Source organism: Peromyscus californicus, unplaced genomic scaffold, assembly GCF_007827085.1.
Source record: "Peromyscus californicus insignis strain IS unplaced genomic scaffold, ASM782708v3 Scaffold_16__1_contigs__length_79575227, whole genome shotgun sequence".
Classification (NCBI taxonomy): Eukaryota; Metazoa; Chordata; class Mammalia; order Rodentia; family Cricetidae; genus Peromyscus; species Peromyscus californicus.
Genome location: NW_026294458.1, coordinates 13,391 through 85,137, shown reverse-complemented (window position 1 = coordinate 85,137; position 71,747 = coordinate 13,391). Strand labels below are relative to the sequence as shown.

General features: G+C 42.3%; 1 protein-coding gene across 1 annotated transcript; it reads left to right on the top strand.

Moving 5' to 3' along the window:
• The first annotated feature begins 15,337 nt into the window (after positions 1–15,337).
• Positions 15,338–44,340, top strand: LOC128111711 (monoacylglycerol lipase ABHD6-like). The gene is given in 8 exon segments (XM_052739930.1): positions 15,338–15,487; positions 16,941–17,054; positions 18,487–18,619; positions 21,418–21,451; positions 21,453–21,555; positions 25,352–25,406; positions 25,590–25,690; positions 43,208–44,340. Coding segments are annotated over 8 exon segments (726 nt in total). The 5' UTR covers positions 15,338–15,352; the 3' UTR covers positions 43,259–44,340.
• Positions 44,341–71,747: the final 27,407 nt, after the last annotated feature.

Here is a 71,747-nt window from a genome sequence, read left to right as displayed (position 1 = left end):
GCGGAGCTAGTGTTGCTTTCCCCTTCATAAAAGGAGTTGAATCACATGCAGTTTCCGGTCCTAGCAGCAAGAGTTGTTTTCTGGAAAGGAGATTCACCATGAGCTCCCTTTGCCATACACAGTGCAAATAGCTCTCGCTTCTGTTCACAGCAAGTTCAGTGTATAGGACAGAAGAGAAGCTTCTGGTCTTATCAGTTTCCTAAGCAGAGTTGAACTAGATATGGCCCGTGTGCTCTGGAATGTTCTTTATGGCAAATGTGTTGCTAATTAGTCAATAAATAAAACTCTTTTTGGCCATTGGCTAGGCCGGATGTGTAGGCAGGACAAGGAGGGGAATAAAGCTGGCAAGTGGAAGGCTGAGTCACAGAGACAGTCCCAGCTGCCAGGATGACAAACAGCATGTGAAATGCCGGTAAGCCACAAACCATGTGGCAAGGTGTAGATTAATAAAATGGATTAATTTAAGCTCTAAGAACAGTTAGTAAGAAGCCTGCCCCGGCCATACAGTTTGTAACCAATATAAGTCTCTGTGTTTACTTAGTCGGGTTTGTGCAGCTGTGGGCCTGACAGGTGAAAGAGATTTGTCTTGATGTGGGACAAGTAGGAAAACTCTAGATACATCAGAGTGTAATTAGCACACTTCTTTGTTCTGAGAAATCTCATTGTTCCGGCCCTATAGAAAACACAGTAGAGTAGAAGAATGCTGCTTTCTCAAAAGCAGAGTGTGTTTCTTGTAAGGCGAGCTAGTGTTTGTTTCCCCTTCAAAAACGGAGTTGAATCACAAGCAGTTTCTGGTCTAAGCAGTAAGAGTTGTTTTCTGGTAAGGGGAGTCACTGGTGTGCTCCCATTGACATACTCAGTGCAAAAAGCACTCTCATCTGTTCCCAGTAAGTACAGTGTATTGGAGGGAAGAGAAGATATTGTTCTTGTCAGTCCTAAGCAGAATTGAACTAGATATGGCCCATGTGTGTAGAAAGCACAGTTCTTTTGTTCTGAGCAAGCTCACGCCTCTGGCCCTATATCAAACACAGTAGAGTAGAAGAGTGCTCCTTTCTCAAAACCTGAGTGTGTTTCTTTTAAGGCGAGCTAGTCTATGTTTCCCCTTCATAAACGGAGTTGAATCACATGCAGTTTCTGGACCTAGCAGAAAGAGTTGTTTTCTGGTAAGGAGAGTCACTAGTGCGCTCCCATTGCCATACACAGTACAAATAGCACTCGAGGCTGTTCCCAGCAATTACAGTGTATTGGAGGGATGAGATGCCACAGTTCTTGTCAGTTTTCTAAGCAGAGTTGAACTAGATATGTCCCATGTGGGTAGGAAGCACAGTTCTTTTGTTCTGAGCAAGCTCACTCTTCTGGCCTTATAGGAAACACAGTAGAATAGAAGAGTGTTCCTTTCTCTCAGCCGAGTTTGTTTCTTGTAAGATGAGCTAGTGTTTGTTTCCCCTTCATAAACGGAGTTGAGTCACATGCAGTTTATGGTTCTAGCAGCAAGAGTTGTTTTTATGTAAGGAGAGTCACTAGTGTGCTCCCATTGCCATACACACTGCAAATAGCACTCGCGTCTGTTCCCAGCAATCACAGTGTATTGGACAGAAGAGAACATACTTTCTTGTCAGTTTCCTAAACAGAGTTGCACTAGATATGGCCCATGTGTGTAGGAAGCACAGTTCTTTTGTTCTGAGCAAGCTCACTCTTGTGGCCCTATAGGAAACACAGTGGAGTAGAAGAGTTCTAGTTCTCAAAAGCAGAGTGTGTTTCTTGTAAGGTGAGCTAGTGGGTTTTCCCTTCATAAACGGAGTTTAATCACATGCAGTTTCTGGTCCTAGCATCAAGAGTTATTCTCTGGTAAGGAGAGTCACTGGTGTGTTCCCATTGCAATACACAGTACAAATAGCACTCGTGTCTGTTCCCAGCAAGTACAGTGTATTGGAGGGAAGAGAAGATACTGTTCTCGTCAGTTTCCTAAGCAGAGTTGAACAGGACATGGCCCATGTGTGTAGGAAGCACAGTTCTTTTGTTCTGAGCAAGCTCACTGTTTTGGCCCTATAGGAATCACAGTAGAGTAGAGGAGTTCTCCTTTCTCAAAAGCCGAGTGTGTTTCTTGTAAGGCGAGCAATGTTGCTTTCCCCTTCATTAAAGGAGTTGAATCACATGCAGTTTCTGGTACTAGTAGCAAGAGTTGTTTTCTGGTAATGAGATTCAATAGTTATCTCACATGGCCAAACACAGTACAAATAGCACTTGCGTCTGTTCCCAGCAAGGACAGTGTTTTGGAGGGAAGAGAAGCTACTGTTCTTGTCAGTTTCCTAAGCAGAGTTGAACTAGATATGGCCCGTGTGTGTAGGAAGCACAGTTCTTTAGTTCTGAGCAAGCACAATGTTCTGGACCTATAGGAAACACAGTAGAGTAGAAGAGTGCTCCTTTCTCAAAAGCAGAGTGTGTTTTTTGTAAGGGGATCTAGTGTTGTTTTCCCCTTCATAAACGGAGTTTAATCACATGCAGTTTCTGGTCCTAGCCGCAAGAGTTGTTTTCTGTTAAGGAGATTCACTAGTGAGCTCCCATTGCCATACACAGTGCAAATAGCACTCGTGTGTGTTCACTGCAAGGTCAGTGTATTGGACAGAATAGAAGCTACTGTTCTTGTCAGTTTCCTAGGCAGAGTTGAACTAGATATGGCCTGTGTGCTCTGGGATGTTCTGTATGGCAAATGTGTTGCTAATTAGTCAATAAATAAAATCTGTTTGGCCATTGGTTAGCCAGGAAGTGTAGTCGGGACAAGGAGGAGAATAAAGCTGGCAAGGGGAAGGCTGAGTCACAGAGATACTGCCAGCCGCCAGGATGACAAACAGCAGGTGAACAGGTCGGTAAGCCACGAGCCATGTGGCAATGTATAGATTAATGGAAATGGATTAATTTAAGCTGTAAGAACAGTTTCCAAGAAGCCTGCCACGGCCATACAGTTTGTAACTATTATAATTCTCTGTGTTTACTTCGTCAGGTTGGAGCAGCTGTGGGACTTGCAGGTGAAAGAGATTTTTCCTGACTGTGGGACAGGCAGGAAAACTCTAGCTATACCTGTGTGTAGGAAGCACAGTTCTTTTGTTCTGAGCAGGCTCACTGTTCTGGCCCTCTAGGAAACACAGTAGAGAGAAAGAGGGCTCCTTTCTCAAAAGCAGAGTGTGTTTCTTGTAAGGCAAGAGAGTGTTGCTTTCCCCTTTATAAACGGAGTTGAATCACCTCATTTTCTGGTCCATGCAGCAAGAGTTGTTTTCCGGTAAGAGAGTCACTAGTGCGCTCACATTGCCATATACAGTGCAAATAGCACTCGCGTCTGTTCCCAGCAAGGACAATGTATTGGAGGGAAGAGAAGCTACTGTTCTCGTCAGTTTCCTAAGCAGAGTTGAACTAATTATGGCCCGTGTGTGTAGGAAGCACAGTTCTTTTGTTCTGAGCAAACTCACTGTTCTGGCCCTAAAGGAAACACAGTAGAGTAGAAGAGTGCTCCTTTCTCAAAAGCAGAGTGTGTTTCTTGTAAGGCAAGCTAGGGTTGCTTTCCCCTTCATAAACGGAGTTGAATCACATGCAGTTTCTCTTCCTAGCAGCAAGAGTTGTTTTCTGATAAGGAGAGTCACCAGTGCGCTCCAATTGCCATACACAGTGCAAATAGCACTCGTGTCTGTTCCCAGCAAGGACAGTGTATTGGACTTAAGAGAAGCAACTGTTCTTGTCAGTTTCCTAAGCAGAGTTGAACTAGATATGACCCGTGTGCTCTTGGATGTTCTGTGTGGCAAATGTGTTGCTAATTAGTCAATAAATAAAACTCTGTTTGGCCATTGGTTAGGCAGGAATTGTAGGCGGGACAAGGAGGATTATAAAGCTGGCAAGGTGAAGCCTGAGTCACAGAGACACTGACAGCCGCCAGGATGACAATGAACATGTGAAGATGCCGGTAAGCCACGAGCCATGTGGCAAGGTATAGATTAATGGAAATGGATTACTTTAAGTTGTAAGTACTGTTAGCAAGAAGCCTGCCATGGCCATACATTTTTGTAATCAATATAAGTCTCTGGGTTTACTTGGTCGGGTTTGAGCAGCTGTGGGACTGGCAGGTGAAAGCGATTTGTCCTCAATGTGGGACAGGCAGGAAAACTCTAGCTATACCTGTGTGTAGGAAGCACAGTTCTTTTGTTTTGAACAAGCTCACTGATCTGGCCATATAGGAAACACAGTAGAGTAGAAGAGTGCTCCATTTTTAAAAGTAGAGTGTGTTTCTTGTAAGGCGAGTTTGTGTTGCTTTCCCCTTCATAAACGGAGTTGAATCACATGCAGTTTTTGGACCTACCAGCAAGAGTTGTTTTCTGGTAAGGAGAGTCACTAGTGTGCTCCCATTACCATACACAGTGCAAATAGCACTCGTGTCTGTTCCCAGCAAGGACAGTGTATTGGAGGGAGGAGAAGCTACTGTTCTTGTCAGTTTCCTATGCAGAGTTGAACTAGATATGGCCCATGTGTGAAGGAAGCACAGTTCTTTTGTTCTGAGCAAGCTAACTGTTCTGGCCCTATAGGAAACACAGTAGAGACGAAGACTGCTCCTTTCTCAAAAGCAGAGTGTGTTTCTTATTAGGCGAGTGAGTGTTGCTTTACCCTTGATAAACGGAGTTGAATCACATGCAGTTTCTGGTCATAGCAGCAAGAGTTGTTTCTGGTAAGGAGAGTCACTAGTGCGCTCCCATTGCCAAACACAGTGCGAATAGCGCTCAATATACTCCCAGCAAGGACAGTGTATTGGAGGGAAGAGAAGCAACTGTACTTGTCAGTTTCCAAGGCAGAGTTGAACTAGGTATGGCCCGTGTGCTCTGGGATGTTCTGTGTGGCAAATGTGTTGCTAATTAGTCAATAATAAAACTCTGTTTGGCCATTGGTTAGGCAGGAATTGTAGGCGGGACAAGGAGGAGCATAAAGCTGTCAAGTGGAAGGCTGAGTCACAGAGATACTGCCAGTTGCCAGGATGACAAACAGCATGTGACGATGCCGGTAAGCCATGAGCCATGTGGCAAGGTATAGATTAATGGAAATGGATTAATTTCAGCTGTAAGAACAGTTAGCAAAAAGCCTGCCACGGCCATTCAGTTTGTAACCAATATAAGTCTTTGTGTTTCCTTGGTCTGGTGTGAGCAGCTGTGGGACTGGCAGGTGAAAGAGATTTGTCCTGACTGTGGGACAGGCAGGAAAACTCTAGCTACACCTGTGTGTAGGAAGCACAGTTCTTTATTTCTGAGCAAGCTCACTGTTCTGGCCCTCTAGGAAACACAGTAGAGTAGAAGAGTGTTCCTTTCTCAAAGCAGAGTGTGTTTCTTGTAAGGCGAGGTAGTGTTGCTTTCCCCTTCATACCAGAGTTGAATCACATGCAGTTTCTAGTCCTAGCAGCAAGAGTTGTGCTCTGGTAAGGAGAGTCACCAGTGTGCTCCCATTGCCATACACAGTGCAAATAGCACTTGCGTCTATTCCCAGCAAGGACAGTATATTGGAAATAAGAGAAGCTACTGTTCTTGTCAGTTTCCTAAGCAAAGTTGAACTAGATATGGCCCGCTGTTGGAAGCACAGTTCTTTTGTTCTGTGGAAGCTCACTGTTCTGGCCCTTAAGGAAAAACAGTAGAGTAGAAGAGTGCTCCTTTCTCAAAAGCCGAGTGTGTTTCTTGTAAGGCGAGCTAGTGTAGCTTTCCCCTTCATAAAAGGAGTTGAATCACATGTAGTTTCTGGTCCTAGCAGCAAGATTTGTTTTCTGGTGAGGAGATTCACTAGTGCGCTCCCAATGCCATACACAGTGCAAATAGCTCTTGCATCTGTTCACAGCAAGTTCAGTGTATTGGACAGAAGAGAAGCTACTGGTCTTTTCAGTTTCCTATGCAGAGTTGAACTAGATATGGCCCGTGTACTCTGGGATGTTCTGTAATGCAAATGTGTTGCTAATTAGTCAATAAATAAAACTCATTTTGGCCATTGGCTAGGCAGGAAGTGTAGGCGGGACAAGGAGGGGAATAAAGCTGGCAAGTGGAAGGCTGAGTCACAGAGACACTCCCAGCTGCCAGGATGACAAACAGCATGTGATGATGCCGGTAAGCCACGAGCCATGTGGCAAGGTAGAGTTTAATAAAATGGATTAATTTAAGATGTAAGAACAGTTAACAAGAAGCCTGCCACGGCCATACAGTTTGTAACAAATATAAGTCTCTGTGATTACTTAGTCGGGTTTGTGCAGCTAAGGGACTGACAGGTGGAAGAGATTTGTCTTGACTGTGGGACAGGCAGGAAAACTCTAGCTACACCTGTGTGTAGTTAGCACAGCTCTTTGTTCTGAGCAAGCTCACTGTTCTGGCCCTATAGGAAGCAGAGTAGAGTAGAAGAGGGCTCCTTTCTCAAAAGCAGAGTGTATTTCTTGTAAGGCGAGGTAGTGTTGCTTTCCCCTTCATAAATGCAGTTCAATCACATGCAGTTTCTGGTCCTAGCAGCAAGAGTTGTTTTCTGTGAAGGATTGTCACTAGTGCGCTCCCATTGCCATACACAGTGTAAATACCAAACACGTCTGTACCCAGCAAGTACAGTGTATTGGAGGGAAGAGAAGCTATTGTTCTTGTCAGGTTCCTAAGCATAGTTGAAGTAGATATGTCCCGTGTGTGTAGGAAGAACAGTTCTTTTGTTCTCAGCAAGCTCACTGTTCTGGCCCTGTAGGAAACACAGTAGAGTAGAGTAGTGTTTCTTTCTCAAAAGCAGAGTGTGTTGCTTGTAAGGCAAGGAAGGTTTGCTTTCCCCTAAATAAACCGAGTTGAATCCCATGCAGTTTCTGGTACTAGCAGCAAGAGTGGTTTTCTGGTAAGGAGAGTCACTAGTGCTCTCCCATTGCCATACACAGTGCAAATAGCACTCGCATCTGTTCCCACCAAGGACAGTGTTTTGGAGGGAAGAGAAGATACTGTTCTTGTCAGTTTCCTAAAGAGAGTTGAACTAAATATGGCCCATGAGTGTAGGAAGCACAGTTCTTTTGTTCTGAGCAAGCTCACTGTTCTGGCCCTATGGGAAACAAAGTAGAGTAGAAGAGTGCTCCTTTCTCAAAAGCAGAGTTTGTTTCTTGTAAGGCGAGCTAATGTTTCTTTCCCGTTCATAAACTGAGTTAAATCACATGCAGTTTCTGGTCCTATCAGCAAGAGTTGTTTTGTGGTAAGGAGAGTCACTATTGTGCTCCCATTGCCATACTCAGTGCAAATAGCACTCGCGTCTGTTCCCAGCAATTACAGTGCTTTGGAAGGAAGGGAAGCTACTGCTCTTGTCAGTTTCCTAAGCACAGTTGAACTAGATTAGGCCTATGTGTGTAGGAAGCACAGTTCTTTTGTTCTAAACAAGCTCACTGTTCTGGCCTTATAGGAAACACAGTAGAGTAGAAGAGTGCTCCTTTCTCAAAAGCCGAGTGTGTTTCTTGTAAGTTGAGCTAGTGTTTGTTTCCCCTTTATAAACAAAGTTGAATCACATGGAGTTTCTGGTCCTAGCAGCAAGAGTAGTTTTCTGGTAAGGAGAGGCACTATTGTGCTCCCATTGACATACACAGTGCAAATAGCTCTCTCGTCTATTCCAAGCAAATACAGTGTATTGGAGGGAAGAGAAGATACTGTTCTTTTCAGTTTCCTAGCAGAGTTGCACTAGATATGGCCCATGTGTGTAGGAAGCACAGTTCTTTTGTTCTGAGCAAGCTCACTGTTCTGGCTCTATAAGAAACACAGTAGAGTAGAAGAGTGCTCCTTTCTCAAAAGCACAGTGTGTTTCTTGTAAGGTGAGCTAGTGTTGCTTTCCCCTTAGTAAACGGAGTTGAATCACATGCAGTTTCTGGTCCTAGCAGCAAAAGTTTTTTTCTGGTAAAGAAATTCACTAGTGTGCTCCCATTGCCATACACAGTACAAATAGCACTCACCTCTGTTCCCAGCAAGTACAGTGTATTGGATTGAAGAGATGTTTATGTTCTTGTCAGTTTCCTAAGTAGAGTTGAAATAGATATATCCATGTGTGTGGGAATCACAGTTCTTTTGTTCTTAGCAAGCTCATTTTCTGGCCCTATAGGAAACACAGTAGAGGAGAAGAGTGCTCGTTTCTCAAAGCCGAGTGTGTTTCTTGTAAGGCGAGCTAGTGTTTGTTTCCCCTTCATAAAGTGAGTTGAATCACATGCAGGTTCTGGTCCTAGCAGGAAGAGTTTTTTTCTGGTAAGGAGAGCCACTAGTGTGTTCCCATTGCCATACACAGTGCAAATAGCACTTGCTTCTGTTCCCAGCAAGTACAGAGTATTGGAGGGAGGAGAAGATACGGTTCCTGTCAGTTTCCTAAGCAGAGTTGAACTAGACATGGCCCATGTGTGTAGTAAGCACAGTTCTTTTGTTCTGAGCAAGCTCACTGTTCTGGCCCAAAAGAAACAAAGTAGAGAAGAAGAGTGCTCCTTTCTCAAAAACACAGTGTGTTTCTTGTAAGAAGAGCTAGTGTTTGTTTCCCCTTCAAATACAGAGTTGAATCACATGCAGTTTCTGGTCCTAGCAACAAAAGTTGTTTTCTTGTAAGGAGGGTCACTAGTGTGCTCCCATTGCCATACACAGTGTAAATGGAACTCGCTTCTGTTCCCAGCAAGTACAGTGTATAGGAGGGAAGAGAAGATACTGTTCTTGTCAGTTTCCTATGCAGAGTTGAACTAGATATGGCCCATGTGTGTAGGAAGCACATATTTTGTTTAGAGAAAGCTCAGTGTTCTGGCCCTATAGGAAACACAATAGAGAAGAAGAGTGCTCCTTTATCAAAAGCCGAGTGTGTTTCTTGTAAGGCGAGCTAGTATTTGTTTACCCTTCATAAACGGAGTTGAATCACATGCAGTTTCTGGTCCTAGCAGCAAGAGTTTTTTCTGGTAAGGAGAGTCACCACTGCGTTCCCAATGCCACACACAGTGCAAATAGCACTCGCGTCTGTTCGCAGTAAGTACAGTGTATTGTAGGGAAGAGAAGATACTGTTCTTGTCAGTTTCCTAAGCAGAGTTGAATTACATATGGCCCATGTGTGTCGGAAGCACAGTTCTTTTGTTCTGAGCAAGCACACTGTTCTGGCCTTTTAGGAAACACAGTAGAGTAGAAGAGTGCTCCTTTCTCAGTAGCCGAGTGTGTTTCTTGTAAGGCGAGCTAGTGTTTGTTTCCCCATCATACACGGAGTTGAATCACATGCAGTTTCTGGTCCTACCTTCAAGAGATGTGTTCTGGTAAGGAGAGTCACTAGTGCGCTCCCATTGCCATACATAGTGCAAATAGCTCTCGCCTCTGTTCCCAGCAAGCACAGTATATTGGAGGGAAGAGAAACTACTGTTCCTGTCAGTTTCCTAAGCAGAGTTGAACTAGATATGGCCCATGTGTGTAGGAAGCACAGTTCTTTAGTTCTGAGCAAGCACAATGTTCTGGCCCTATAGGAAACACAGTATAGTAGAAGAGTGCTCCTTTCTCAAAAGCCGAGTTTGTTTCTTGTAAGGCGAGCTAGTGTTTGTTTCCACTTCATAAACGGAGTTGAATCACATGCAGTTTCTGGTCCTAACAGCAAGAGTTGTTTTCTGGTAAGGAGTATCACTAGTGCACTCCCATTGTATTACACAGTACAAATAGCACTCACGTCTGTTCCCAGCAAGTACAGTGTATTGGAGGGAAGAGAAGATACTGTTCTTGTCAGAATCCTAAGCAGAGTTGAACTAGATAAGGCCCATGGGTGTGGGAAGCACAGTTCTTTTGTTCTGAGCAAGCTCACTGTTCTGGCCTTATAGGAAGCACAGTAGAGTAGAAGAGTGCTATTTCTCAGTTACCGAGGGTGTTTCTTGTAAGGAGAGCTAGTGTTTGTTTCCCCTTCATAAACTGAGTTGAATCACATGCAGGTTCTGGTCCTAGCAGCAAGAGTTGTGTTCTGGTAAAGAGAGTCACAAATATGCTCCCATTGCCATACACAGGGAAAATAGCACTCGTGTCTGTTCCCAGCAAGTACAGTGTATTGGAGGGAGGAAAAGATACCGTTCTTGTCAGGTTCCTAAGAAGAGTTGACTAGATATGGCCCATATGTGTAGGAAGCACAGTTTTTTGTTCTGAGCAAGCTCATGTTCTGGCCATATAGGAAACACAGTAGAGTAGTAGAGTGCTCCTTTCTCAAAGCCGAGTGTGTTTCTTTTCAGGCGAGCTAGTGTTTGTTTCCCTTCATAAACGAAGTTGAATCACATGCAGGTTCTGGTCTAGCATAAAGAGTTTTTTTCTGGTTAGGAGAGTCACTAGTGTGTTCCCATTGCCATACACAGTGCAAATAGCACTCGCGTCTGTTCCCAGCAAGTACAGTGTATTGGAGGGAGGAGAAGATACGGTTCTTGTCAGTTTCCTAAGCAGAGTTGAACTAGACATGGCCCATGTGTGTAGGAAGCACAGTTCTTTTGTTCTGAGCAAGCTCACTGTTCTGGCCCAAAAGAAACACAGTAGAGAAGACGAGTGCTCCTTTCTCAAAAAAAAAGTGTGTTTCTTGTAAGGCGAGCTAGTGTTTGTTTCCCCTTCAAATACAGAATTGAATCACATGCAGTTTCTGGTCCTAGCAACAAGAGTTGTTTTCTTGTAAGGAGGGTCACTAGTGTGCTCCCATTGCCATACACAGTGCAAATAGAACTCACTTCTGTTCCCAGCAAGTACAGTGTATTGGAGGGAAGAGAAAATACTGTTCTTGTCAGTTTCCTAAGTAGAGTTGAACTACATATGGCCCATGTGTGTCGGAAGCACAGTTCTTTTGTTCTGAGCAAGCTCACTGTTCTGGTCCTTTAGGAAACACAATAGAGTAGAAGAGTGCTCCTTTCTCAGTACCGAGTGTGTTTCTTGTAAGGCGAGCTAGTGTTTGTTTCCCCATCATACACGGAGTTGAATCACATGCAGTTTCTGGTCCTAGCTTCAAGAGTTGAGTTCTGGTAAGGATAGTCACTAGTGTGCTCCCATTGCCATACATAGTGCAAATAGCTCTCGCCTCTGTTCCCAGCATGCACAGTATATTGGAGGGAAGAGAAACTACTGTTCCTGTCAGTTTCCTAAGCAGAGTTGAACTAGATATGGCCCATGTGTGTAGGAAGCACCGTTCTTTAGTTCTGAGCAAGCACAATGTTCTGGCCCTATAGGAAACACAGTAGAGTAGAAGAGTGCTGCTTTCTCAAAAGCAGAGTGTGATTCTTGTAAGGCGAGCTAGCATTTGTTTACCCTTCATAAACGGAGTTGAGTCACATGCAGTTTCTGGTCCTAGCAGCAAGAGTTTTTTTCTGTTAAGGAGTGTCACTAGTGTGCTCGCATTGCCAAACACAGTGCAAATAGCACACCCGTTTGTTCCCACCAAGGACAGTGTATTGGGGAATTGGAGCTACTGTTCTTGTCGGTTCCTAAGCAGAGTTGAACTAGATATGGCCCGTGTGTGTAGGAAGCACAGTTCTTTTGTTCTGAGGAATCTCACTGTTCTGGCAATAAAGGAAACACAGTAGAGTAGAAGAGTGCTCCTTTCTCAAAAGCAGAGTGTTTTTCTTGTAAGGCAAGCTAGTGTTGCTTTCCCCTTCATAAACGGAGTTGAATCACATGCAGTTTCTGGTCCTAGTAGCAATAGTTGTTTTCTGGTAAGGAGAGTTACTAGTGTGCTCCCATTGCAATACACAGTGCAAATTGCACCCGTGTCTGTTCCCAGCAAGGACCGTGTATTGGAGGGAAGAGAAGCTACTGTTCTTGTCAGTTTCCAAAGCAAAGTTGAACTAGATATGGCCCATATGTTGGAAGCACAGTTCTTTTGTTCTGAGTTAGCTCACTCTTCTGGCCCTAAGGAAACACAGTAGGCCCTATAGGAAACACAGTAGAGTAAAAGAGTGCTCCTTTCTCAAATGCAGAGTGTGTTTTTTGTAAGCGGAGCTAGTGTTGCTTTCCCCTTCATAAAAGGAGTTGAATCACATGCAGTTTCAGGTCCTAACAGCAAGAGTTGTTTTCTGGAAAGGAGATTCACCGTGAGCTCCCATTGCCATACACAGTGCAAATAGCTCTCGCTTCTGTTCACAGCAAGTTCAGTGTATAGGACAGAAGAGAAGCTACTGGTCTTATCAGTTTCCTAAGCAGAGTTGAACTAGATATGGATCGTGTGCTCTGGAATGTTCTGTATGGCAAATGTGTTGCTAATTAGTCAATAAATAAAACTCTTTTTTCCATTGTCTAGGCAGGATGTGTAGGCGGGACAAGGAGGGGAATAAAGCTGGCAAGTGGAATGCTAAGTCACAGAGACAGTCCCAGCTGCCAGGATGACAAACAGTATGTGAAATGCTGGTAAGCCACAAACCATGTGGCAAGGTATAGATTAATAAAATGGATTAATTTAAGCTCTAAGAACAGTTAGTAAGAAGCCTGCCCCGGCCATACAGTTTGTAACAAATATAAGTCTCTGTGTTTACTTAGTCGGGTTTGTGCAGCTGTGGGACTGGCTGGTGAAAGAGATTTGTCTTGACTGTGGACAGGCAGGAAAACTCTAGCTACATCAGTGTGTAATTAGCACAGTTCTTTGTTCTGAGAAAGCTCATTGTTCGGGCCCTATAGAAAACACAGTAGAGTAGAAGAGTGCTCCTTTCTCAAAACCCGAGTGTGTTTCTTTTAAGGCAAGCTAGTCTATGTTTCCCCTTCATAAACGGAGTTGAATCACATGCAGTTTCTGGACCTAGCAGAAAGAGTTGTTTTCTGGTACGGAGAGTCACTAGTGCGCTCCCATTGCCATACACAGTGAAAATAGCACTCGAGGCTGTCCCCAGCAATTACAGTGTATTGGAGGGAAGAGAAGCCACAGTTCTTGTCAGTTTTCTAAGCAGAGTTGAACTAGAAACAGCCCGAGTGTGTAGGAAGCACAGTTCTTTGGTTCTGAGCAAGCTGACTGTTCTGGCTCTATAGCAAACACAGTAGAGTAGAAGAGTGCTGCTTTCTCAAAAGCAGAGTGTGTTTCTTGTAAGGCGAGCTAGAGTTGAATTCCCTTTCATAAACGGAGTTGAATCACATGCAGTTTCTGGTCCTAGCAACAAGAGTTGTTTTCTGGTAAGGGGAGTCACTATTGTGCTCATTTGGCCATACCCAGGGCAAATAGCACTCGCGTCTGTTCCCAGCAAGTGCAGTGTATTGGACGCACAAGAAACTACTGTTCTTTTCAGTTTCCTAAGCAGAGTTGAACTAGATTTGGCCCTTGTTTGTAGGAAGCACAGTTCTTTGGTTCTGAGCAAGCTGACTGTTCTGGCTCTATAGGAAACACAGTAGAGTAGAAGAGTGCTGCTTTCTCAAAAGCAGAGTGTGTTTCTTGTAAGGCGAGCTAGAGTTGAATTCCCTTTCATAAACGGATTTGAATCACATGCAGTTTCTGGTCCTAGCAGCAAGAGTTGTTTTCTGGTAAGGGGAGTCACTATTGTGCTCATTTGGCCATACCCAGTGCAAATAGCACTCGCGTCTGTTCCCAGCAAGTGCAGTGTATTGGACGCACGAGAAACTACTGTTCTTGTCAGTTTCCTAAGCAGAGTTGAAATAGATACGGCCCGAGTGTGTAGGAAGCACAGTTCTTTGGTTCTGAGCAAGCTGACTGTTATGGCTCTATAGGAAACACAGTAGAGTAGAAGAGTGCTGCTTTCTCAAAAGCAGAGAGTGTTTCTTGTAAGGAGAACTAGAGTTGAATTCCCTTTCATAAACCGAGTTGAAGCACATGCAGTTTCTGTTCCTAGTAGCAAGAGTTATTTTCTGGTAAGGAGAGTCACTATTGTGCTCAATTGCCCATACACAGTGCAAATAGGACTCGCATCTGTTCCCAGCAAGTGCAGTGTATTGGACGCAAGAGAAGCTACTGTTCTTGTCATTTTCCTAAGCAGAGTTGAACTAGATATTGCCCGTGTGTGTAAGAAACACAGTTCTTTTGTTCTGAGCAAGCTGACTGTTCTGGCTCTATAGGAAACACATTAGAGTAGTACAGTGCTGCTTTCTCAAAAGCAGAGTGTTTTTCTTGTAAGACGAGCTAAAGTTGAATTCTGTTTCATAAACGGAGTTGAATCACATGCAGATTCTGGCCCTAGCAGCAAGAGTTGTTTTTTGGTAAGAAGAGACACTATTCTGCTCTAATGGCCATACACAGAGCAAAGAGCACTCGCGTCTGTTCCCAGCAAGTGCAGTGTATTGGACGCAAGAGAGGCTACTGTTCTTGTCAGTTTCCTAAACAGAGTTGAACTAGATATGGCCCGTGTGTATGGAACCATTACTTACAGTAATGAAATAGGCCTACTTTTTTCCTATAAAGAGCCTTATGCTAGCCAATTTTATTATTGTTTTAATGTTTTGAGTAGGCAATGCAGTCATTGCAAAAGGATCAAAGGAATGTGGTTCTAGCTCTCGCTGGCCCCTCTCTTTCCTTTCCTACTCTTCACCTCATTCTCTGCTTCCACTCCAGATCCTTGACAGTGCCTTGTAGATACAGGTAAACGTGATAATATAGCTTGACTTCTTTTTTCCCTTAGGTCACACAAAACAAACACTGTTTTGGTCACTTGATTTTGCAAGACTTGGTTGTTGCTGTGGTATAAAATCTATTAGAGAGAAGATATTGGGATGATTTAATTACATTTCATCTTTGAAGAGATTTTTTTGCAGGCTGAGAGTTCAATTTGTTTCAATGGTAATTTTGTATTGAAATAGACTTGGGGCCAAACTACAGCCTTGCCAAGGCTTATATAACTAATAGAAGCTGAGCCTTCAGCCGTTGCCATATGCTGTGAGGAACAAAGCCAGAGAACAGTCAGTGCATGTAGGTCTTGAGCACTGAGTTCTGGAGCCTTGAGAGCTGTCTCACAAAAAATGTGTTGTGTGTGGTGTTCTGTTTTGTTTTTCATTCAGGTGCTAGTTCTTTATTACTTTTAGTTTTTTCATTTCTTTATTACCATATATTAATTGCACAGCATATTGAGTTTTATGACGACATTTCCATGCATGTATGTAATGTATATTGATCCTGTTACTCTCTGCTATCCACTCATCATCACCCCCAACACACACACATACACACTGTGCTGGTCCCCTTCTGTTTTCCAAACATGTGTAACATACTTCTCTTCTTAGTGCTCCTTGAGGGGGAAGTAAAGGACAAGAGCTGGGAGATATGGCTTGGAGTCATATTGCCACCAAGTAGGATCTCTAGAGAGAACCTGTGCCCCTCCCAAAGCCACGTACCCTGAACATGCTGCTTGTGTCTTGTCTTTCTTCACCCTAGGTACTGGCGGAGGACACTGGGTATGCAAGTCCGCTATGTACACCATGAGGACTATCAGTTCTGTTACTCCTTCTGGGGCAGGCCAGGACACAAACCGTCCATCCTCATGCTCCATGGATTCTCTGAACACAAGGATATGTGGCTCATTGTAGTCAAGGTACACTTCCAGACTCTTCTCTCTTAAAAGGGGTGGACCACAGTTCAAATTCATCTTTAAATTAATGAAATATATAATATATTACTGAGACTCTTTTTTTTGCATTACAGAATTGATTGGGTAGTATTTTAAAAACTGTGTCTCTGGAATCTTCTTACCATGGAGATATTTTTAGGCATGGGGAGGGTTGGGGATGTTTCAGCACAGCTCTACCTCAGAACTGCCATGATGGTGGTCAAGGCTGGGCCTTTTCCAAAAGTGTTTGTTCTTAAACATTCTTTTCCTTTCCCTGCCTACCCCCAAAATCCTCTTCCTTCTGCTATTTGTTCTTTTTTCTTTTCCTTAATCATTTAGAGAAATGGTCTTGATCTGGCAGCTTTTTAGAATCCTTTTCCAAGTCACTTTTTGTACTGTTGACTTGTGTGGCCTCTCACTGTACTTTGGGAGAGTGGCCAGCTAATGGGGGACAGGGGGCGGGACTGAGGCTGGTGTTTGTCTTGAGAGAGCAGCATCCCAGGTTCCTACTTCAAATGGGACAATATCTGAAAGATCGTAAGTGTCACTAGGAGGAAAAGTGCACATGTCATTGGGTTATTTGTGTTCTTTCCAAATGCCACCATGAGGACAGCCATCTTCAAGCCTTAATCCTTTTTGTCCCCTCTTCAGTAAACATCTTTGATAACTAATGTTTCTCAGACTCATGGCTAAAGTTGGTGCATCTTTTAAACATAGAGGAAAGGTGATTTGGGAGAATCATCATCTCAATAATTAGACCCTGATGAAGGAAAAAAGAAAGTTGAAACCAGCCTTATGGCTTTGGGGAAAGGCATTGCTCCTTTTGGCTCTGGACCTGGCCAGGGCTCTGGGAACCATCTCTTCTAGTTCCAGGACAACACTTCCTCCAGCCATGTGGCTGTTGTCCTGGAACTAGAAGAGATGGTTCCCAGAGCCCTGGCCAGGTCCAGAGCCAAAAGGAGCAATGCCTTTCCCCAGGAAGTGTAGCATGGAAGGGAAGGAAATAGTACTGAGCAAACAGTATTAAGAAGTTTTCAGATGTTACCTTGGAGGGAAAAGCACTTGCAGTGCAAGCCTGATAAGCTGAGTTTGATCCCTGGAACCCACATAAAAGTGGAAAGAGAGAATGGATACCTAAAACATAATGGTAAATATTTTAAAACATTAAGTGCAAGATTTAAGCCTGCTAGCCTGAGTTTTGTATCCTCTCTCCTGTCACCCACTGAGCCTCTTTTCATCTGTGCACCAGTCTTGGGGTCCTCTTCTCCATATGAGGCTCTGTTGATAATTTATTCACATGTATAAGACACATAGAGGCTCAGAAACATAATCTCAGTGGCTGTCTGGGTCATTGAGTAGGTGGCAGCTTCCTCCCCAGAGAAATGGGTAGACATGTTTTTCTAGATCACATACTGACTGTCTGGCTCTGGGTCTTCAGTTCCTTCCGAAGAACCTGCACTTGGTCTGCATGGACATGCCTGGTCATGAAGGCACCACCCGCTCGTCCCTGGATGACCTGTCTATAGATGGGCAAGTTAAGAGGGTACATCAGGTAAGCAGGAGGCTTTACCCAAACTGCCCAGATTGTATCTTCTCAGCACATGGAAAGCAGGCAAGAGTTGCACACTAGCTCATGGCCAGTCCGTAGTACATCTGTCTTTAAGTGATTGCAAACAGAATGGCAGCCTAGGGATATCTTTGGTCAGTTTTCCTTTAAGCCTATTGTATTTTTTTGTTTTATTTTTTGAAATAGGGTATCATGTAGTGGAAGTTGCCTTAAACTTCTGATCCTCCTGCCTCTACTTCCCAAGTGCAATGATTACAGTAATGTACTACCATTTTATGTGGTGCTGGGAATCAATAACAAATCAAGGAATCAGTGCATGCTAACCAAGCACTCTGCCCACTGAGTTACATCTCCTGCCAATTTGTACATGAAGAAATGTAATCTGGGCAGTTTCTCAGCCCTTTAAAAAGGCATTTAGAATTCTACAAAACTGTTCCCCTGTGGAGGTCTGTTTTTCTCCTTCTGTGTGGTTGGGGCGAACTCTTTGCATGTTGTTGTGTTTTAGTATCCATCTCTGGCTCTCTCCTAAGGTTATGTATAAAGCCTTTTCTTAACAGAATAGTTTGTAAGTTTCACGTTCACATTGATGTTTTTTTTTCTAAATAAGAATATTTAGGAGTCGGGCAGTGGTGGCACACGCCTTTAATCCCAGCACTCGGGAGGCAGAGGCAGGCAGATCTTTGTGAGTTCGAGGCCAGTCTGGTCTACAGAGCGAGATCCAGGAAAGGCACAAAGCTACACAGAGAAACCCTGTCTCAAAAAAAAAGAATATTTAGTTGATAATTTCTGCCTCCACCATTAAACTATATATTTTAACGAGGGCTTATTGTCTGGCTCTTTGCTGTGTCCTCAAGGGCTAACCATAGTTACTTGTACCTAATAAATATCTAATAATATTTTTCCAGTGAGGGATAAATATGTAGATGGTTGATTGGACCCATGTCTAGCCAGATAGGGCTTCAAATGAAGCAGGAGTCATCAAACTATCGCCCAGAGCTGTCAACCTACTTTTGTAAACTAAATTTTACTGGAACACATCCATGCTTACTTAGCTTACTTAGGTATGTATTGCCTCCGGCAACTTTTGTGACGCAGTAGCCTAGTTGTATAGTTACCACAGAGACCAGCCGACCCATAGAGAGAGGAAAAAAAAATCGATGCCTTGGTCCTTTATAGAACAGTTTATGACTTAAGGGGATCATTGTTGTTTGATTTATACTTATAAATGACCCTACAGCCACATGTGCCTTATAAAGCAAAGTACACATATGTCACAGGGCTCAACTAAATGTTGGGTGTAATAATCAGTGTCAGACCCAGTAGAGTGTTCAGTTTTACTGAGGGGAGGGGTCTCTGCTCTGCAGTAGTTGCTGACATCTCAGCTGTAATCATGCCTCCTTTTCATTTCTCTTCCTAGTTTGTAGAGTGCCTTAAGCTGAACAAAAAGCCCTTTCACCTTATAGGCACCTCCATGGGTGGCCACGTGACTGGAGTATACGCTGCTTACCACCCATCTGATGTCTGCAGCCTGTGTCTTGTGTGCCTTGCTGGTGAGTTACATTACCAGAACAACCTTCCAAGTAACTTGAATTTAAAGAAGCATCCACACAGCTTCTGCTATGACTCCTTTAAAAAGTTACCCTTCTGATATAGACCTAGGAGATAGACAATGCTTTGTGATAACTCTGACCAGATAACAGTTGTGTGATGAGAACCATAGCCAGACTGACTTAATTGGAGCCAGACCTGGTTCACAGAGAAGGAGGGAGGCAGTGGCCATGTGCATGGTGCTGTGTGGCTCCTGTACTTAACTGTGGAACCTGTCCTTCTCCACAGAGAAGGAGGGAGACAGTGGAAATTTAAGATTGATTGTTTGCATGTGAGAAGGTGGAAACAAGTTAGGATCACATCCTACCTACATTTTTCCATATAAGTTTTGTCTTAACTTTGAAATAATTTTAAATTTATAGGAACATTGCCAAGGTAGTGCAGATTCCCATATTCCCTTTACCCAGTTTTGTCTATGTGAACAGCTCACATCCCCACAGTGACCCTGTCACAACTAAGGAGTTGAGCTTGGTGCCTTACTATCAACTGAATCCCAAGCTTCATTTGAATTTGACTTCATTTTTCCACCCGTGTTGCTTTTGAGTATCAAAATCCAGTGTAGGATACCACAAGATATTAAACCTAAGATTAATTTTTTTCTTAAAAAATAAATATGGCCGGGCGGTGGTGGCGCACGCCTTTAATCCCAGCACTCGGGAGGCAGAGCCAGGCGGATCTCTGTGAGTTCAAGGCCAGCCTGGACTACCAAGTGAGTTCCAGGAAAGGCGCAAAGCTACTCAGAGAAACCCTGTCTCGAAAAACCAAATATATATATATATATATATATGACTTTGGGGGGCCAGTGACAATATAAATTAAAAGAGAAGAGATGTAAAGGCTAACAGATAAAAAATGAGTTTTATTATTTGATCATCTGTCAGGGTGTGACTTTTTATCAAAACTTTCATTTGAATGCAAAAACAATGACTTTTTTTTCCTTTCTATGGTGCTGAATTTCAAACCAGGGCCTCATATAGGCTAAGCAAGGGCTCTGCTACTGAGCTGCACGCCCACATCTTAAGTTAGTTTGTTTATAACATAGATGTTATCTTAGCACAACTTCTAAAGGCTATTACAGAAAGTTATGAGGCCATTTTTGAAAGCTTTTAGGACTACCTCATGAAATTGCCTGTGCTCTAAAAGGACATATTCTGTGATTAAAATTAAAGAGAAGTCACTGTGAAACAGTATTGGATATGGACAATTCTGGACAGGTTCTATGTATCCCCCCATCCCACAGGTTAGGTTCTTGCTATGGCTGGCTTTAATTCCCTGTGTATGTAGCCTAGGCTGGCTTTGAACTTGCAATCCTCTTGCTTCAGATTCTTGTGTGGCTAGGATTATAGGAGCATACTATCTCAGCAGGCTTTTCAGGACATAGATACATAATGTGTGGTTTTCTTTATGGGTAAGAGACAAAGTTGAAGCTGAGTATCTTCTTGGTCACTGTCCACTTTATTTGTTGATGTGGGGTTTCTAGCTGAACCCGGAACTTGCCAGTTATGGCTGGTCTAGCTAGCAAGCTGGCCACATAGTCTCCTGTTTATCTCCAAGAGTTGAGATTACAGGTGACTGTTACAGCTTCTGCATGGGTTCTGGGGTTCTGAACTTCCATCCTCATACTTATGCAGCAAGAGCTTTACCAGTGAGCCATTTCCCTGGTCCTAACATGTTGTTTTCTATAGGATGGCCAGTATTAAAGATGCAACTGCCTGTTTGTTTTTAAGACAAGGTCTCATGTAGTCAAGACTGGCCTTAAATTCATAATCTTTCCACATCTACCTCCCAAATTCTGGGATCACAGGCCATGCCTAGCATAGTGTTAGCTATCAGAGCCTCTTGTGTCATGAGACAGTGGGCAGTCTCAAAAGGAGTCTCACCCCTCACCTAATTTTCTTCTGGAGGAAGAGAGCCTTTGTGCTGCACTTACACTCTCTTGTGTCTTATGCATTGGCCACAGAGGGGAGGGCATCCAGATCAAGGGAGGGAGCTGCAGTCATGGCAGCTCCATGCTTTCTTTCCATCTCTCACTTCCTTCAATCTCCTCGAAATAACACAGGCATGAAAACAGCTCGAGTGAGGCACCATCTGGTACTCTCCATACTCTGCCATTCTCACCCCCTTGCAGCTTGTGGAAATGCAGGTTCTGGTTCAAGAGGCTTGGGGACAGCCTCCGTTTCTGCGTATCTTGCTAGTCTGTGGCCATGGTATGTGCAATCAGCCCTAAAACATAATGCTGTTGTTTTAATCTGGACTAGCTTAGAATTTATTATGTAAGCCCATGATGGCCTTGAACTTGTGATTCTCTTGTCTCCACCTCTTGAGGCATGTATGTACCACCATGCTTAACTCCAACCCTAAAATATCTTAGATGATATATTTTTTTCTATAATTCTCAGAATACGATGTTTACTTTGAGCAAGGGTGCCAGTACCAATTAAAAAGTGATCTCTTAGCCAGGTGGTGGTGGTGCACAACTTTAATCCCAGCACTCAGGAGGCAGAGGCAGGCAGATCTTTGAGTTTGAGGCCAGCCTGGTCTACAGAGTGAGTTCCAAAGATGGCTAGATCTACACAGAGAAACCCTGTCTCAAAGAGAAAAAAAAGAGAGGATTGTCTCCTGGTGAAAGAAACCTGACATGTTAACCTGAGTCCCTGGGTTTTCATTGAACATTTCCTGCACATAGGGGCACAATACACCTGATAGGTGTATCATTGGGCTCTTTTGTTTTGCATCCCAGGCCTGCAGTATTCAACTGACAATCAGTTTGTACAACTCAGCTGCCATTCAGAAAATTCCCTTGATCCCATCCACCCCGGAAGAGATGAGTGAGATGCTCCAGCTCTGCTCCTATGTCCGATTCAAAGTGCCCCAGCAGGTACAGTGTATCAGTGCCACACCCTTGCCCTCCATGCAGCCTCCCCCAGCATGGCCTCTTGCATCTACTCTCTGACTCCATTCTGTCTGCTCCATTATTCAACATGTAGCTTACCTGTGATTATGTTAGACACTGTGCTGAACACTAAGACTCTTAGACTTGTACATTTAAAAAATTATTTTGGATGAACCTGGAGGGCTTTTTATCTATGAGGGTTATATTTATTGATATTGAAACTCAAAAAAATTAAAAAAACAAAGATAAACATTTGCCATAAGAGATGATATTATCATATATAGTATGCTTTTAAGAGAATGTAGGTGAAAGGCAATGATGTTGAGTGTCATTGAGTATGATCACAGTGTGACCTCATGGTTTCCTAAGAGCTGCTCTGGAGAAGATCTTGTATGTCCTTGTAGTTTATGGGAGTGAGTCTGTTTTTTCTAAGCATAATGGGAGAGCCACTGAAAGACTGTAGAGGACACAAATAGAAACAGAGGCCTCTTGGGATATACTGTGGCTTAGAGGTGATGCTGGTACCAACTGGGGTAGTAGCACTAGCTAAGATGTGTTGTGAGGAAGAATGGACAGGACTTAGGGCAGGTTGGAAGTAGAGGTGAGGAAAAGTGAGTGGTCATAGATGACTTCCAGTTCTTGAGACTGAATGGGTAAAGGTAGCATTTTCTGCACAGGGAAAGGAGAGGAGGAATTTCAGGTTTGAGACATATGTTGAGAGTTCCATTTTTGGATATATTAAGTTCAGATTGCTTTTGAGGCTTCCAAGGGATGGGCAGTTGGACATTTAAGTGGTGCAAAGGGATTTCTGGCCTAAACATAAAGCAGGAGCCATAGACAGAGGAAGATATTGAGGGTCAGGTCTGAATGAAGTCGTTTGAGGAAAAGGTGTAGAGAAAAAAGTCCACAGCTGCGGCCTTATGAACCCAGATTATCTTCCTATGTTGTAAGCAATGAACCCTGCCTCAGAGTGAGGTGAGGTCCTCCTAAGCTGTGAGAATGGATGCTACACAGACTTTGTGACCATGACTTAGTTAATAAGTGCAGTACGTTTCTGGAGAAGAATCCAAAATCTGTGTCTGTGGTGTAATCTGTCCTTGATATCTTTTTAGTCATAAAGTGGCACTGTCCTCTTCCAGCTATAATACCTTTAGAATATTGTGACCAAAGAAGACTCCTTGCTTTTAGTTGTCAGGGATAAGAAAACACTGGGAGAAAATATATGTTGATTTCAGAAGCCTTTCTTTCCCAGTAGGGTAGGGCCACCTACCATTGAGTCCATTAGGCCATCTTGTGGTTTCGTTTGTTCATGTGTGTCTTCTGCTCTGTTCTCTGTCAGGGCCTGCCTATCTCCAAACTTTAGCAGTGCACTTTCATGAAGAAGGTCCTACTTATATAGATTGCATGGATGGTGGATGTTATAGGATGTCTTAGTGTCAGAGATAGAGAATGGATAGTTATATAGGTACAAGATAGATAAATGAGTTAATGCATGTTATGCTTATATGGTTTAAGGCTGCAGGATGGAACCATGGGTGGATGGTTGGTTGGTTGGAGGGATGGGATGATGACTGGATAGTATAGGGGTGGAGAAAGGATAGATTAGCAAATACAGACATAAATAAATGATTCAGGGAAATAAGATAAATGGATGAACTGATCCATCAATTAAGCCAGTGGTTCTCAACCTGTGGGTCGCAACCCTTTTGGGGGTTGAACAACCCTTTCACAGGGGTCACCTCAAACCATAGGAAATAATCAGATATTTACATTACAATTCATAACAGTAGCAAAATTATAGTTATGAAGTAGCAATGAAAATAATTTTATGGTTGGGGGTCACAGCATTAGGAAGGTTGAGAACCACTGAATTAAGCAGAGTTGGAAAAGGATAGATGGATGCATGGATACTGGATGGATAGTAGAAAGAAGAAAATATCTGTCATGGAGCACAGTGTTTATTAAGTAAACAGTCATTTCCCTCACCTCTGTGCTGCTAATTTCAGAACCTCTAGGATTCTAAAGAGCTGGTTTTGCCGGGTGGTGGTGGCGCATGCCTTTAAATCCAACACTCGGGAGGCAGAGGCAGGCGGATCTCTGTGAGTTCGAGGCCAGCCTGGGCTACCAAGCGAGTTCCAGGAAAGGCGCAAAGCTACACAGAGAAACCCTGTCTCGAAAAACAAAAAACAAAAAACAAACAAACAAAAAAAAGAGCTGGTTTAGTCAAAAGCAGTCATGGTTCAATATATTAGTGAGCTTTCTATCACTGTGGGAGAATACCTGACAGTGCCATGGGTTCAGAGGTTTCAGGCCATGGTTACTTGGCCCCTTCATTTTGAGCGTATAGTGAGGCAGAACATCATGGCAGGAAGCATGCAGTAGAGCAGAACTGCTCATCTCATGGTGGACAGGAACCAGACAAGGATGGAGCCAGAGTCCCAATATATCATTCAATGACCTCTCCAAGTGGGTCCCACCTCCTAAAGCCCACCCCACAGGCTGAAGACCAAGCATTCAGTACATGACCTTTTGAGGAACATAACACTAGTCTTCCCAACTTTGGTCTGCATAAGACTCCTGAGAAGGTATGTTGAAGGCGTCTAGACCTGTTCTCTGGTGAATGAGAGGAGTGACAGCTATCTTTGTGAACCCTCTGCTTTGACTTAGAGTCCTGAGGCAAGGAACTGCTTTACAATTGCCATAGCCACCTATCTGGGTTAGTAGCCCAGGGCCTACCTATATTTGCTGCAGCCCTCAGCAAAGAAAACAAAGGCAATGTCAGACAATAATCTGGGCTCTCTGAAACTATGGGGTTCTCACCAGAGTTTTCTTAATAGTTTATTTCTTCTCCTCTTCCTCCTCTTTTTCCTCTTCCTCTTTCTTCTTTTTTTTTTTTTTTGGTTTTTCAAGACAGGGTTTCTCTGTGTAGCTTTGTGCCTTTCCTGGAACTCACTTGGTAGCCCAGGCTGGCCTCGAACTCACAGAGATCCGCCTGGCTCTGCCTCCCGAGTGCTGGGATTAAAGGCGTGCGCCACCACGCCCGGCTTCCTCTTCCTCTTTCAAGAGGGTCTTTTTATGTATTACAGACTATCCTGGAACTCACCAAATAACTGAAGATGAATTTAAACCCTCAATTCTTCTGCCTCTATCTCTAGAGTATTAGGATTATAGGCATGCTGTACCACACCAGGTTTATGTGGTGCTGGAGATGGTTGAGGCTTGGTGCATGATGCTAGGCCAGTGTTTATAGGATCATCAATCCTGATGGTTCAATCTTGTTCTGCATTTAGATATCATTGAATAATGGCCTGATATTTTGTTTATCCAAATTTTTGTCTTGAATTAAACCAAGAGTTTCTCAAGATGCCATGCTAATGTCTTTATAATGTCTTTAACATAATATGCAGACCTCTGGCTTCACAGCATTTCCCAAGTTCCCCCCTAATTTTTTATTATTTTTTAATGTGAAAAGTGTTTTGCCTGTATTTTGTGCACCACATGCATGAAGTGCCTACAGAGGTTAGAGGAGAGCATCAGAGCCCTTGGAACTAGAGTTACAGATGGTTATGAGCTTCCTTGTATATGCTGAGAATCAAACCAGGTCTTATGTAAGAGCACTGAGCTATCTCTCCAGCTCAGTTTGTTTTTTAAAGCCTCCCAATTATATTCTACATTCTGGGGATTCACAAGCCCAACCCTGGGCAGTGCTGCCCCCGAGCTATAAGACACTGGAGGATGTGGGACTTCTCTTGTTTTCTAACCTTGGATTATTCATCCTCAGATCCTTCAAGGCCTTGTTGATGTTCGCATCCCTCATAACAGTTTCTACCAGAAACGTAAGTAGCCCTGCTCTAGCTTGCGGCTTTGCGGCCAGCTGCCTTGTAGTTTGTAAACCTCTGTACATGTCCTGTTTTCTGGTCCCCTGAAGAGAAGTAATGGCCTGGACTTGAAGCTCTGACTTTTGTGGTACCTATGTGCAGACCCTGCATATACTCACTGTGTTTTTCTTTTCTGACAAGTGTTTTTGGAAATTGTCAGTGAGAAATCCAGATACTCTCTGCATCAGAACATGGACAAGATCAAGGTCCCAACACAGATCATTTGGGGAAAACAGGACCAGGTATGTCATAGGGCCCTGTGGAAAAAAAGCAAGTGGTGATCTTTAAAGTGGGCCTCCGTGGTGGGTTTATTGTGTCAGGTGCCAATGTCTGCTGCCACAATTCTTTAAGCTGGGAACAATGACATTTGACTTTTAACATGAAAGGAAATTTATTTGTTTGTTTATTGAGATAGGTAGCCCAAGCTGACCTTGTACATAGGATCTTCCTGGCTTCAAATCTGGGATCAACAGGGCTGATTCCTCTAGGAACTCTGAGGGAGACTCTCCCCATTTTCCTCCAGCTTCTGTTGCTTGCAACCATCTTTGGTATCCCCTGTCTTATAGATGTATTCCCTGGGTTCTACTTTCATCTTCACATGACAGTCTGTGGTGTGTGTGTGTGTGTGTGTGTGTGTGTGTGTGTGTGTGTGTGTATCTGTATTCACAATCCACTTTTTAAAGGATACCAGTAATATGGCTTAGGGCTTCCCTGCTCTCTTATGACATCATCTTAACCAGTTACACCTGCAATGCACTATTCCAAAACAGGCCAATGCTGAGTACTGGAATTAGGACTTCAGCATAAGAATATGGGGACTCCATTCAGCTCATAACCAGCTCTCCAAAGACACACCAAGTTTATTCCCAGAAGTACCTTTGTAACTGCCTCTGAGAAATCATGCCTACCAAAGATTTTTCATAATGTTTAAAGCAAGAGGAGGCAGTGAGAAATGTATAATGCAAACGAATGACAGTGTATTATAAAGGGTACACAAGAATCTTTCATTAAGGAATATTGTAAGAAAAAGATATTAAAAACAGTTTTTTTTCTGATTGTTTTCTGGTGCCATAACAAAATGTCTGAGACTGAGTAATTTAAAAGGACTAGATGTGTAAAGGTTAATGTTTGGTTGGCTGGGAAGTCCATGTGTAGAGTGCCAGCATCTGCCAGCATGTAGTGAGGGGCTTTCTGTTCCATATTTGGTTGAGGACAGCATGATAGTGACATTAATCCATTCCTGAGGGCAGAGATCTCAATGATCTATTAGTCCATTTAGGAGGGCAGAAGGATAAAGTTTCCAATGCATGAACTTATAAGGGACACCTTCAAGCTTGGCAGACCTGAGTTCTGATGCAGCTGAGGAAGTAGAGGAATCTTTAAAGAAAGGGAAAGAGAACTCAGGAATAGTGTCTTCCCTTTCTTTGTCTTATTTGCCCTCTCAGCCCCTATCTATGGAGCCCCTGTTCACATAATGATACAGTCATCTCTTGATAGTTCTGGCTCCCCCTCCGGCTTAACCTCCTTGCAGACAGGAACTCTGTCTTTTCTACCTGGTTATCATTGGCAGTGTTGTACTTCTATTACCACATTTCAGAGTCAAACAGGAGACATGCCAACGGCTTCCATTTATCCCATCTTCCTGACCCCTGCCAGGCCTCAGTGGTAGAAATTGTGCACCGTGCTCCCAGACCCTTCTGGCAGCACAACCTATACCTCTTCTCTCTGGATTGACAAGGGTTACTACCCTCACTGCACAGCCTTGTGAGGCCACTTTGAAGAGAATATTAGGAGAGAGAGTTGCACAAGGCAGCCTGCCTTCCTCTGTACCATCACATGAAAGATTTTCTCCATCCACCAAATCTATGTTTTAGACTGAAAACTCCTCTGCACCTGAAAATTTTCCCAAACAACTACACCAAGTCTTCATGTTTTCAATTGTAATTCAGCAGAAACTGTTGTCAATAATTTCCCATCAAAACATTATTCTAGAAATTAAAATGAAAATTTTATTTAAAACAAGAATGAATTACAACATTTCTAAAATTAGGCTGATTTTGAATAGGAAACATTAGGGGAATCTACTATTGGTATTTTCCTAAACCACCATAATCTAGCTGTGTTCAAAACGCTCATCCTTCTACTCACGAGTAAGTGCAGCCCTCCCCCCTTTCCAAAGAAGCTTCTTTTTACAACAGTAGAGACTATCACTGCACTACAGTGGTAAACATAAAGGGATGCTCAAACCCAGCTGCTACACCTACAATGCAACCCTTGTACTTAAGGCTCAGGAAAAACCATGAAGAGGAGATGGAAGTGTAAGCCAGAGAGCCAGTGTTGCTAGACAGTGTCTTCTAGACACGACAGGCTGTTCCCAGGGAATTTCAATGCTATGGTTGCTTAAATAAGACCTGCATAATGACAACATTAATGAATATGTCAACGCAAGAGGGGAAATTTCACAAGGCCTTATTCCTAGATGAAGAGCTATAGGAAATCTAAGGTTGCTGAGAGAAGGAGAATCAATTTTCTCTGGAGAGGAGCTGCTGCCTGATATCTATCAAATTCCAAGTCATCAGCCCTAAATGCATTGTATATACAAGCAACGCTAAATGGATTCAGTAAATTTTGTGTGTGAGTCTGAGTGTCTATGCATACACATATAGGTAACTAATAATTAAAGAAGAGGTCTTGAATTTGAGAAGGAATAGAAGGGACATGGGAAGAGTTGCACCATGGACAGGGAGGGAAATGTTGTAAATATAGTACTCAAGTATGCAATTCTCAAACTAATAAATTTAAATTAAAAAAGGATTTCTAAAGTTCATCTTCAAGTTAAGCTTACATTATGTACTATGACTGTAATTACTGCTTCTCTGTATCATCCTCCCTGAGTGATAACAGACTAGGTTAAAAATTTATTCTAGGAATGTAAGCGAAAGTTGGTTTGGGATAGGCAGACTAAGTAGAACAGATCACCTACAGAATGTAGGAGGCCTCAGCTCGTCCTAGGGAAGTGGAGTAGGGGAGAATTTGCTCTTTGCCTGTTTTTGGATGGGGCATCATTCTTCTTCCTTGGGACTTGGAGTCAAGATTTGAACTAAAGCTTCAAATGACAGCTTTCCTAGTTCCTAGGTCTTTCAGTCATAGTATATCACCAGCCCTCCAGATTCTCCAGCTTGCTTTGTATGACTTATAGGACTTCTCTGTGTCCATCACTATATTCTGTAAGTTTATAAGCCAAAGTCAGAAGCCATATAATAAATATAAAACGTACACACAGTTCTGTTTCTCTGGACAACCTAGAGTCATATAATTATTATTTTTATGGTAATTTTGTTGGCTATAAATGAATCAAAACTATATTTACTTATACTAGTTCTTTCCTCAGTAACATCAAATTTTGTTTTATTTGCTAAGCAATAAGGATCATTTTCAAACTTATTTATGCAAATAAATTTTACTTACTAAAAACTGTTTTGTTGTTTATACCCAAACCAACAACCAAACAACAACAAAAACAGCAACAAAGCTGTTGTTTTAACAGATGTGGCTTATTCCAATTGTAACAAATGAGAAAAAAGCTGTTACGAAGAAAAATTTGAATAAGTTTCTCAGGCCAGGCTATATAAATATATTTACTCACTGCCTACTGTATCCTAGGCCAAAGAAACAAATGACAGCAAAAGTTGGTCTGAAACTGTCAACTACTGATCTATAAAGACGACAAGGAGCTAGTCCCAGAGTGGTGGCGTACGCCTTTAAGGACCTGGAGGGCGGTACATACAGGCAGAGACGAGGCAGTCACATGATTGGGTTTACAACCAATGAGAAGCCAGAACAAGGAGACTATAGAGACAGACACACAGGAAGTAGGGCTCTCTTTTCGGAGAGCCCTCTGGGCTGAGGAGGATCCCTGAATCAGGAAGGGTGAGGCTCTTGGCTCTGACTTCTTGGCTTTCTTCTCTGAATCGGCTCTGTGTTTCTTGTTTGATAAAACCGTTGGCTACATCTACACTGAATTACATCTACATTACACTGTTGAGAGGTATATGCTGGGCTGTTATAAGTTTTTATGCTCCAAGTCATTCCCATGACCATCATAGTGTTTTTTAATGCCTTGATTGCCTAGGAGGCTTTTTCCCCAGTCTGTGATAGGGAAAAGGTAAATGAGGAGTATGTATCTACTATTACGTGTTGTATTTTAAGTTACCAAAGGGTGGGTTGTGAGTAATATCCATTTGCCACAGTGCATTGGGCATTAGGCCCCTGGGGTTGACTGTTGCTCCATTTAGTGGTCCAAAGGGTGCTAGGGAGCACAGGTGGTACAGATTTGTGCTAGGTGCTTACAACTGGACAGGGGCAAGACAGGCAGAAGTTTATGGAGGTTATGAGGTGACAGGTGGAACTGTTGGTGTAAGAGCCTGGACTGCTCTAGCACTGGTAGTCACACTGTCATGATCATTTTATGTTCATGGTGGTTGCCAGCAGCCAGCATTTCTGGCAATCCCAAGTGTGATTGAATATGAGATATATACCATGGATGCCTTCTGTTCTCTAGCATGTCTTGTATTGTTTTCATGGTTATGGAGATGGGATCTCTAAGGCTCCTTAGCAAAGGATAACAGCTTACATGCCTGGATCGTGTATTGGCTGTCTGAAAAAATGTTGATGGGCATTGAGTGGCTCAACTCTAATACTTTAAGGATGGCCAAAAATTCTCCCAACTGAACGGAGTCTGGGTTGAGGTGGGCGTGAGTACATTTTTTTTTATCATCAGGCATGGTTATTATTAAACCAAAATTGGTCTTATTGGCATCTGTAAAAGCTATAGCCACTTGAGGGAGAGGGACATTTGAAGGATTAGCACATGGGCTTACAGTTAACTCAAGAAGTGACAGTATTGACACATGTTCATCTTGGGGGAAGTGGTTATCCAAGATCCCTGGAAAACCTGTCATCATTTTCTGGAAGGGAAGGGAGTCTGCCCATAAGGGCTGGGTATTTTGGAGGGAGAAGGGGAGGACAATCTTGTCTGGTTTGCAGCCCATGATTCTCCTGGCAGTTGCTCCTGCTTTATTGCCTATCTCAAAGGCAATATCAAATTTCGAGTTGATATGGAATTACTCAGAATGTGATAGATGTATCCAGACTAGTAGGCCTGATCACCACAGTGCTCCCAACACTCCACCCTTTGTCCAAAGGACTAGGGCTATCAGGGGAATATTTGGATTATATCCCCTTAGGGAAGCGTTATAGGCAAGATCACTAGCCCTCTCTAACAGATCCTTGGTCCCCTCTGTCAACTGTATCTTTGCAGAGGGGGAGGATGCCCCTCAAGAAGGGAAAACAGTTGTCTCATGTCCTCATTGGGAATTGGGAGAAATTGCTTGAGCCAATCAATGGTACCGCAGAGTTCCTGGAGGTCTGTAAGAGAGTAAGACTTTCATATTATAATAGAGTCATTGAGTGGTTGGTTAACTTGGCTGGTTTGGTGGCCCAAAAAAGCAAATGGAGGTAGCCATTGTATCTTTTCTGGGGCAACCTTGAGGTGAAGTGCTCCTTGGTCTTCAAGGAGTGGGGGCAATAACTCCTGAGGTCTCTGTCTGCTTAAGTGGGCCAAAAGAATACCATCTATATAGCAAATCATTAATATCTCATCAGGGACTCAAGCCAAGGCCTGTTGAACATACAACTGACAGATTTAGTTTTGGGCCTAGCTTTGGGACAGTCTCTACGAAGGTGTCCTGATTGACCACATCCCAAGCAAGAATGGTCAGGTGGTTGGAGGGGGAGGACTGTCCATGATCATTATCTTTGGAAGCTAATAGTGCATTGAGGGAAGCTGTAAGGGCAGCTATTGGTTCTACCTAGGGGTCGAGATCTCGAGTAGCAATGACCCATTTATGGATGTCCTCATTACAAACTGCTGCACTTGCATTGGAAGTAGGGGCATTAAGCCATTCCCATGTTAATTACTTAATGATCATTTCCCTGGTTGGGCCAGAATCAACCTGTTTCTCCACTGCCTCATTTACTGGGCTAAGAAGTCAGTAAACATTTCCCCTGGCTGCTGTATCAGATTACAAAAGTACCCGATTGGCTCCTGAGGAGTATAGGACTTCAAGGGTTTAAATGCAAGGAGAGACTTGGTGAAAATAGGCATGCAGGGTAATCTGGGCATGGGTTGTGGGACTAACATATTGGTCCCTGCCAGTCAGCATGTATAGGGATATAACAATATTACATTGAATATTTAGGCTTACCTGTGTTTCAGCTTCTTCTTCATAAGCAGCACACCAATTAAGAAAAACTTTGGGATCCAATACAGCTTTCATTAAATGCAACCAGTCATAGTAGGTTTGTAAATGCATTGTCCATTGTCCTAGCACTTGTTCGAAATATGACCTGTCAGGACCTGATTCATTAGCAGCTTTGTGAATCAAAGACAGATCTGTAAGAGAGGTGGGTGCCCAGGTCTGGGTGGCAGCATTTAGTCCTACATTACCTGGAAGGGCAAAAGGATTGGTAGAGTGATACTTCATTGTTGGAGCTTGCATAAGGTGCTCAGGTACCTGAGCAAGGCAGGCTTTAGTTACTGAGGTTGGTTTTGCCTTAAGGGAATCACAGTGATGCTCTTCAGGGCATGAGGATGAAGGCAGTTTTGCTCAAGGATAGAGACTTTCCTCTTTGGGAGGTGAGGCAGGAAGGGATTGTTTAGGAGGTTTCTTTGATGGGTCAGTCTCATCCTCTGAATCTGGCTCTACATATGGAGGTGGAAATTCAAGCAAGAGGGTATCCATCTTCTGTGTTTTACAGTGGTCATTGAAAGCTTTAAGAACATCATCTTGGTACCTTCTTTTATACAAGCTATAATACCTAATAAAACAGGAATAAATCATGTGTGTGAAGATTTACCTTTCCAAACCTCTTTTTTTTTTGGCTAAGAATAAGATCTGCATCCAAAGAGCTGGATCCCAGATTATCAGGAGATATCCAGGGTGCTATGGCAGAGGCTTCAACTCAAAAGCTAGCCACGTTTGCCCACTTAACATGAATATCCCTGGTCTATAGAGATCTTTAAGTTCTAATATCTGAGCTTCTTTTGCAGTAGCAGGAAAGTTACCCATTGTTAGTCCAAGGGAGGGTAAAATTATACTCTCCTGGGGTACTTGAGAAAGCTGTCAGCAGGAGTTAAAAGTTGCAGCCCTCTCCTGATCAGAGCTTCAGCTCTGAATGGGGCTGGGTGCTTCTGAAGCATGGGCATGAAAGGCTGTAGAAACTTGGGGCCCAAAAGCCCCTTAGTGATTGTAGCTGCAGCCACAGCCTGATGCTTGGAGACCTGGTGGGAGGGGCCTGCCTTTTCTCCTGCCTGTGTACCAGGCAGGCATAAGAGAGTGCTCCGATTTTAAGAGGATATGCCATCTCTCTGCCTTTGCAACCAGCGAGGGGCGGGGGGCAGGGGGAAGTGCTCAGGGTTCAGTCAGACCCTCCTTCTCTCTGCCCTAGGACCAGCAGATGGGAGAAAGCCCTTGGGGTTCAGGCAGACATGCCCTCTCCTTAGCAGGGGGAAACAGCTCATGGGTTTATCTGAGGGTGGCTGGGGAAAAAGAGCAGGCTTATCTCAAAAATTGGTGGGGGTAGGACAGTGCTCCTGAACAGCTGCCTGATGAGTGGGGTAGGACAGGGTAAGTCTGCTGCCTTGTATGCCTGGTCCCTCTGCCCCCTCAATTATGGCCCGAGTCTCCTTTCTCTGGGGCATGGAGATCATGTCTCTGGCACCCTGTTCAAGGTGGCTGCAGCTCCCCACAGCTTGAGTCTTGGTCGTGCCACCATTCAAATACTCAGACAGCTGCGGTGGCACTCAGTGGCTCTGAGGGGGTCATTGAGGTCCATAATAAGCACTGCCAGGAACAATGTAACACCAACTTATGTATCACCTTCATTCTGTCCATGACTGATATTCCTGTGCCTCTGCTGACAAGGAAATGGATGAGAATAGGTGTAAAGAAAAGGTAAAGAAAGAGAGAGGAAATGCTTGCAGCAGCACCTAAGCCTACACCAGAAACCCCTCTCTCTTTTCCTCCATGCCTGGAGTGGCTACCCCCCACTGCAGTATCCATGGAGTGATTTGCCTGGATGTCTGCCTGCCAAGCCAGCTGCTCCACATACCTCCCAGCCTATTTCACCTATGGTGCCCACATGCCCAACCATGGCATTTCCAGTTAATGTGGGCCCCAATGTGGCTAACCAGCCATGGTTACCTACTCTTCTTTCAGATTTGTCTTTGGTCTGTAAGGCTGCTAATGAATCACGTCCTGAATTGCCATATTCTGAGCAAGTCCTATAGCAATGTACAATGCATTCAGAGACTTATTATGACTGATAATCATTTGATGAAGGATATGTTGGAGCCTGTGGTCTTTCTTAATTGGCAAACTGCCTATGATGATCATGTTGAGGCTCAGGCTCATTTTAATATACAGTTTAACATCACTGTTTCTCTTGAGATGCTCATGGGCTGAGAACCATATGTTAACCCTGTCACATAAGCCCAAATTGATCAACACACCTATTTACTTGCCTCATGAGACACCATTGTGCTTGGTGGGTTGGAAAGATCCCATCACCCTTCAGTGGCAAACCCCTGCTCCCCTATCAACCTGAAGGCAAAGATATGCTTAGATTTTTTCCCCAGGATATCACCATGCAGATATGAATACCCTCCAGATATGTGTGTCCAGCAACAGACCAAGAGACTTTGGTCAAAGAAGAAGCTTCAGAGGGGTAATGTATGATTTGCCCCACTACTATGGCATTAGTAAAAGTTATGTCATTATTGGCATGTGAACCTAGATATAAAGCAATTGCCTCACCCCCTACATGGTTGCTAATGCATCACCAGAAAGACTTCAATTGGTACAATAAATATGACTAGGGTCCCATCCATGTCATTTAGACTGAATTTTTTTACTAATCCTTTTCTTGTTCAAATATCTTCTGCAACAGGTTCAAGAACAGAAGGTGGCCACAAAGGTGACACTACAGATTTTATTGGCTTTCAGACACCTAACACAAAGTCCTACTAGAGAGCTAATGCATGCATGGCTCACTGAGATACAGAAGGCTACTGCCTAAACCCCACCACCTGGACAGCTTTCCAGGATTGATGCTCTTTGAGGTCTGGTAGTCAATGACAGGTATGAGCTTATTTGGCAAGCCAACCTAAGATAGGCACAGTCCATTATGCTGAGCTCTCCTAAAGTGGGATAAATAAGGTAAGGGCACTGCACCCTAGCTCCCACTGAGCATGTCCTATAAAATAATAAAAGGGGTGGATATGTGGGATCACTCATCCCTAACAGGCTTAAGGGCCATCCCAAAGTTACAGCACAAACCAGTAAAAAAGATACTTTCTGAGAGCCAAACCTGGGTCTACTGAAGGGCCTTAGCAACAGCAGCTGAGACATGATCTGGAGTTTACCTGGACCAATGAGAGGCAGCCAGGTCACTCCAGCAGATGTATATTCATCAGACCTTCCCCCAGGGTGGGGTGGAGGGTATATAAGTCTTGTCTCTCCCTAAATAAACTGAGTTTGTTGTTTTGACATTCTCCCAGAATCTGTGTCATTGACTCTGTGCCTACTTGGCCCCCTCCCCCAAAGGGAACAACAACACAGTACCCTGCTGCACAAGTGGGTCAAAGACCTCAACATAGAACCAGTTACATTGAACCCGGTAAAAGAGAGAGTGGAAAGCAGCCTTGAATGCATTGACACAGAGAACAATTTCCTGAACAGTACATCAATAACACCAGTACTAAGATCTACAATCAACAATTTGGACCTCATGAAACTGAAAAAATTCTTTAAGGCATGTTTTTCACCAGCACCTCTCCATATTCTTGGATGATGGGGAACATCTAAGCACAAAACACAACACAGTCTCATGGTAAATGGCAACATCTGAGTCCCCAAATAACAAGCAAGTCTTTGAAGTTATAAAAAGATCATCATATTTTCAAAAGTGCTATATAAGACAAAATAACAACAACAAAACAAAACAAAGAACCAACACAATAATGAAACAGAAAAACAAAGACCATTATTAGCAATGTAATGCTCAAAGGAACTTCTCTTTAAAGAGTATAATATTATCTCTACCAGTCCTCTGATAGAGTATATTACATTTATAATAAAAAGTCCTCCATTAACTTACATCCTTCAGTTTTCCACTACTAAAGGTTGGTGTCAGCAATGATTGGTTTCTTTTCCATTCTTCATTCTCAGATCTTGTTATACCTTTTTTCATTATTCCAGGTGGACCAAAAGGCTACCATACAAAGAAAATAGATTATTCCCTCTATTAGATTGGTTATCTTAACAGTTATAAAATCTGTATAAATAGAAAACATTTGTTAATAGCTACTAACCCTCTTATAGGTGGCAGGTTTTATGCTAGCCTCTAACAGTTCCTCAAACTAGGGCTGGAGCAATGGCTCAGTGGTTAATACCACTTGCAAAGGACTCTGGTTCAATTCTCAGTATCTACATTAGGTGGTTCACAACTGCCAGTAACTCCAGTTCTGGGTGTCTGATGCCCTCTTCTGCTCTCTGTGAGTACCTTCACACATGCAGTACACATACATACATTCAGGCACACATTCATAAAAAATATATGTAAAATACCCCCAAAATTAAATAAGGATACATATAGCCACCTGTGTGGGATAAAGCTGTTATATTACATTCTTCATTTCAATATGATTTCTTCTATAGAAAAAAAACTGTCTTTCTATGTGAAAACATAGGTGGGAGAACAAAAGTATTCTCCAAGTCAGTACAGAAAATGTTGGTTACTTAGATAGGTTTCTATTGATATGATGAGGACTATGAATAGAAGAAACTTGTGATGGAGAGGGTTTAATAATCTTACAACTCTCAGGCCACAGTCTGTCACTGAGAGCACTCAAGGCAGGAACTGAAGGCAGGAACCTGAAGGCAGGAACTGAAGCAGAAGCTTTGGAGGAATGCCACTTACTAGCTTTCTCACCATGGTTTGCTCCCCCTGTTTTCATATACAACCAGGACTAACTGCCCAGGGGTGGCACCAACTACAGTGAGTTGCGCACAGTCACTAATGAAGAAAATGCCCCACAGCCTTTCTACAAGTAAGCAGATGGAGGCATTTCTCTACTGAGGTTTCTCTTCCTAACTATGTCCAGGTTTGCTTCAAGTAGCCAAAATGCAATGAAAACGATAGGGTACATATAAGAGGGCTATATTAGCAAACTTTTCCTTAGACCAGTTTTGCACTTACAAGTATCTTCAGGTTGAGCTATTTTGAAAGGAAGTGACATGACATAGTAACCATTAAATTATCACAAATATGAAGGACTAAATATTATTAGCCTAAGCATTAATTGAATATAATGGCAATATTTCTCCTTGATTTTTTTATACTGAAATATAAGCAAAAGAACACTATACTTCTCTTTTCCTGATAGAATGTTTCTTCTGCCATATGCCCCTGTATTTGATTCTGACTTGGAATATTTCAATAGTTCTTAATTATACATATACTTGTTAATAGTGAGCGGGAAACTTCATACATGTGATAAAAACTTGCCCTTCAACTGAAGAATGGATAAACAAAATGTGGTACATATACACAATGGAATACTACTCAGCAGAGAAAAACAATGGCATCATGAGGTTTACAGACAAATGGATGGATCTAGAAAAAATCATCCTGAGTGAGGTAACCCAGACTCAGAAAGACAAACATGGTATGTACTCACTCATAGCAAGATACTAGACATCAAACAAGGATGACTTGTCTGCTACTCACATCACCAGGGAGGCTACCTGGAAAACAGGACCCCAAGAAAGACACAGGGATCACCCAATGACAGAGAAATGGAATGAGATCTACATGAACAGCCTGGACATGAGTGGCGGTAATGAAAGGCGAGGGTTGAGGGAAAGAGAGCTTGGGGGAGCGGGAGATCCCAGCTGGATCAACAACAGAGAGGGAGAACAAGGAATAGGAGACCATGGTAAATAAAGACCACATGAGAATAGGAAGAAGCAAAGTGCTAGAGAGGCCCACAGAAATCCAAAAGATACCCACACAACAGACTGCTGGCAGTGGTTGAGAGACAGCCCGAACTGACCTACTCTGGTGATGGGATGGCCAAACACCCTAATTGTGCTAGAAACCTCATCCAAATACTGAGGGATCTGGATGCACAGATCCATGACTAGGCCCCGGGTGGATCTCTGGGAGTCCAATTAGCGAGAATGAGGAGGGTTTATATGAGCGAGAATTGTTGAGACCAAGGTTGGATAAATCACAGGGACAAATAGCCAAATGAATGGAAACACATGAACTATGAACCAATGGCTGAGGGGTCCCCACTGAATCAGGCCCTCTGAATGGATGAGACTGTTGATTGGCTTGATCTGTTTGGGAGGCATCCAGGCAGTGGGACCAGATCTTGTGCTCATTGCATGAGTTGGCTGTTTGAAACCTGGGGCCTATGCAGGATTGTTTGGCTCGGCCTGGGAGGAGGGGACTAGACCTACCTGGACTGAGTCTACCAGGTTGACCTCAGTCTGTGGGGAAGGCTTTGCCCTGGAGGAGATGGGAATGGGGGGGGGTTGGGGGGAAGGTGAGGGGGACGGGAGGGGGGAGAACAAGGGAATCCATGGCTGATATGTAGAACTGAATTGTATTGCAAAATAAATTAATAAAAAAAAAGAAATAAAAAAAAAACAAACGTAAATACTTGAAAAAAAAAAAACTACATCACACAAAACCTTCATCTAGCACCTCACTTTGTTAAGAAACACTGATTTTCCTATTAAGCAACAATTTTAAAAGACCAGTTCTCACCTCTTACTACATCCTAACCTGGTGTCTAGCTATTGAAATTAGAGAAAAAAAGATACACTCAAAGGCACACAGACTTCACTGGAAGTGGAAATATTTCCATATTCAAGTTATGTTATTAACTATGTGGAACAAATAAGATTATACAAAAAGAATTAAGGAAATTGAAAGTGACAGAATACCTACAACCACTCACACTCAAGGCTCAGGGAACTTTCTGGGAGATGTGGTGAAAAGACAGCTAGAGCCAAAGGAGTGCCACAAAGGGCTTAATTCTGGGAGTGACATGGGTATGATTCACATGGACTCACAGTTGCTATGGTTATCCCCACTAGACATCTAGAAGAGCAATCCAATGTAAAAATCCAGCACAGACGGGAAAGACGCTTGTGATGTTATCATCCCCATCTGTAGAGTTATTTTTTCTTAATGTCTGAGCCATCTCTCCACATGCAGTATTTTAAAACATATAAAAGCATGTCATAGGCCCTAGTGCAGAAACTACTGTTGTTGCTACTAAATGAAATGTGATGCTTATCTAATTGGCTTTTAGATTCTTATGTTTATACCCTCAGATTATTGCTGTCAATGTTTGTCTTAAAAGTTCATTTGCCAGGTGGTGGTCCACGCCTTTAATCCCAGCACTTGAGGGGTGGATCTCTGTGAGTTCGAGGCCAGCCTGGTCTACAAAGCAAGTTCCAGTAAAGACACAAAGCTACACAGAGAAAATGTTTCATTTTACCATGGGCAAAGATTTATACAGAAATTTTTAACTAAACAAAGTAAAAAAAAAAAGACTACAGAATGCTCACTCCTAAATATGACATCTAAATCACTCTCTCAAAGGCTCAGGGAAGATTTACAAAAAAGGGAAAGGAGCAGAAGAAATATAAGGTCTGGACTGGAGAAGAGGCTCACTAGTTAAGAACATATACTGCTCTTGACAGGGACCTGGGTTCAGTTTCCAGAACCCCTATCACTTTGGGCAGTTGCCTGTGACTCCAGAATCAGGGGATCCAACACCCTCTTCTGGTCTTCATGGACACTTTACCCATATACACAAACACATACACATTTTAAATAAATAAAGTTTCTTAAACATTTTAGAATCTATAGGAAAGGTAGAGACATATATAAAGTTCACTTCTGGGCATGAAAAGCTCATTGCACTCTTGAAATCCCAGAAATTGTGGTTAATGACCCAGGACCATTCACAGGATAAGACCTATCAATATTCCGCTATGGAGAAGGGTAGGATTCATGAGGTTCTGTCTCTCCCTGAGGATCTATGTGAGTCACCAAATTTATTTAAAGACATTAGAGTAGAAAAAAATAATATAGAAGAGGGATAAGAACAGTAAGAGTGGGAGAGAGACAAGATGAGGCAATAGGATGTGATTATAAGCAAAATACATATATATATATATATATATATATATATATATATATATATATATACATATATATGCATGTATTATATGTCCGTATGTTAGAATGCATTCTATATATTGCAATAATATCATAAGAAAATTTATAATACACACATATATGAAAAATAGAGACATTAAAAAATAAGAATTACTATCATTACTCATGTGTGCATACCCATATACTGATGCACAGGCACACACATAATTTTTACATTAAACATAAAAATTATGAAAATAAAAAATAAATGATTAAAAAATTCAACACACTGTTGCTGTATGTTTTAAGCTCAGCACACAGGATAGAGAGGCATTTAGATATCTGTGAGGTGAACATCAGCCTGGACTACGTATTGAGTTCTAGCACTGGCAGAGATAATTTTGAGACAGTGTTTGAAATAAAAAAAACATGCCCTCATTATAAAAGTTCTAGAGAGACTAGGAATGACAGAAGCATACATCAAATAAATTACATAATTCACATCAAAATAGCAAATGCTTTATATTACAAACTCACAGCCAACATTATCCTCAATGGAGAAAACTCAAGCAATAACATTGAAATAAATTAAAATCAAGAGTGAGACAGGGCTGTTCACTAACTCTCTTTCAATACAATCTTCAAATCACTAGCTACAATAAGCAATGGAAGAATGAAATTATAGAAAAAGAGAAAGTCATATTAACCTTATTTACAGAATACACACACACACACACACACACACACACACATATATATATATATATATATATATATATATATATATATATATATATTCTACCAGAAAACTTGTTGAATGATGAACAATTTCAGTAGAGTCAGGATACAATTCAGCTTACAAAAATCAGTAGTTTTTATGTACACCAGCAGGCTAAGAAGGAGATTGTTTCCTTTTAAAATACCTTCAAAGTATATAATAAACCTTGCAATGATCCTAATCATGGAGGGGAAAGAATTCTACAGTGAAAGCTTTAAATCACAGAATAAAGAGACTGACATACTACAAGATGGAAAGACATCCTTTGATTCAGGAATGGTAGAACTGACATTGTGAAAATAATGATCCTACCAAAAGCAATTTATAGATTCAAGGCAACACCAAGAAAATCACCATGACATTCTTCAAAGAACTAGAAAAAATTCCTAAAATCTATATGGAATCACACAAGATTCTGGATAGCCACAGCAATCCTTAATAATAAGAACAATGCAGAAATACTTATTCCAGATTTGAAAATATGTTCTAAAGCAGTATTAATAAACATAGTGTCCTACAGTTGCAAAAACAGATATATAGATCAATGGAAGAAAAAATATGACACAAACATGAGTACACATGACTACAGTCACGTGATATTTGACAAAGATCCAAAAATACACACTGAAGAATAGACAGCATCTTCAACAAATGTGCTGTGAAAACAGGATGTCCACATGTAGAAGAATGAAATAGACCCATATTGATCATCTTGCAGAAAACTAACTGCAAATAGACCAAAACTGTCAGTGAAAAATCTGAAATTCTAGATCTTCTAGAAGAAAACTGAAGCAGGACCCAAAAGAATATGGGTGTAGGAAAGGATCTCATGAACAGGACTCCATTTGCCTGGAAATTAAGGTCAACAATTGACAAATATTGCCTCACAAAATTAAAAAGCTTTGTACAGCAGAGAAGGCAGTCCATTGAGTGAAGGCAAACTCTACAAAGTGAGAATCTTTGCCAGCTATATATCTGATAATAGTTTAATATCAAAATCTATAAGGTACCCCAAAAAACAAAGACTTAAGAAAACAAATGACTCAATTTAAAAATGAGATATGAGAGACGGGCATAGTCTCACACCTTTAATACCAGTACTCCAGATGTAGAGGAAGGTGGATTCTAGCGATTAGAAGAACAGCCTGGTTGACATAATGAGTTCAAGGACAACCAGGGCTATGAAGAGACACTATATCTCAAGGAAGGTGGGTAATGAAGTTGAAAAAAATTCTCAAAAGAAGAAATAAAAAGTCTAAAAATATCTACCCAATATTCGTTACCTATAGAAATTAGGTAAATAAAACTTAGAACAACTTTGAGATTTCATATTACCAATCTCAGAATGGCTAAAATCAAGACAACCAATAGCAACAAATACTAGTGAGGATGTAGGAAAATAGAATCATAATCTACTGTGTGATTGCAAACTAGTGCAATCTGAGAATCATTGTGATTAGTTCTTCAATAAACCAAACATACATCTAATATATAACCCAGATTTACCACTTCTTGACAGTTCTTCAAAAAGACAACATCCTACTCCACAGATGCTTGCAGAGATATGTTCACTGATGCTCTGTTCACAATTACTAGGAATGAAAACAACTTATATATCCTTCAATTAATAGATAGTGAATAGATAATGAAAAATGTGGTATATGTATATAACAGAATACCATTTAGCTGTAAAGAAAATTGAAACCATGCAGTAGATTAGTGGAACTAGAAAATATTATATTGAGTGAGATAACCAAGACCCACAAAAACAAATACCCCATGTTATTTCACACCTTTGGTTCCTAGCCCTCAATCTCCATATATGTGTATACAACAAAAACTGATTACAGAAAGGAGGTAACTAAAATGGGGCTATGACAAGGGGAACCCCTAAGAGGGAAATAGGAGGACACAGGTAATATGAAGGAGAAATGGGGAAAATGGGAGGGACTTTTAACTGGAGAAGAAAGAAGGAGGAAAATACAGAAGGAGAGGAAGAGGGAATGATGAATAACACTATGGATGGTTGAATGACACAGGGATTCAATATTTTAAATTATTTAAAGGGAGTTGGGGAGTTTTATATTATCTAAAGGGATGACCAAGAGAAAAAATAATATATTTGTATTTTAACTAAAAAGTTTTAAAAGTACCATTCAAAGCTGTTTATACAAGGAGATATGTAAATGTGGGTAAATTATGTTAGCTCTATCATCAGATCAAACTGAGTTTGAATGCAAGCACTGACACTTACTAATAAAGCTTAAACACACTGCCATGTAAAATAAATAAACTGCCTAGGAAAAACTGAAGGAGAAAGGAAAACACCAACTTGAACCTTATAAATAAGATTACCAAGCTTCCTTAGGGACTATGGGTTGACACAAGTATAAAGGAGACAGTAACAACCAGGAAGATTTGGGGCCCCACAACAACAACAATTCCACGTGGACAGTAATAACATCACTAAGCTGACAAACATCATCTACAGATCAGCTTTGAACTACAAAGTGCTCAGAGCAATTTTGAGAGAGCTAGCTGAGATGCTCCAGTCTCAAAGACTACCTGAATAAGGATTTGAGATAGACCCTGAACTTTGGCATTATACACAGACTGGATAACGAAGGATATAGTTACGTTTCCTAGAATTTGACAATTAACCTAAAATTTTCCTTTTCAGGATAAAGATACCTTCGCCCATACCCAGCAGGAAGCGATTTCAAGAATGTGACGCCCACATTCCCAAAGAGGTGGTGTGTGTGTGTGGGGGGGTTTGGTCTTTTAATGGGTCTTGGGTCTGGGATAATTTTCATTGATTGGGGGGGTTGGTTACAAGTTGTCAAGGGTTAGGAAAAGGGCTAAGCAAAGGAGATTAGATTTAAGGTTCTTATCTTAAAAAAAAGAAAGAAAGAAGGAAAGAAAAGAAAAATGTAAATACTTTACATTGGATTGGATCGTTTTATATTGTATACAAGTTATATACATTGAAATTGATATTGTTAGAAAATGCTATATGTATATTTCTAATTGTACCGTTCATTTAAAAATGTAATGCAATTTTCTGATCCTTGAATGTCGTTATTACCAACTATTAGGATATAAAAAAATGAAAGTTAGTAGTTAGACATTATAATAGAACTTGTAGTTATATTAGGTGTGTTTTAAAGATTGAGTACATATATTTTAGATAGACAGGTTATCTTCAGACCCTTCAGAGATCTACAGAATATGACATTTAAAATGTTTTAGTAACTTAGAAAACTTTTCTTTTTTGTTATGACTATGAGACATGCCGTCTCCTGGCAGTACCAATCTACTTCAGAGAAAATATGGGCATTGAAAAAACTGCAATTGGAGTTAACTTCCATTGTGGCAAAAGTTAGCCACTGGACAACAAAGTATCCTCAAATCAACTGCTGACAAACAGGACAGACAGGACACGAAACAAAGGACTACTGATTCTTGTCAAAACAAGTGTGGTTATGGACAATATGGCACCATCCCTGAAGTGGCCTTCCCAATCCGGGAAAAGTACAGTGCCCTTTTCTTCGAAGGCAGCTGAACAGGCAGTGGGCCGATGGCTTCTGATGTGCAATGGGACAGTGGCTGAAACAGTTATTCTTCAAGAGTAATTAAGCGCACGTCTCTCAACAGTAGAATGGCATTTAATAGAGGGATGTGGAGAAGAACGGGATGCTGAGATGAAGCCACATACACACATAGCCAAGAAGAATGGACAGCTGAATTCAAAAAAACATCAACAATTTCCAGAATTTAAAATCCTGAATCATGACATGACACTAGTGGAATTCAGGTGTTTCTGATATATAGACTGCTCTCACACCAATGTGAGATTGAACTGTTGACCTTGTGTACATCCTACTTCCCAAATACGCTAAGATACGCTAAGCCTATAGGCTGAAGATGATGCCCCGACACTGCGGAGAAACCTCAGATGATTGTCCAGGCAGCTGGCTGTTTCTGTCAACTCACAATTTTTTGGAAGTTGCTTGCATATGCTTCCTGTTTTTTTTTTGTTAGCTAATATTATTTCCTTCTTGGGTCTCTGAGAGAGTTGAAGATTAGTTAGTTATAGTTGAAGATTAATTAGGATAGAAAGTGAATTAGATACAATAGGGTAGATAATGGAATTATTTTCTCTGAATTTGTCAAATACAAATGAACTAGACATTGTTTAGGTATTTATTACTTGTATATATTGTATATAGTTATTGTACTTTTGTATATAGGTTTTCTTATGTTAATTATAAGCTTTTTCTTTTTTTCTTTTTATTAAAATAGAAAAAGGGAAATATGGTGATATTTTATTTGTATTAAAATGTTATTTGTATGTTAATAAATAAATTTGCCCGGGGGTCAGAGCTATTAGCAAGCCATAGGAAAGCAGGGCAGTGATGGCATACGCTGGTAATCCCAGCACTTGGTAGGCAGAGCTGGGTAAGTCTCTGTGTGTTCTGGGATACAGCCAGTATTGGATACACATGCCTTTAATCTTAATACCGATCATGGAAAACCTGGAGGTCTATACAGACAGGCTGTGATGAGGCGGTCATGTGGTTGGGTTTACAATCAATGAGAAGGCAGAACAGGAACTCTATATAAAGACTTTAACACACGGGAAGCTCTGGTTCGGAGAGGTAGGACCACCGCAGGAGGAAGGGTAAGGTTTTAGCTCTTAGCTCTGACCTCTTGGCTTTCTTCTTTGCATTGGTTCTGTGTTTCTTATTTAATAAGAAGGTTGGTTACATCTACACCCAGGGCCTTTTGCTTGCTAAGCAAGCGCTCTACCACTCAGCTAAATCCCCAAACCCAATCTGATATTTTTTCATCCCTCCTATTTCAAAGAGTGAATGGTGATGTCTCATACAACCCCCCGAGTATTCGCTTTTGACTCATATGGATCAAATGTGCATAATCCAATATTCTCCTTTCACTAACTCTGAACATATGAGACGGACAACAATGGAGAGAGGGTTTCAGTTTCCCATCACACACAACTTCACTGTGGGATTTGAGAGAGGGTTTCAATTTCCCATCACACACAACTTCACTGTGGGATTTGATACTGGTAGGTAAACGGTGCGATTCTGGCAGAGATTGGCTACACTGTTCCTGTAAGTATTATTTGGAATATGCCTTCATATATCTAATTGGTGTGCTTGTGAATTCTTTGAAAAACAGAGTCATTACGCCAAAAAGAAAAAAAAATTACCCACCTGTAAAGATGGTTAGTATAGTGATAGAAGGGGGGGGGACACCAATAAGCTATAATGTATAAATATCTTACATTTAAAGTAAATTTGCAATGAATCAAATTATAGTTCCCAAAATTAATTCATGGCAACAATTTTGAATGTCTGTATGGTATAAATACAAAAACCCATTCGTTATTAGTCAGTGTTTGGGGGTCTGAATAAGAATGTACATGTCACAACAACTCCATGCCAAATAACACTGTGTTTTAATTGTATAGATAGGAAAAGAAAACCTTATGAGGTTTGTAGTCGACCATTCATTTCCCTGACATGATGCTATTTGATGTGACATAACCAAGGTCCCAGTGGCCAGAGGCCAAATTGGTAGACTACTCTTATACTTTCAAAGTTAAAAACAGCGAGCAACAGAAAATCATCTAGTACATTTAGTTCTAGTGCACTAGGGTTTGGGGATACAGGTTACTTTAGGTATGAATCAGTAGTAATACTCTATTGTACAGATTTGTATAGTCATAGCATCTCTGTTTATCCCTCAAACTACTTTTGAATTCAGATTATATCTTGATAGAAAGAGATGGGGGGGAGTTGGTGAGATAGCTCAGAGGTTAAGGGCACTGGCTGTTGTTCCAGAGGTCCTGAGTTCAATTCTCAGCAACCAAATGGTGGCTCACAACCATCTATACTGAGATCTGGTTCCCACTTCTGGCCTGCTTATCATAGTTATACACAAGTTTCAATGGTTAAGAAACCTGGTATTTCACATAGCTGCATATAACCGGTGAGGGGACAATCCTAGGCAACGATTCGCATTACATTGTCACTTCAAGGCATACAGGACTTAAGTGAAATCATTTTCTGTGAACCATTGTTGATGTCTCTTCCGCTTTTGAAAAACAGTGATGGAACAAGAGAAAAATTTGCCTTTGCGTAACTAATTCTCTCTTCTCGGTTGTTTTCCTATAGAAAACTGATTTAAAAAAATCACAGGGTGTAGTGCTGCTGAGGTCATTCACTACCATGGGCCTGACATAAGCTTCAGCCTTGGCGGGTGTGGCTGCAGCCTGTTGCATTTCCAACCTGTAGATCTCATAACTTATGAACAGTCAGTCACTCGGTAAACACACAGCATTTTACTTGATCTATGTTGACCACAAAAGAAAAAAACCTAGCTGCCATTAACTGACCTCAGCCCTAGCCCCCTAGGCCTAGAGCAGAGTTAAAGCTGGAAACCTCTGTTGCATTAAACACTGAACAAATAAACACATATATAGAATTTCAACTTCCAGAATGTAAACATGACTTTTGTCTATGTAGATATCAAACATAGTCCCTGGAAGTTGTGATTGCATATCCAATGCAGATCAGTGAGACCGCTGCCATTAGCTACATGGATTTTATGACTAAAGTGAGAGTGATCCCTGATAATAGAGAAGAATCCTGTGGAAAAATAATTTTCTCTGGCAATGGTTCTACTGTAAACATGAAGGATGAATCATTCTTCTTGATGAACTCAGAAATGTTTTAAAATTTTGGTTTATATCCAGTAAATAACTGCCCATTTGGAGCCCAATGTTTCTTCTTTGTGAGTGGGTAAGCAACAAAAAAGGGGCAAAATGAATTTCTTGTTTTTCCTGATAATGATTTTCTGCATTGTAGAATTAGCACAGAAACATTTCATACAGTGGAAAATTTATCCAAGAAAGGTTAAAAGAGGCTAGAAAGGTGGCTCAGTGCTTAAGAGCACAGACTTCTCTTCCAGATGACCCAAATTTGGTTCCCAGCACCCACATCAATTGGCTCACAACTGCTTGGAACTCTAATTCCAGATCTGATGCCTCTTCTGGCTTCTATGGGCAACTGTACTCAGATGTACATTCTCATACACAGATGTATGTTCTATGTTTGTTTTTCAAAGTTGATTCTATTTGTTTTGTGTCTGTCTGTCTGTCTGCCTGCCTACCTAACTACCTACCTACTCTAAACACAGAACAGTAGCTTCTCTTCCCTCCAATTGACTGTCCTTGCTGGGAACAGACGCGAGTGCTATTTGCACTGTGTATGACTATGGGAGCACACTAGTGACCCTCCTTACCAGAAAACAACTCTTGCTGCTAGGACCAGAAACGGCATGTGATTCAACTCCGGTTATGAAGGGGAGAGAAACACTACCTCGCCTTACAAGAAACACACTCTGCTTTTGCAAAAGGAGCACTCTTCTACTCTACTGTGTTTCCGATAGGGCCACAACAGTAAGCTTGCTCAGAACCAAAGAACTGTGCTTCCCCAACAAAGGGCCATATCTACTTCAACTCTGCTTAGGAAACTGACAAGAACAGTAGGTTCTCTTCCCTCCAATACACTGCACTTGCTGGAAACAGACGCGAGTGCTATTTGCACTGTGTATGGCAATGGGAGCACACTAGTGACTCTCCTTACCAGCAAACAACTCTTTCTGCTAGGACCAGAAACTGCATGTCATTCAACTCCGTTTATGAAGGGGAAAGCAACACTAGCTCCACTTACAAGAAACACACTCTGATTTTGAGAAAGGAGCACTCTTCTACTCTACTGTGTTTCCTATAGGGCCAGAATAGTGAGCTTGCTCAGAAAGAAAAAAATTGCACTTCCTACACACACGGGCCATATCTAGTACAACTCTGCTTAGAAAACTGACAAGAACAGTAGCTTCTCTTGCCTTCAATAACTGTCCTTGATGGGAACAGGCGAGAGTTCTATTTGCACTGTGTATGGCAATTGGAACGCACAAGTGACTCTCCTTACCAGAAAACAACACTTGATGCTAGGACCAGAAACTGCATGTGATTCAACTCCGTTTATGAAGTTGAAAGCAAAACTAGCTCACCTTACAAGAAACACACTCTGCTTTTGAGACAGGAGAACTCTTCTACTCTACTGTGTTTCCTGTAAGGCCAGAACAATGACCGTGCTCAAAACAAAGGAACTGGGCTTCCTACACACACGGCCATATCTAGTTCAACTCTGCTTAGGAATCTGACAAGAACAGTAGCTAATCTTTCCTCCAATACACAATCCTTGCTGGAAACAGACGCGAGTGCTATGAGCTTTCATAAACGGAGTTGAATCACATGCAGTATCTGGTCCTAGCAGCAAGAGTTATTCTCTGGTAAGGGGAGTCACTATTGTGCTCAGTTGGCCACACAAAGTGCAAATATCACTAGCGACTGTTCCCAGCAAGTTCAGTTTATTGGACGCAAGAGAAACTACTGTTCTTGTCAGTTTCCTAAGCAGAGTTGAACTAGATATGGCCCTTGTGTGTAGGAAGCACAGTTCTTTGTTCTAAGCAAGCTGACTGTTCTGGCTCTACAGGAAACACAGTAGAGTAGAAGAGTGCTGCTTTCTCAAAAGGAGAGTGTGTTTCTTGTAAGGCGAGCTAGAGTTGAATTCCCATTGATAAACGGCGTTGAATCACATGCAGTTTCTAGTCCTAGCAGCAAGACTTGTTTTCTGGTAATGAGACACACAATTGTGCTCATCCAGTAAAAATAGAGCTAGATTTGAATTTCCTTTCATAAACGGAGTTGAATCACATGCAGTTTCTGGTCCTAGCAGCAAGAGTTCTTTTCTGGTAAGTAGAGTCACTATTGTGCTCCAATGGCCATACACAGTGCAAATAGCACTCGCGTCTGTTCCCAGCAAGTGCAGTGTATTGGAGGCAAGAGAAACTACTGTTCTTGTCAGTTACCGAAGCAGAGTTGAACTAGATATGGCCCTGGTGTGTAGGAAGCACAGTTCTTTACTTCTGAGCAAGCTGACTGTTCTGTCTCTATAGGAAACACAGTAGAGTAGAAGAGTGCTGCTTTCTCAAAAGCAGAGTGTGTTTCTTGTAAGGCGAGCTAGAGTAGAATTCCCATTGATAAACGGCGTTGAATCACATGCAGTTTCTGGTCCTAGCAGCAAGAGTTGTTTTCTGGTAAGGAGAGTCACTGTTGTGCTCAATTGGCCATACCCATTGCAAATAGCACTCGCGTCTGTTCTCAGCAAGTGCAGTGTATTGGACGCAAGAGAAACTTCTGTTCTTGTCAGTTTTCTAAGCAGAGTTGAAGTAGATATGGCCCGTGTGTGTAGGAAGCACAGTTCTTTAGTTTTGAGCCAGCTGACTCTTCTGGCTATATAGGAAAAACAGTAGAGTAGAAGAGTGCTGCTTTCTCAAAAGCAGAGTGTGTTTCTTGTAAGGCCAGCTAGAGTTGATTTCCGTTTCATAAACGGATTTGAATCACATTCAGATTCTTCTTCCTAGCAGCAAGAGTTGTTTTTTGGGAAGGAGAGACACTATTGTGCTCAATTGGCCATACACAGTGTAAATAGCCCTCGCGTCTGTTCGCAGCAAGTGCAGTGTATTGGACACAAGAGAAGCTACTGTTCTTGTCAGTTTCCTAAGCAGAGTTGAACTAGATATGGCCCTTGTGTGAAGGAAGCACAGTTCTTTGGTTCTGAGGAAGCTGACTGTTCTGGCTCTATAGGAAACACAGTAGAGTAGAAGAGTGCTGCTTTCTCAAAAGCAGAGTGTGTTTCTTGTAGGGCGAGCTATAGTTGAATTCCCTTTCATAAACTGAGATGAATCACATGCAGTTTCTGGTCCTAGCAGCAAGAGTTGTTTTCTGGTAAGGAGAGTCACTATTGTGCTCAATTGTGCATACACAGTGCAACTAGCACTCGCAAATGTTCTCAGCAAGTACAATGTATTTCACACAAGAGAAGCTACTGTTCATGTCAGTTTCCTAAAAGAATTGAACTAGATATGGCCCGTGTGTGTAGGAAGCACAGTTCTTTTGTTCTGAGCAAGCTGACTGTTCTGGCTCTCTAGGAAACAGAGTAGAGTAGAAGAGTGCTGCTGTCTCAAAAGCAGAGTGTGTTTCTTGTAAGGCGAGCTAGAGTTGAATTCGCTTTCACAAAAGGAGTTGAATCAATTGCAGTTTCTGGTCCTAGCAGCAAGAGTTGTTTTCTGGTAAGGAGAGTCACTATTGTGCTCAATTGACCATACACAGTGCAAATAGCACTCGCGAATGTTCTCAGCAAATACAATGTATTTCACACAAGAGAAGCTACTGTTCATGTCAGTTTCCTAAAAGAATTGAACTAGATATGGCCCGTGTGTGTAGGAAGCACAGTTCTTTGGTTCTGAGCAAGCTGACTGTTCTGGCTCTATAGGAAACACAGTAGAGTAGAAGAGTGCTGCTTTCTCAAAAGCAGAGTGTGTTTCTTGTAAGGCGAGCTAGAGCTGAATTCCCTTTCATAAACGGAGATGAATCACGTGCAGTTTCTAGTCCTAGCAGCAAGAGTTGTTTTCTGGGAAGGAGAGTCACTATTGTGCTCAATTTACCGTACACAGTGCAAATAGCACTCGCGTCTGTTCCCAGCAAGTGCAGTGTGTTGGACGCAAGAGAAACTACTGTTCTTGTCAGTTTCCGAAGCAGAGATGAACTAGATATGGCCCTTGTGTGTAGGAAGCACAGTTCTTTAGTTCTGAGCAAGCTGACTGTTCTGGCTCTATAGGAAGCTCAGTAGAGTAGAAGAGTTCTGCTTTCTCAAAAGCAGAGTATATTTCTTGTAAGGCCAGTTAGAGTTGATTTCCCTTTCATAAACAGAGTTGAATCACATGCAGATTCTTCTTCCTAGCAGCAAGAGTTGTTTTTTGGTAAAGAGAGACACTATTGTGCTCAATTGGCCATACACAGTGTAAATAGCCCTCGCCTCTATTCCCAGCAAGTGCAGTGTATTGGACGCAAGAGAAGCTACTGTTCTTGTCAGTTTCCTAAGCAGAGTTGAACTAGATATGGCCCGTGTGTGTAGGAAGCACAGTTCTTTTGTTCTGAGCAAGCTGACTGTTCTTTCTCTATAGGAAAAACAGTAGAGTGGAAGAGTGCTGCTTTCTCAAAAGCAGAGTGTGTTTCTTGTAAGGCGAGCTAGAGTTGAATTTTCTTTCATAAACGGAGTTGAATCACATGCAGTTTCTGGTCCTAGCAGCAAGAGTTCTTTTCTGGTAAGGAGAGTCACTATTGTGCTCCAAAGGCCATACACAGTGCAAATAGCACTAGCGTCTGTTCCCACCAAGTGTATTGTATTGGAAGCAAGAGAAATTAGTGTTCTTGTCAGTTTCCTAAGCAGAGATGAACTAGATATGGCCCTTGTGTGTCGAAAGCACAGTTCTTTAATTCTGAGTAAGCTGACTGTTCTGGCTCTATAGGAAGCTCAGTAGAGTAGAAGAGTGCTGCTTCTCAAAAGCAGAGTATATTTCTTGTAAGGCCAGCTAGAGTTGATTTCCGTTTCATAAACGGAGTTGAATCACCTGCAGATTCTTCTTCCTAGCAGCAAGAGTTGTTTTTTGGTAAGGAGAGACACTATTGTGCTCATATGGCCATACACAGTGTAAATAGCCCTCGCGTCTGTTCCCAGCAAGTGCAGTGTATTGGACGCAAGAGAAGCTACTGTTCTTGTCAGTTTCCTAAGCAGAGTTGAACTAGATATGGCCTGTGTGTGTAGGAAGCACAGTTCTTTGGTTCTGAGCAAGCTGACTGTTCTGGCTCTAAAGGAAACACAGTAGAGTAGAAGAGTGCTGTTTTCTCAAAAGCAGAGTGTGTTTCTTGTAAGGCGAGCTAGAGTTCAATTCGCTTTCATAAAAGGAGTTGAATCACATGCAGTTTCTGGTCCTAGCACGAAGAGTTGTTTTCTGTTAAGGAGAGTCACTATTGTGCTCAATAGGCCATACACAGTGCAAAGAGCACTCGAGTCTGTTCCCAGCAAGTGCAGTGAATTAGACGCAAGAGAAGCTACTGTTCTTCTCAGTTTCCTAAGCAGAGTTGAACTAGATATGGCCCGTGTGTGTGGGAAGCACAGTTCTTTTGTTCTGAGCCAGCTGACTCTTCTGGCTCTATAGGAAGCTCAGTAGAGTAGAAGAGTGCTGCTTTCTCAAAAGCAGAGTGTGTTTCTTTTAAGGCGAGCTAGAGTTGAATTCCCTTTCCTAAAGGAGTTGATTCACATGCAGTTTCTGGTCCTAGCAGCAAGACTTGTTTTCTGGTAATGAGAGTCACAATTGTGCTCCTAAAGTGAAAATAGAGCTAGAGTTGAATTTCCTTTCATAAACGGAGTTGAATCACATGCAGTTTCTGGTCCTAAAAGCAAGAGTTGTTATCTGGTAAGGAGAGTCACTATTGTGCTCCAATGGCCATACACAGTGCAAATAGCACTCGCGTCTGTTCCCACCAAGTGTATTGTATTGGACGCAAGAGAAATTAGTGTTCTTGTCAGTTTCCTAAGCAGAGATGAACTAGATATGGCCCTTGTGTGTAGGAAGCACAGTTCTTTAGTTCTGAGCAAGCTGACTGTTCTGGCTCTATAGGAAGCTCAGTAGAGTAGAAGAGTGCTGCTTTCTCAAAAGCAGAGTATATTTCTAGTAAGGCCATCTAAAGTTGATTTCCGTTTCATAAACGGAGTTGAATCACCTGAAGATTCTTCTTCCTAGCAGCACGATTTGTTTTTTGGTGAGGAGAGACACTATTGTGCTCAATTGGCCATACACAGTTTAAATAGCCCTCGCGTCTGTTCCCAGCAAGTGCAGTGTATTGGACGCAAGAGAAGCTACTGTTCTTGTCAGTTTCCTAAGCAGAGTTGAACTAGATATGGCCCGTGTGTGTAGGAAGCACAGTTCTTTTGTTCTGAGCAAGCTGACTGTTCTTTCTCTATAGGAAAGAGAGTAGAGTAGAAGAGTGCTGCTTTCTCAAAAGCAGAGTGTGTTTCTTGAAAGGCAAGCTAGAGTTGATTTCCCTTTCATAAACGGAGTTGAATCACATGCAGTTTCTGGTCCTAGCAGCAAGAGTTGTTTTCTGGTAAGGAGAGTCACTATTGTGCTCAATTGGCCATACACAGTGCAAATAGCACTCGCGTCTGCTCCCAGGAAGTGCAGTGTATTGGACAAAAAAGAAGGTACTGTTCTTATCAGTTTCCTAAGCAGAGTTGAACTAGATATGGCCCGTGTCTGTAGGAAGCACAGTTCTTTTGTTCTGGGAAAGCTGACTGTTCTTTCTCTATTGGAAATACAGTAGAGTAGAAGAGTGCTGTTTTCTGAAAAGCAGAGTGTGTTTCTTGTAACGCGAGCTAGAGTTCAACTCGCTTTCATAAAAGGAGTTGAATCAATTGCAGTTTCTGGTATAAGCAGCAAGAGTTGTTTTCAGGTAAGGAGAGTCTCTATTGTGATCAATTGTCCATACACAGTGCAACTAGCACTCGCGAATGTTCTCAGCAAATACAATGTATTTCACACAAGAGAAGCTACTGTTCTTGTCAGTTTCCTAAAAGAATTGAACTAGATATGGCCCGTGTGTGTAGGAAGCACAGTTCTTTGGTTCTGAGCAAGCTGACTGTTCTGGCTGTATAGGAAACACAGTAGAGTAGAAGAGTGCTGCTTTCTCAAAAGCAGAGTGTGTTTCTTTTAAGGCGAGCTAGAGTTGAATTCCCTTTCATAAACGGAGATGAATCACGTGCAGTTTCTGGTCCTAGCAGCAAGAGTTGTTTTCTGGGAAGGAGAGTCACTATTGTGCTCAATTTACCGTACACTGTGCAAATAGCACTCGCGTCTGTTCCCAGCAAGTGCAGTGTATTGGACGCAAGAGAAACTACTGTTCTTGTCAGTTTCCTAAGCAGAGATGAACTAGATATGGCCCTTGTGTGTAGGAAGCACAGTTCTTTAGTTCTGAGCAAGCTGACTATTCTGGCCCTATAGGAAGCTCAGTAGAGTAGAAGAGTGCTGCTTTCTCAAAAGCAGAGTATATTTCTTGTAAGGCCAGCTAGAGTTGATTTCCCTTTCATAAACAGAGTTGAATCACATGCAGATTCTTCTTCCTAGCAGCAAGAGTTGTTTTTTGGTAAAGAGAGACACTATTGTGCTCAATTGGCCATACACAGTGTAAATAGCCCTGGCCTCTATTCCCAGCAAGTGCAGTGTATTGGACGCAAGAGAAGCTACTGTTCTTGTCAGTTTCCTAAGCAGAGTTGAACTAGATATGGCCCGTGTGTGTAGGAAGCACAGTTCTTTTCTTCTGAGCAAGCTGACTGTTCTTTCTCTATAGGAAACAGAGTAGAGTAGAAGAGTGCTACTTCCTCAAAAGCAGAGTGTGTTTCTTGTAAGGGAAGCTAGAGTTGATTTCCCATTCATAAACGGAGTTGAATCACATGCAGTTTCTGGTCCTAGCACGAAGAGTTGTTTTCTGTTAAGGAGAGTCACTATTGTGCTCAATTGGCCATACACAGTGCAAATAGCACTCGCGTCGGCTCCCAGCAAGTGCAGTGTATTGGACGCAAGAGAAGCTACTGTTCTTCTCACTTTCCTAAGCAGAGTTGAACTAGATATGGCCCGTGTCTGTAGGAAGCACAGCTCTTTTGTTCTGAGCAAGCTGACTGTTCTTTCTCAATTTGAAACACAGTAGAGTAGAAGAGTGCTGTTTTCTCAAAAGCAGAGTGTGTTTCTTGTAAGGCGAACTAGAGTTCAATTCGCTTTCATAAAAGGAGTTGAATCAATTGCAGTTTCTGGTCCTAGCAGCAAGAGTTGTTTTCTGGTAAGGAGAGTCACTATTGTGCTCAATTGGCCATACACAGTGCAAATACCACTCGCGTCTGTTCCCAGCAATTGCAGTGCATTTGAGGCAAGAGAAGCTACTGTTCTTGTCAGTTTCCTAAGCAGAGTTGAACTAGATATGGCCCGTGTGTGTAGGAAGCACAGTTCTTTGGTTCTGAGCAAGCTGACTGTTCTGGCTCTATAGGAAACACAGTAGAGTAGAAGAGTGCTGCTTTCTCAAAAGCAGAGTGTGTTTCTTGTAAGGCGAGCTAGAGTTGAATTCCCTTTCCAAAAGGAGTTGAATCACATGCAGTCTGGTCCTAAAAGCAAGAGTTGTTATCTGGTAAGGAGAGTCAATATTGTGCTCAATAGGCCATACACAGTGCAAAGAGCACTCGAGTCTGTTCCCAGCAAGTGCAGTGTATTGGACGCAAGAGAAGATACTGTTCTTCTCAGTTTCCTAAGGAGAGTTGAACTAGATATGGCCCGTGTGTGTCGGAAGCACAGTTCTTTTGTTCTGAGCCAGCTGACTCTTCTGGCTCTATAGAAGCTCAGTAGAGTAGAAGAGTGCTGCTTTCTCAAAAGCAGAGTGTGTTTCTTTTAAGGCGAGCTAGAGTTGAATTCCCTTTCCTAAAGGAGATGAATCACATGCAGTTTTTGGTCCTAGCAGCAAGACTTGTTTTCTGGTAATGAGAGTCACAATTGTGCTCCTAAAGTGAAAACAGAGCTAGAGTTGAATTTCCTTTCATAAACGGAGTTGAATCACATGCAGTTTCTGGTCCTAGCAGCAAGAGTTCTTTTCTGGTAAGGAGAGTCACTACTGTGCTCCAAAGGCCATACACAGTGCAAATAGCACTCGCGTCTGTTCCCAGCAAGTGTATTGTATTGGACGCAAGAGAAATTAGTGTTCTTGTCAGTTTTCTAAGCAGAGTTGAACTAGTTATGGCCCTTGTGTGTAGGAAGCACAGTTCTTTGGTTCTGAGCAAGCTGACTGTTCTGGCTCTATAGGAAACACAGTAGAGTAGAAGAGTGCTGCTTTCTCAAAAGCAGAGTGTGTTTCTTGAAAGGCAAACTAGAGTTGATTTCCCTTTCATAAACGGAGCTGAATCACATGCTGTTTCTGGTCCTAGCAGTAAGAGTTGTTTTCTGGTAAGGAGAGTCACTATTGTGCTCAATTGGTCATACACAGTGCCAATAGCACTCTCGTCTGCTCCCAGCAAGTGCATTGTATTGGACAAAAAAGAAGCTACAGTTCTTGTCAGTTTCCTAAGCAGAGTTGAACTAGATATGGCCCGTGTGTGTAGGAAGCACAGTTCTTTTGTTCTGAGCAAGCTGACTGTTCTTTCTCTATTGGAAACACAGTAGAGTAGAAGAGTGCTGTTTTCTCAAAAGCAGAGTGTGTTTCTTGTAAGGCGAGCTAGAGTTCAATTCGCTTTCATAAAAGGAGTTGAATCACATGCAGTTTCTGGTCCTAGCAGCAAGAGTTGTTTTCTGGTAAGGAGAGTCACTATTGTGCTCAATTGGTCATACACAGTGCAAATAGCACTCGCGTCTGTTCCCAGCAAGTGCAGTGTATTGGACGCAAGAGAAACTACTGTTCTTGTCAGTTTTCTAAGCAGAGTTGAACTAGATATGGCGCGAGTGTGGAAGAAGCACAGTTCTTTGGTTCTGAGCAAGCTGACTGTTCTGGCTCTACAGGAAACACAGTAGAGTAGAAGAGTGCTGCTTTCTCAAACGCAGAGTGTGTTTCTTGTAAGGCAAGCTAGAGTTGAAATCTCTTTCAATAAGGGAGTTGAATCACATGCAGTTTCTGGTCCTAAAAGCAAGAGTTGTTTTCTGGTAAGGAGAGTCTCTATTGTGCTCAATTGGCCATACACAGTGCAAATAGCACTCGCGAATGTTCCCAGCAAGTTCAATGTATTTCACACAAGAGAAGCTACTGTTCATGTCAGTTTCCTAAAAGAATTGAACTAGATATGGCCCGTGTTTGTAGGAAGCACAGTTCTTTTGTTCTGAGCAAGCTGACTGTTCTGTCTCTATAGGAAAAACAGTAGAGTAGAAGAGTGCTGCTCTCTCAAAAGCAGAGTGTGTTTCTTGTAAGGCAAGCTAGAGTTGATTTCCCTTTCATAAACGGAGTTGAACCACATGCGGTTTCTGGTCCTAGCAGCAAGAGTTGTTTTCAGGTAAGGGGAATCACTACTGTGCTCAATTGGCCATACACAGTGCAAATAGCACTCGATTCTGTTCTCACCAAGTGTAGTGTATTGGATGCAAGAGAAACTACTATTCTTGTCAGTTTCCTAAGCAGAGTTGAAGTAGATATGGCCCTTTTGTGTAGGAAGCACAGTTCTTTGGTTCTGAGCAAGTTGACTGTTCTGGCTCTATAGGAAACACAGTAGAGAAGAAGAGTGCTGCTTTCTCTAAAGCAGAGTGTGTTTCTTGTAAGGCGAGCTAGAGTTGATTTCCCTTTCATAAATGGAGTTGAATCACATGCAGTTTCTGGTGCTAGCAGCAAAAGTTGTTCTCTTGTAAGGAGAGTCACTATTGTGCTTATCCAGGGCAAATAGAGCTAGAGTTGAATTTCCTTTCATAAACGGAGTTGAATCACATGCAGTTTCTGGTCCTAGCAGCAAGAGTTGTTTTCTGGTAAGGAGATTCACTATTGTGCTCAATTGGCCATACACAGTGCAAATAGCACTCGCGACTGCTCCCAGCAAGTGCAGTGTATTGGACGCAAGAGAAACTACTGTTCTTGTCAGTTTCCTACGCAGAGTTGACTTAGATATGGCCCTTGTGTGTAGGAAGCACATTTCTTTAGTTCTGAGCAAGCTGACTGTTCTGGCTATATAGGAAACAGTAGAGTAGAAGAGTGCTGCTTTCTCAAAAGCAGAGTATGTTTCTTGTAAGGCGAGCTAGAGTTGAATTCCCTTTCATAAACGGAGTTGAATAACATGCAGTTTCTGGTCCTAGCAGCAAGAGTTGTTTTCTAGTAAGGAGACTCACTATTGTGCTCAATAGGACATAAACAGTGCAAATAGCACACCTGTCTGTTCCCTGCAAGGGCATTGTATTGGACGCAAGAGAAGCGACTGTTGTTTTCAGTTTCCTAAGCAGAGTAGAACTAGATATGACCCGTGTGTGTAGGAAGCACAGTTTTTTGGTTCTGAGCAAGCTGACTGTTCTGGCTCTATAGGAAACACAGTAGAGTAGAAGAGTGCTGCTTCCTCAAAAGCAGAGTGAGTTTCTTGTAAGGCGAGCTAGAGTTGAATATCCTTTCATAAACGGAGTTGAATCACTTGCAGTTTCTTTCTGATCCTAGCAGCAAGAGTTGTTTTCTAGTAAGGATAGTCACTATTGTGCTCAATAGGCAATAAACAGTGCAAATAGCTCTCCTGTCTGTTCCCAGCAAGTGCAGTGTATTGGACACAAGAGAAGCTACTGTTCTTGTCAGTTTCCTAAGCAGAGTTGAACTAGATATGGCCCGTGTTTGTAGGAAGCACAGTTCTTTGGTTCTGAGCAAGCTGACTGTTCTGGGTCTATAGGAAACACAGTAGAGTAGAAGAGTGCTGCTTTCTCAAAAGCAGAGTGTGTTTCTTGTAGGGCGAGCTAGATTTGAATTCCCTTTCATAAACGGAGTTGAATCACATGCAGTTTCGGGTCCTAGCAGCAAGAATTGTTTTCTAGTAAGGAGAGTCACTATTGTGCTCAATAGGCGATAAACAGTGCAAATAGCACTCGTGTCCGTTCCCAGCAAGGGCAGTGTATTAGACGCAAGAGAAGCGACTGTTCTTTTCAGTTTCCTAAGCAGAGTTGAACTAGATATGACTCGTGTGTGTAGGAAGCACAGTTCTTTGGTTCTGAGCAAGCTGACTGTTCTGGCTCTCTAGGAAACACAGTAGAGTAGAAGAGTGCTGCTTTCTCAAAAGCAGAGTGTGTTTCTTGTAGGCCAGTTAGATTTGAATTCCCTGTCATAAACGGAGTTGAATCACATGCAGTTTCGGGTCCTAGCAGCAAGAATTGTTTTCTAGAAAGGAGAGTCACTATTGTGCTCAATAGGCCATAAACAGTGCAAATAGCACTCGTGTCTGTTCCCAGCAAGGGCAGCGTATTGGACGCAAGATAAGCGAGTGTTCTTTTCAGTTTCCTAAGCAGAGTTGAACTGGATATGACCCGTGTGTGTAGGAAGCACAGTTTTTTGATTCTGAGCAAGCTGACTGTTCTGGCTCTATAGGAAACACAGTAGAGTAGAAGAGTGCTGCTTTCTCAAAAGCAGCGTGTGTTTCATGTAAGGCGAGCTAGAGTTGAAATCTCTTTCAATAACGGAGTTGAATCACATGCAGTTTCTGGTCCTTAAAGCAAGAGTTGTTTTCTGGTAAGGAGAGTCTCTATTGTGCTCAATTGGACATACACAGTGCAAATAGCACTCGCGAATGTTCCCAGCAAGTACAATGTATTTCACACAAGAGAAGCTACAATTCATGTCAGTTTCCTAAAAGAATTTAACTAGATATGGCCCGTGTGTGTAGGAAGCACAGTTCTTTGGTTCTGAGCAAGCTGACTGTTCTGTTTCTATAGGAAACACAGTAGAGTAGAAGAGTGCTGCTTTCTCAAAAGCAGAGTGTATTTCTTGTAAGGCAAGCTAGAGTTGATTTCCCTTTCATAAACGGAGTTGAACCACATGGTGTTTCTGGTCCTAGCAGCAAGAGTTGTTTTCTGGTAAGGGGAGTCACTATTGTGCTCATTTAGCCATACCCAGTGCAAATAGCACTCGCGTCTGTTCCCAGGAAGTGCAGTGTATTGGACGCAAGAGAAACTAATGTTCTTGTCAGTTTCCTAAGCAGAGTTGAACTAGTTATGACCCTTGTGTGTAGGAAGCACAGTTCTTTGGTTCTGAGCAAGCTGAGTGTTCTGGCTCTATAGGAAACACAGTAGAGTAGAAGAGTGCTGTTTTCTCAAAAGCAGAGTGAGTTTCTTGTAAGGCGAGCTAGAGTTGAATTCCCTTTCATAAACGGAGTTGAATCACATGCAGTTTCTGGTCCTAGCAGCAAGAGTTGTTTTCAGGTAAGGGGAATCACTACTGTGCTCAATTGGCCATACACAGTGCAAATAGCACACGATTCTGTTCTCAGCAAGTACAGTGTATTGGACGCAAGAGAAACTACTATTCTTGTCAGTTTCCTAAGCAGAGTTGAAGTAGATATGGCCCTTTTCTGTAGGAAGCACAGTTCTTTGGTTCTGAGCAAGTTGACTGTTCTGGCTCTATAGGAATCCCAGTAGAGAAGAAGAGTGCTGCTTTCTCTAAAGCAGAGTGTGTTTCTTGTAAGGCGATCTAGAGTTGATTTCCCTTTCATAAACGGAGTTGAATCACATGCAGTTTCTGGTCCTAGCAGCAAAAGTTGTTTTCTGGTAAGGAGTGTCACTATTGTGCTCATCCAGGGCAAATAGAGCTAGAGTTGAATTCCCTTTCATAAATGGAGTTGAATCACATGCAGTTTCTGGTCCTAGCAGCAAAAGTTGTTTTCTGGTAAGGAGTGTCACTATTGTGCAACCCAGGGCAAATAGAGCTAGAGTTGAATTCCCTTTCATAAATGGAGTTGAATCACATGGAGTTTCTGGTCCTAGCAGCAAGTGTTGTTTTCTGGTAAGTGGAGTCACTATTGTGCTCATTTGGCCATACCCAGTGCAAATAGCACTCGCGTCTGTTCCCAGCAAGTGCAGTGTATTGGACGCAAGAGAAACTAGTGTTCTTTTCAGTTTCCTAAGCAGAGTTGAACTAGTTATGGCCATTGTGTGTAGGAAGCACAGTTCTTTGGTTCTGAGCAAGCTGACTGTTCTGGCTCTATAGGAAACACAGTAGAGTAGAAGAGTGCTGTTTCTCAAAAGCAGAGTGAGTTTATTGTAAGGCGAGCTACAGTTGAATTCCCTTTCATAAACGGAGTTGAATCACATGCAGTTTCTGGTCCTAGCAGCAAGAGTTGTTTTCTGGTAAGGAGAGTCACTATTGTGCTCAATTGGCCATACACAGTGCAAATAGCACTCGCGTCTGCTCCAAACAAGTGCAGTGTATTGGACGCAAGAGAAATTACTGTTCTTGTCAGTTTCCTATGCAGAGTTGACTTAGATATGGCCCTTGTGTGTAGGAAGCAAAGTTCTTTAGTTCAGAGCAAGCTGACTGTTCTGGCTATATAGGAAACAGTAGAGTAGAAGAGTGCTGCTTTCTCAAAAGCAGAGTGTGTTTCTTGTAAGGCGAGCTAGAGTTGAATTCCCTTTCATAAACGGAGTTGAATCACATGCAGTTTCTCTTCCAAGCAGCAAGAGTTGTTTTCTAGTAAGGAGAGTCACTATTGTGGTCAATAGGCCATAAACAGTGCAAATAGCACTCCTGTCTGTTCCCAGCAAGGGCATTGTATTGGAAGCAAGAGAAGCGACTGTTCTTTTCAGTTTCCTAAGCAGAGTTGAACTAGATATGACCCGTGTGTGTAGGAAGCACAGTTTTTTGGTTCTGAGCAAGCTGACTCTTCTGGCTCTATAGGAAACACAGTAGAGTAGAAGTGTGCTGATTTCTCAAAAGCAGAGTGTGTTTCTTGTAAGCCGAGCTAGAGTTTCATAAACGGAGTTGAATCACATGCAGTTTCTGGTCCTAGCAGCAAGAGTTGTTTTCTGGTAAGGAGATTCACTATTGTGATCAATTGGCCATACAGTGCAAATAGCACTCGCGTCTGCTCCCAGCAAGTGCAGTGTATTGGACGCAAGAGGAACTACTATTCTTGTCAGTTTCCTAAGCAGAGTTGAAGTAGATATGGCCCCTTTGTGTAGGAAGCACAGTTCTTTGGTTCTGAGCAAGTTGACTGTTTTGGCTCTATAGGAATCACAGTAGAGAAGAAGAGTGCTGCTTTCTCAAAAGCAGAGTGTGTTTCTTGTAAGGCGAGCTAGAGTTGATTTCCCTTTCATAAATGGAGTTGAATCACATGCAGTTTGTGGTCCTAGCAGCAAAAAATGTTTTCTGGTAAGGATTGTCACTATTGTGCTCATCCAGGCAAATAGAGCTAGAGTTGAATTCCCTTTCATAAATGGAGTTGAATCACATGCAGTTTCTGGTCCTAGCAGCAAAAGTTGTTTTCTGGTAAGGAGTGTCACTATTGTGCTCATCCATGGCAAATAGAGCTAGAGTTGAATTCCCTTTCATAAACGGAGTTGAATCACATGGAGTTTCTGGACCTAGCAGCAAGAGTTGTTTTCTGGTAAGGGGAGTCACTATTGTGCTCATTTGGCCATACCCAGTGCAAATAGCACTCACGTCTGTTCCCAGCAAGTGCAGTGTATTTTACGCAAGAGAAACTAATGTTCTTTTCAGTTTCCTAAGCAGAGTTGAACTTGTTATGGCCCTTGTGTGTAGGAAGCACAGTTCTTTGGTTCTGAGCAAGCTGTCAGTTCTGGCTCTATAGGAAACACAGTAGAGTAGAAGAGTGCTGCTTTCTCAAAAGCAGAGTGAATTTCTTGTAAGGCGAGCTAGAGCTGAATTCCCTTTCATAAACGGAGTTGAATCACATGCAGTTTCTTTCTGGTCCTAACAGCAAGAGTTGTATTCAGGTAAGGGGAATCACTACTGTGCTCAATTGGCCATACACAGTGTAAATAGCTCTAGCGTCTGTTCCCAGCAAGTGCAGTGTATTGGACACAAGAGAAGCTACTGTTCTTGTCAGTTTCCTAAGCAGAGATGAACTAGATATGGCCCGTGTGTGTAGGAAGCACAGTTCTTTGGTTCTGAGCAAGCTGACTGTTCTGGCTCTCTAGGAAACACAGTAGAGTAGAAGAGTGCTGCTTTCTCAAAAGCAGAGTGTGTTTCTTGTAGGGCGAGCTAGATTTGAATTGCCTTTAATAAACGGAGTTGAATCACATCCAGTTTCGGGTCCTAGCAGCAAGAATTGTTTTCTAGTAAGGAGAGTCACTATTGTGCTCAATATGCCATAAACAGTGGAAATAGCACTCATGTCTGTTCCCAGCAAGGGCAGTGTATTGGACGCAAGAGAAGCGACTGTTCTTTTCAGTTTCCTAAGCAGAGTTGAACTGGATATTACCCGTGTGTGTAGGAAGCACAGTTTTGTGGTTCTGAGCAAGCGGACTGTTCTGGCTCTATAGGAAACACAGTAGAGTACAAGAGTACTGCTTTCTCAAAAGCAGCGTGTGTTTCATGTAAGGCGAGCTAGAGTTGAAATCTCTTTCAATAAGGGAGTTGAATCACATGCAGTTTCTGGTCCTAAAAGCAAGAGTTGTTTTCTGGTAAGGGGAGTCACTATTGTGCTCATTTAGCCATACCAAGTGCAAATAGCACTCGCGTCTTTTCCCAGCAAGTGCAGTGTATTGGACGGAAGAGAAACTAATGTTCTTGTCAGTTTCCTAAGCATAGTTGAACTAGTTATGGCCCTTGTGTGTTGGAAGCGCAGTTCTTTGGTTCTGAGCAAGCTGACTGTTTTGGCTCTATAGGAAACACAGTAGAGTAGAAGAGTGGTGCTTTCTCAAATGCAGAGTGACTTTCTTGTAAGGCGAGCTAGAGTTGAATTCCCTTTCATAAACGGAGTTGAATCACATGCAGTTTCTGGTCCTAGCAGCAAGAGTTGTTTTCCAATAAGGGGAATCACTACTGTGCTCAATTGGCCATACACAGTGCAAATAGCACTCGATTCTGTTCTCAGCAAGTGCAGTGTATTGGACGCAAGAGAAACTACTATTCTTGTCAGATTACTAAGCAGAGTTGAAGTAGATATGGCCCTTTTGTGTAGGAAGCACAGTTCTTTGGTTCTGAGCATGTTGACTGTTCTGGCTCTATAGGAATCACAGTAGAGAAGAAGAGTGCTGCTTTCTCAAAAGTAGAGTGTGTTTCTTGTAAGGCGAGCTGGAGTTGAATTCCCTTTCATAAATGGATTTGAATCACATGCAGTTTCTGGTCCTAGCAGCAAAAGTTGTTTTCTGGCAAGGAGTGTCACTATTGTGCTCATCTAGGGCAAATAGAACTACAGTTGAATTCCCTTTCATAAATGGAGTTGAATCACATGCAGTTTCTTTCTGGTCCTATCAGCAAGAGTTGTTTTCAGGTAAGGGAATCACTACTGTGCTCAATTGGCCATACACAGTGTAAATAGCTCTCGCGTCTGTTCCCAGCAAGTGCAGTGTATTGGACACAAGAGAAGCTACTGTTCTTGTCAGTTTCCTAAGCAGAGTTGAACTAGATATGGCCCGTGTGTGTAGGAAGCACAGTTCTTTGGTTCTGAGCAAGCTGACTGTTCTGGCTCTCTAGGAAACACAGTAGAGTAGAAGAGTGCTGCTTTCTCAAAAGCAGAGTGTGTTTCTTGTAGGGCGAGTTAGAGTTGCATTCCCTTTCATAAACGGAGTTGAATAACATGCAGTTTCGGGTCCTAGCAGCAAGAATTGTTTTCTAGTAAGGAGAGTCACTATTGTGCTCAATAGGCGATAAACAGTGCAAATAGCACTCGTGTCTGTTCCCAGCAAGGGCAGTGTATTGGACGCAAGAGAAGCGACTGTTCTTTTCAGTTTCCTAAGAAGAGTTGAACTGGATATGACCCGTGTGTGTAGGAAGCACAGTTCTTTGGTTCTGAGCAAGCTGACTGTGGTGGCTCTATAGGAAACACAGTAGAGTAGAAGAGTGCTGCTTTCTCAAAAGCAGAGTGTGTTTCTTGTAGGGCGAGCTAGATTTGAATTCCCTTTCATAAACGGAGTTGAATCACATGCATTTTCGGGTCCTAGCAGCAAGAATTGTTCTCTAGTAAGGAGATTCACTATTGTGCTCAATCTGCCATAAACAGTGCAAATAGCACTCGTGTCTGTTCCCAGCAAGGGCAGTGTATTGCACGCAAGAGAAGCGACTGTTCTTTTCAGTTTCCTAAGCAGAGTTGAACTGGATATGACCCGTGTGTGTAGGAAGTACAGTTTTTTGGTTCTGAGCAAGCTGACTGTTCTGGCTCTATAGGAAACACAGTATTGTAGAAGAGTGCTGCTTTCTCAAAAGCAGCGTGTGTTTCATGTAAGGCGAGCTAGAGTTGAAATCTCTTTCAATAAGGGAGTTGAATCACATGCAGTTTCTGGTCCTAAAAGCATGAGTTGTTTTCTGGTAAGGAGAGTCTCTATTGTGCTCAATTGTCCATACACAGTGCAAATAGCACTCGCGAATATTCCCAGCAAGTACAATGTATTTCACACAAGAGAAGCTACTGTTCATGTCAGTTTCCTAAAAGAATTGAACTAGATATGGCCCGTGTGTGTAGGAAGCACAGTTCTTTGATTCTGAGCAAGCTGACTGTTCTGGCTCTATAGGAAACACAGTAGAGTAGAAGAGTGCTGCTTTCTCAAAAGCAGAGTGTGTTTCTTGTAAGGCAAACTAGAGTTGATTTCCCTTTCATAAACGGAGTTGAATCACATGCAGTTTCTGGTCCTAGCAGCAAAAGTTGTTTTCAGGTAAGGGGAATCACTACTGTGCTCAATTGGCCATACACAGTGCAAATAGCACACGATTCTGTTCTCAGCAAGTACAGTGTATTGGACGCAAGAGAAACTACTATTCTTGTCAGTTTCCTAAGCAGAGTTGAAGTAGATATGGCCCTTTTGATTAATAAGCACAGTTCTTTGCTTCTGAGCAAGTTGACTGTTCTGGCTCTATAGGAATCCCAGTAGAGAAGAAGAGTGCTGCTTTCTCTAAAGCAGAGTGTGTTTCTTGTAAGGCGATCTAGAGTTGATTTCCCTTTCATAAACGGAGTTGAATCACATGCAGTTTCTGGTCCTAGCAGCAAAAGTTGTTTTCTGGTAAGGAGTGTCACTATTGTGCTCATCCAGGGCAAATAGAGCTAGAGTTGAATTCCCTTTCATAAATGGAGTTGAATCACATGCAGTTTCTGGTCCTAGCAGCAAAAGTTGTTTTCTGGTAAGGAGTGTCACTATTGTGCAACCCAGGGCAAATAGAGCTAGAGTTGAATTCCCTTTCATAAATGGAGTTGAATCACATGGAGTTTCTGGTCCTAGCAGCAAGTGTTGTTTTCTGGTAAGTGGAGTCACTATTGTGCTCATTTGGCCATACCCAGTGCAAATAGCACTCGCGTCTGTTCCCAGCAAGTGCAGTGTATTGGACGCAAGAGAAACTAGTGTTCTTTTCAGTTTCCTAAGCAGAGTTGAACTAGTTATGGCCATTGTGTGTAGGAAGCACAGTTCTTTGGTTCTGAGCAAGCTGACTGTTCTGGCTCTATAGGAAACACAGTAGAGTAGAAGAGTGCTGTTTCTCAAAAGCAGAGTGAGTTTCTTGTAAGGCGAGCTACAGTTGAATTCCCTTTCATAAACGGAGTTGAATCACATGCAGTTTCTGGTCCTAGCAGCAAGAGTTGTTTTCTGGTAAGGAGAGTCACTATTGTGCTCAATTGGCCATACACAGTGCAAATAGCACTCGCGTCTGCTCCAAACAAGTGCAGTGTATTGGACGCAAGAGAAATTACTGTTCTTGTCAGTTTCCTATGCAGAGTTGACTTAGATATGGCCCTTGTGTGTAGGAAGCAAAGTTCTTTAGTTCAGAGCAAGCTGACTGTTCTGGCTATATAGGAAACAGTAGAGTAGAAGAGTGCTGCTTTCTCAAAAGCAGAGTGTGTTTCTTGTAAGGCGAGCTAGAGTTGAATTCCCTTTCATAAACGGAGTTGAATCACATGCATTTTCTCTTCCTAGCAGCATGAGTTTTTTTCTAGTAAGGAGAGTCACTATTGTGGTCAATAGGCCATAAACAGTGCAAATAGCACTCCTGTCTGTTCCCAGCAAGGGCATGTATTGGACGCAAGAGAAGCGACTGTTCTTTTCAGTTTCCTAAGCAGAGTTGAACTAGATATGACCCGTGTGTGTAGGAAGCACAGTTTTTTGGTTCTGAGCAAGCTGACTCTTCTGGCTCTATAGGAAACACAGTAGAGTAGAAGTGTGCTGATTTCTCAAAAGCAGAGTGTGTTTCTTGTAAGCCGAGCTAGAGTTTCATAAACGGAGTTGAATCACATGCAGTTTCTGGTCCTAGCAGCAAGAGTTGTTTTCTGGTAAGGAGATTCACTATTGTGATCAATTGGCCATACAGTGCAAATAGCACTCGCGTCTGCTCCCAGCAAGTGCAGTGTATTGGACGCAAGAGGAACTACTATTCTTGTCAGTTTCCTAAGCAGAGTTGAAGTAGATATGGCCCCTTTGTGTAGGAAGCACAGTTCTTTGGTTCTGAGCAAGTTGACTGTTTTGGCTCTATAGGAATCACAGTAGAGAAGAAGAGTGCTGCTTTCTCAAAAGCAGAGTGTGTTTCTTGTAAGGCGAGCTAGAGTTGATTTCCCTTTCATAAATGGAGTTGAATCACATGCAGTTTGTGGTCCTAGCAGCAAAAGATGTTTTCTGGTAAGGAGTGTCACTATTGTGCTCATCCAGGCAAATAGAGCTAGAGTTGAATTCCCTTTCATAAATGGAGTTGAATCACATGCAGTTTCTGGTCCTAGCAGCAAAAGTTGTTTTCTGGTAAGGAGTGTCACTATTGTGCTCATCCATGGCAAATAGAGCTAGAGTTGAATTCCCTTTCATAAACGGAGTTGAATCACATGGAGTTTCTGGACCTAGCAGCAAGAGTTGTTTTCTGGTAAGGGGAGTCACTATTGTGCTCATTTGGCCATACCCAGTGCAAATAGCACTCACGTCTGTTCCCAGCAAGTGCAGTGTATTTTACGCAAGAGAAACTAATGTTCTTTTCAGTTTCCTAAGCAGAGTTGAACTTGTTATGGCCCTTGTGTGTAGGAAGCACAGTTCTTTGGTTCTGAGCAAGCTGTCAGTTCTGGCTCTATAGGAAACACAGTAGAGTAGAAGAGTGCTGCTTTCTCAAAAGCAGAGTGAATTTCTTGTAAGGCGAGCTAGAGCTGAATTCCCTTTCATAAACGGAGTTGAATCACATGCAGTTTCTTTCTGGTCCTAACAGCAAGAGTTGTATTCAGGTAAGGGGAATCACTACTGTGCTCAATTGGCCATACACAGTGTAAATAGCTCTAGCGTCTGTTCCCAGCAAGTGCAGTGTATTGGACACAAGAGAAGCTACTGTTCTTGTCAGTTTCCTAAGCAGAGATGAACTAGATATGGCCCGTGTGTGTAGGAAGCACAGTTCTTTGGTTCTGAGCAAGCTGACTGTTCTGGCTCTCTAGGAAACACAGTAGAGTAGAAGAGTGCTGCTTTCTCAAAAGCAGAGTGTGTTTCTTGTAGGGCGAGCTAGATTTGAATTGCCTTTAATAAACGGAGTTGAATCACATCCAGTTTCGGGTCCTAGCAGCAAGAATTGTTTTCTAGTAAGGAGAGTCACTATTGTGCTCAATATGCCATAAACAGTGGAAATAGCACTCATGTCTGTTCCCAGCAAGGGCAGTGTATTGGACGCAAGAGAAGCGACTGTTCTTTTCAGTTTCCTAAGCAGAGTTGAACTGGATATTACCCGTGTGTGTAGGAAGCACAGTTTTGTGGTTCTGAGCAAGCGGACTGTTCTGGCTCTATAGGAAACACAGTAGAGTACAAGAGTACTGCTTTCTCAAAAGCAGCGTGTGTTTCATGTAAGGCGAGCTAGAGTTGAAATCTCTTTCAATAAGGGAGTTGAATCACATGCAGTTTCTGGTCCTAAAAGCAAGAGTTGTTTTCTGGTAAGGGGAGTCACTATTGTGCTCATTTAGCCATACCAAGTGCAAATAGCACTCGCGTCTTTTCCCAGCAAGTGCAGTGTATTGGACGGAAGAGAAACTAATGTTCTTGTCAGTTTCCTAAGCATAGTTGAACTAGTTATGGCCCCTGTGTGTTGGAAGCGCAGTTCTTTGGTTCTGAGCAAGCTGACTGTTTTGGCTCTATAGGAAACACAGTAGAGTAGAAGAGTGGTGCTTTCTCAAATGCAGAGTGACTTTCTTGTAAGGCGAGCTAGAGTTGAATTCCCTTTCATAAACGGAGTTGAATCACATGCAGTTTCTGGTCCTAGCAGCAAGAGTTGTTTTCCAATAAGGGGAATCACTACTGTGCTCAATTGGCCATACACAGTGCAAATAGCACTCGATTCTGTTCTCAGCAAGTGCAGTGTATTGGACGCAAGAGAAACTACTATTCTTGTCAGATTACTAAGCAGAGTTGAAGTAGATATGGCCCTTTTGTGTAGGAAGCACAGTTCTTTGGTTCTGAGCATGTTGACTGTTCTGGCTCTATAGGAATCACAGTAGAGAAGAAGAGTGCTGCTTTCTCAAAAGTAGAGTGTGTTTCTTGTAAGGCGAGCTGGAGTTGAATTCCCTTTCATAAATGGATTTGAATCACATGCAGTTTCTGGTCCTAGCAGCAAAAGTTGTTTTCTGGCAAGGAGTGTCACTATTGTGCTCATCTAGGGCAAATAGAACTACAGTTGAATTCCCTTTCATAAATGGAGTTGAATCACATGCAGTTTCTTTCTGGTCCTATCAGCAAGAGTTGTTTTCAGGTAAGGGAATCACTACTGTGCTCAATTGGCCATACACAGTGTAAATAGCTCTCGCGTCTGTTCCCAGCAAGTGCAGTGTATTGGACACAAGAGAAGCTACTGTTCTTGTCAGTTTCCTAAGCAGAGTTGAACTAGATATGGCCCGTGTGTGTAGGAAGCACAGTTCTTTGGTTCTGAGCAAGCTGACTGTTCTGGCTCTCTAGGAAACACAGTAGAGTAGAAGAGTGCTGCTTTCTCAAAAGCAGAGTGTGTTTCTTGTAGGGCGAGTTAGAGTTGCATTCCCTTTCATAAACGGAGTTGAATAACATGCAGTTTCGGGTCCTAGCAGCAAGAATTGTTTTCTAGTAAGGAGAGTCACTATTGTGCTCAATAGGCGATAAACAGTGCAAATAGCACTCGTGTCTGTTCCCAGCAAGGGCAGTGTATTGGACGCAAGAGAAGCGACTGTTCTTTTCAGTTTCCTAAGAAGAGTTGAACTGGATATGACCCGTGTGTGTAGGAAGCACAGTTCTTTGGTTCTGAGCAAGCTGACTGTGGTGGCTCTATAGGAAACACAGTAGAGTAGAAGAGTGCTGCTTTCTCAAAAGCAGAGTGTGTTTCTTGTAGGGCGAGCTAGATTTGAATTCCCTTTCATAAACGGAGTTGAATCACATGCATTTTCGGGTCCTAGCAGCAAGAATTGTTCTCTAGTAAGGAGATTCACTATTGTGCTCAATCTGCCATAAACAGTGCAAATAGCACTCGTGTCTGTTCCCAGCAAGGGCAGTGTATTGCACGCAAGAGAAGCGACTGTTCTTTTCAGTTTCCTAAGCAGAGTTGAACTGGATATGACCCGTGTGTGTAGGAAGCACAGTTTTTTGGTTCTGAGCAAGCTGACTGTTCTGGCTCTATAGGAAACACAGTATTGTAGAAGAGTGCTGCTTTCTCAAAAGCAGCGTGTGTTTCATGTAAGGCGAGCTAGAGTTGAAATCTCTTTCAATAAGGGAGTTGAATCACATGCAGTTTCTGGTCCTAAAAGCATGAGTTGTTTTCTGGTAAGGAGAGTCTCTATTGTGCTCAATTGTCCATACACAGTGCAAATAGCACTCGCGAATATTCCCAGCAAGTACAATGTATTTCACACAAGAGAAGCTACTGTTCATGTCAGTTTCCTAAAAGAATTGAACTAGATATGGCCCGTGTGTGTAGGAAGCACAGTTCTTTGATTCTGAGCAAGCTGACTGTTCTGGCTCTATAGGAAACACAGTATTGTAGAAGAGTGCTGCTTTCTCAAAAGCAGCGTGTGTTTCATGTAAGGCGAGCTAGAGTTGAAATCTCTTTCAATAAGGGAGTTGAATCACATGCAGTTTCTGGTCCTAAAAGCATGAGTTGTTTTCTGGTAAGGAGAGTCTCTATTGTGCTCAATTGTCCATACACAGTGCAAATAGCACTCGCGAATATTCCCAGCAAGTACAATGTATTTCACACAAGAGAAGCTACTGTTCATGTCAGTTTCCTAAAAGAATTGAACTAGATATGGCCCGTGTGTGTAGGAAGCACAGTTCTTTGATTCTGAGCAAGCTGACTGTTCTGGCTCTATAGGAAACACAGTAGAGTAGAAGAGTGCTGCTTTCTCAAAAGCAGAGTGTGTTTCTTGTAAGGCAAACTAGAGTTGATTTCCCTTTCATAAACGGAGTTGAATCACATGCAGTTTCTGGTCCTAGCAGCAAAAGTTGTTTTCAGGTAAGGGGAATCACTACTGTGCTCAATTGGCCATACACAGTGCAAATAGCACACGATTCTGTTCTCAGCAAGTACAGTGTATTGGACGCAAGAGAAACTACTATTCTTGTCAGTTTCCTAAGCAGAGTTGAAGTAGATATGGCCCTTTTGATTAATAAGCACAGTTCTTTGC